This window comes from Oryza sativa, chromosome 8 (assembly GCF_034140825.1).
Source record: "Oryza sativa Japonica Group chromosome 8, ASM3414082v1".
NCBI lineage: Eukaryota > Viridiplantae > Streptophyta > Magnoliopsida > Poales > Poaceae > Oryza > Oryza sativa.
In genome coordinates, this window is record NC_089042.1 from 25,234,995 (window position 1) to 25,301,879 (window position 66,885).

Here is a 66,885-nt window from a genome sequence, read left to right on the forward strand (position 1 = left end):
AATTAGTCCAATGTTATGAAATGGATTTTGTAATTAGTGTATGTTTAATACTCTAAATTAGTATCCAAATATCTGTGATAGAGACTTGAAATAAGTCCCTGAAAATCAAACAGCCCCTAAGTAACTCTTCAATCGATTAGATTAGTGGTAGTACAGTAGTCCGATGGTTCAGGCAGCAAAGCAAACTGGGAAGACCGCGCACCACACCGAGCAAGTCATGCTGTCAACCAACGAAGGGGGCATTTCGGTAAACTCGCACCTAGGGGGCGAAAGCAACCGCGACGGCGAGGGCATTGTCGTAATTGTAAAGCCACGAGAGAGGGCGCTCACTCCCACACCACGATATATAAAAATTCGCTCCACGCACACACGATCGCATCCCCCCGCAAAAGCAATCCGCCGATTAAACTAACCCAAAAAAAAAAGAAAAAAAACTACTCCTCCTCCTCGCCCAACCCCGCAAAAGCAGCGGCGACCTCGCGAAGCCAAGCCACCACCACTTCTTCCTTCGCTCGCTCGCGTATTTTCTTTTGCTTTTTTGTGTGCTCATTTCCTCGCCGTAAAGAAGCGAGGAGGAGGAAGCGTAGCTTGAGAGGCTGGAGAGATCGATCGAGAGAGCTTAGCAACAGCAGCAAAGTGATTGGAGTTGAGCTTGTCCGTCTTGAAAAGTCGCTGATCTTTTCTTGTTTACTTTCTTCTTTTTATTTCTTTCTTGTGTTGCTGAATTGAGGTTGTGTGGGCGGCCATGGCGAGGAGGCGGAGATAGGAGGTGGGTGGTTGTTGTTGTTGTTTGATTTGGTGGGTTGAGGTGGGAGAATTGGAGTTTTGTTGGAGAAGAGAGGAGAGAAGGGGATGTACGGCTCGCCGGTTTCCAAGGATCTGAACCTCCCGGTGCAGCCGCCGGCGATGAGCTCGTCGGGCTTGCTGCGGTACAGATCGGCGCCGAGCACGCTGCTCGCCGAGTTCTGCGACGACTTCCTCCCGCCCGCCGCCGCGCCCCGCGCCGCCAGCCCCGACGCCGACAACGTCTTCTCCCGCTTCCTCGCCGACCACCAGATCCGTGACAAGTCTCCCCCCGCCACCGCCGCCGCCGCCGCCGCTGCCGCTCACTTCCCCGACGACCCCACCATGGCCACCCAGCACCACCACCAGCAGCAGATGATGTTCCAGCACCACCCGCAGCAGATGGCCTCTGTCGAGGGGCTCTACCGCACCGTCAGCTCCACCGGGATTGACGCCGCCACCGCCGCCGCCAACGCCGCCGGTGGCGGCGGCGGCGGGCTGCTCCGGCAGAGTAGCTCGCCCGCCGGATTCCTCAATCATTTGAACATGGACAACGGTTAGTAGTACTACTTCCTTAATTCTCTCCTTCTTTTGGTAATGGTAGTTGCACACGCCTACTACTTGCTTCGGCAGCAGCAGCAATTATTACTGTTCTTGCTCGAGTTCTTCTCGGGAACATTTCCATTTCCGGAACTGAGTCCCGCACTGTTCGGTTTCAGGGTACGGGAGCATGCTGCGGGCGGGCATGGCGGCAGCCGGCGGTGGGGTGGGGTTCAGGAACGGCGCGAACGCCGCCGCCGCGGCCGACTCCCCCGGCGGCAGCGGGGGCAGGCTGAAGGGGCAGCTCAGCTTCTCGTCGCGGCAGGGCTCGCTCATGTCGCAGATCTCGGAGATGGACAGCGAGGAGCTCGGTGGGAGCAGCCCCGAGGGCGCCGGTGGCGGCGGCGGCGGCGGTGGCCGGGGTTACCTCTCCGGGTACCCGATGAGCTCCGGGTGGGAGGAGTCGTCGCTCATGTCGGACACGAACATCTCCGGCGTGAAGCGCCAGCGCGACTCGTCGGAGCCGTCCCAGGTTCGATTCACAAAATTCCCATCGATTCCGTTGATAGATGATTTGTACAAGAAACTGACGACGACGATTTGTGGCGGTGGCGCAGAACGGCGGCGGCGGCGGCGGCCTGGCGCACCAGTTCAGCCTGCCGAAGACCTCGTCGGAGATGGCGGCCATCGAGAAGTTCCTCCAGTTCCAGGACGCGGTGCCCTGCAAGATCCGCGCCAAGCGCGGCTGCGCCACGCACCCGCGCAGCATCGCCGAGCGGGTAAAAAACAACAACAAAATTCCTCTTCACCCTCCTCACCGCACCGCACAGCACAAATTCGTTAATATCAAACGAGCAGCAGCAGCCAGCAGGTGACTGATCTGATCCCCGTGATGTTGATCTTTGCCATAGGTGAGGAGGACAAGGATCAGCGAGCGAATCAGGAAGCTGCAAGAACTCGTGCCAAACATGGACAAGGTACTGATGAGTACTACACCTCTCTCTCTCTCTCTCTCTCTCTCTCTCTTCCCCAATAGGCAATAGAACAGTGTTTGGTTAGCAAATAGTAGCAGTAGTAGCAGCAAATCTGCAAATGTGCAGTACAAGGACCACTCCAAAATTAACCTGTCCGAAACCTGAAACGTTTCCGTTTTCCTGCAGCAAACCAACACTGCTGACATGCTGGATTTGGCTGTTGACTACATCAAGGATCTTCAGAAGCAGGTCAAGGTAAGCTGATTAGCTATAATCTCCCTTTTAATCCCGCAATTAATTAGAACGCCATCTATATCATCTGTAGCTTGTAATTAGATTAGTCAACCTATCCTGGCCACTGAGGTCCAAATCAACATGGCCGCTTTGCCCTGTGACTGAGGGTGAAGGGTACTTTTTATTGGTCTTATCCAAAGTTACGCTGCACAATCCACAGATCCAGTACTGAGATTTGACAGTTACTCATTGCAAATTGTCATCTCTGTTCATCGCAGGGATTAAACGACAGCCGAGCTAACTGCACCTGCTCAGCGAAGCATCAGCAGTACTCTGGCTAGAAAGCTTTGTACAAGTCATGGAGACTTCAGAAAAGAACACAAGATTGTTTTGGAGATTAGGCAGGACTGAGACGATCTCTGAAGATGTGTAATGGTTAATTTCATTTGTTTGGGGGGGTTTAATTAGAGAGGCACATGGAAGAAAAGGCTCTTGTGTGCCAAAGCACTGTATAAGCAAAGGGCAATGGAGCAGTGGCATCATCAGGATTCAAGTGATAAAAAGAAAAAGGAAAAACAAGGGAGAAAAAGGGTGGGAGATGGGTGAAACAATTGTATAGTTTTCTTGTAACTTTTGCCATATATACCCCTGCATGCCCCATGTCCAGTGCATTTTCGATAGAAATTTATTACTGCTAGTAGTTTGTAGGTTAGTAGTCTCATTTAACACCATGGCTCTCGCCGACCTGCTCATCTCACTAATAAATATTATTGCAGTGGCTTTGCCCCTTGCTTTTTTGCGGTCAAGTTGTTGCAAGGAGTATATGATCATCATCAAGTGGTGAAAGCCATTTTTTCACTGTTTGTTTGTTTTTTTTTACTTGGCCTCAGGTGTTTATATCATGAGAGGAAAAGGTAGCGAGATTTTGTGCCCTTCTTTTCAACAGTTATCTGATTTAAAAGGTCGGCCGATGCGTTCACGGAACCTGGAAAGGAGGTTCAATGAACGAAAGATACATGTCGTCGCCTTCTTTTTTGGTGTTTCTTGATTATATTGTTTTTCTTGTTTTTAAATGTGAATTGTCACTGTCATTTCATCTGCTCCAAAAGAAATATGTCTATCTCATTCTCATCTCGAAACCAATGGGCGCCGTGGTTTGCGGGAACTCTCCAAGCATTTTGGGGCCATGGTTTTCTCTGTTCGTCCGTGATACTTTTCTAATGTTTCTATTTGGTCATGTATTTGGTATGAAAATCTTTGTATTTGGGAGGAAAAAGGAAAGAAAAAGAAAGGCTGATGGAAGAGTGTGAGGAGGAGAGAGGGATGGGGTCAATTAATTTGTGAAAGCGGCTGCACTAGACCTATTTTGATCACAAGACCAAAGAAAAATGATTGGTTGGACTTTTATCTAATATAAGGCAGAAAAGTGCGGGCATCAGATTATTTAATCGTGGAATCGATGTGTGATTTTTTGGGAATTATCTGGTAGTACATTCAGATTATGGAGGCTATAATAGGGAAAATGATTTCCAAGTTCTGCTAGAATTGAAATGATATCTCTTACTCCTTCTATCCTAAAATATAAAAACTTTTCTATTAATATTTTTGTCTCAACTGATCAGAATCCTCCACCATTCAATTTCATATTTTCCTTCAATTCTTAATTAATTACAATATTTCACCATTTAATTCTACCTACTTTCTTAACAACTATATCAAACTCTAAAACTCATTATATTCTGGGATGGATGTAGTATAACGTTATTCTGTATTGAACCGTTATTAGCAGGAAATACTAAGGGCCTGTTTGGTAGAGTTTCAACTACTAAATTTAGCCCCAGGAATTAGGTCTGGAGTGGAGTTGTGGAGCAGCCAAAACCCAGCTCCACCTCTCTAGTTCATTTTGTGAGAACGCTCCACTCAACTTCTATTTTAGCTGAAGCTGAAATTGTTTGGCTAGGCTCTACCTCTAGAAGAGGTAGAGTTGAAGAGCTAGAGCTATGCCAAACAGGCTCTAACTAGAATCAAAATTCCTTAAAAAATGTTTCATAATATCATGTTTGAGTAAAAAAAAATTATGCTTGAGTGAATTAAATAAAATTGTATAAAGTTTGATTTCTTTGAAGCCTTTTTTTCAACTTTTTTTTTGAAGTCGTATGAAGTTCGATTTGTGAGTATTATAGGTTATGTTTAAATACAGGAGGTGTAAAAATTTAGCGTGTCACATCAGATATACGGATACACATTTGAAGTATTAAACGTACACTAATGGCAAAACAAATTACAGAATCTGCCTGTAAACTGCGAGACGAATTTATTAAGTCTAATTAATCCATCCTTAGAAAATGTTTACTGTAGCACCACATTGTCAAATCATGAAGCAATTAGGCTTAAAATATTCGTCTCGCAATATGTGTAATTACTTATATTTTTTATTTATATTTAATGCTCATGCATATGTTCAAACATTCGATCTGACAGGGTGAAAATTTTGACTAGGGGTATGGGTGTGTTTAGTTCTCGCCAAAATTGGAAGTTTGATTGAAATTGGAACGATGTGACGGAAAGTTTAAAGTTTATGGTCTGGTTTAATTCCCAACTTTTTCTTCAAACTTCCAACTTTTCTATCACATCAAAACTTTCATACATATACAAACTTCCAACTTTTCCGTCACATCATTTCAATTTTAATCAAACTTTGATTTTTAGTGTGCACTAAACACACCTATATGTGTAGAAAAATTTTGATGCGATGAAAAAGTTGAAAGTTTGAAGAAGAAATTGGGAACTAAATTCGGCCGCAGTACAACCCAGATATATGCTTGCGAATCCTTTTTCTGGGGAAAGTATAGACCCATGATACCGCACGTATTCCTGAATGACAGATGCGGCGTGTGGGTAGTCGACTAGTCGTCGCCGTATATGATTGAGATCTACCTTTACGTGCGCCTTTCTTACCGCACACGCGACGCGAGCGTACGCGAGAGAAAAGTCTCCCGCGCGTCCTGGTCCCCCCTCCGTGCGGTGCGAACGGACGCCCCGCGCCGTTTTCCCAGACGAAACGGGGGCCTCCGCGGCCAGTGCGCGTCCGCCTCGGCGGCGGCGGCGAGGGGCGGGGAGCGATCTGGGCCGCCCGATGGAGCGATCGGACGGCTGCGGGCGAGTCCGTTCCGCGAGAACGCGACCGCGACGGCGACGGGAACGGCGACGCGGGCGAAAGGCACGCATCTCTGCCGGTGCCGGGCGTCCCCGTATTCATTTCGCAGCGGAGACTTTTGGGGTGTGTAGTTGGGTTCCGTGGTGATTGGCCAAGAGGTGCCCGATTTTGACGGCGCTGTCGCGGCAAAAAAAAAAAAACTTAGCTTATTATTTCTTTTTCAGGATACCCTCTCCTTTTTTTTTTTGCTCGGCGATGAGCCCTGTGCGGCTATGCCTGTCACGGTAACTGAATCCACCCAACTCGAAAAAAATCTCGCCGGCCTTTTCAAAAGAAACCTTTCTTAAGATATTTGTAACACAACTTTTTTAAGTTTATTCCTCCGTTCTAAAGATATAACACATTCTAATATTACGAGTCTGAAAAATATCTTATATTTTTAAATGAAGGAAGCAACATATCCTACTACTTTTCCTAGTAGCATAAATTCGGTACTAAGTTTTATAGCGGTAGGATGTGTCCCTGTGCTTTAAAAGTACATCATCCGTTTCATATTATAAGTTATTTATTTTTTTAAACTTTTGTAAGTTTGATTAAATTTATAGAAAAAATATTATTATTTTAACGCAAAACAAACATATTATAAAACTAAATATATTTGAAACTAATTTCATATTTTATATATTATTTTTTAAATAAATTTGATTAAATCTAATAAAGTTCAAACTAGAAGAAAAATCAAACGTGAAAGGAAGGAGTAATCGGATTTGTTTTCACGCGTACAAACAGACAGGGGGGAAATGTTAGGCAAGGAGGTGGATCATGGACGCAAAGACGGTGAAAAACGAGGTGATTCGTTTCCACTGTTGTCCTGTGAGTACTGGACCATGTCACTGTTACTATTGCATCTCAAGTCCTTCATGCGTTGCGCCTGGACTGGGTGGTGCACAGACGTCCAGTGACTGCACATATTCCAGGAGTACTACAGCGGTGGATCGCTTTTGATTGGGTTGGACAGTGTGTTCAATTATTAGTTAGCAGACTTTAAAAAGTCGTTTCCTGTGTTGTGAATATGTTCCCTTTTTCTTCCTGATCAGGATATGTGGTGAAAAGTCAAATGGATTTTTAATTGCTCTTGCAAGGAAGAGCGGGAAAAGTCAAAGGGATGTTTAAATAAGCCCGTACTGTTAAAAAAAGTGGAGTCAATGTAGTATGAAATTGAGGATTGTCAACCCAAAAATATGAATTTATATGATCCAATGAAGTCAACGCCGGCTGAGATAGATTGGAACTTTTGAAGCTTCAATTCATACTAGGATGCCGTGCACCCTGGCCAACCCAACTCACCAGGATGCAACCCCTCATACCTAATGAGATGACTTGAGTTTTTGAGGTAGCAAAAACTTTAGGTGTAGAGTGGCATGTGGTCAATCAAGACAGACAATCACATAGGAGTAGTTAGATTTAAACACTAAAAGAAACATGTGCTTAGTAGATTGAGGCAAGATACTAATAAAATTTTAAGTTGCCCTGATTCCTCATCCGAGTCAACAAACAGGGTGAAACTCCCACCAATCAGGACGATGCCATATTGAGGATGCAAAATACTTCATTCGTCTCAATATAAGTATAATTTAAAATAGATATAACATATTATAGGACTATGAATATATGAACAAATATCTGTTTAAATTCGTAGTCCTAAAATATCTTAGTAAATCTGTACTAGGTTGTATTTATAGTGGGACAGAAAAAATAGAGTAGGAGTAGTTAGTAATAGTAAGGTATAAATTCAGTTAGAGAAGGTAACGACGCAGGAGCTGTCACGTCAGACAGACGTAGGGGTGCCGCCACAGGCTAATGCCTTTGACAGTGCTCCTAGCTTTTTTTTAAATAATGGAATAAACATATTGGCCTTTGCTCAACCAGAACTACAGCTAATTATTACAAAGTATCACTCTAAAAAAGAGTATAGTTCAAATAGAATGAAACACACCCAACAAAATAAAAAAGCAAAACCAAAATAGGAGTACACATTTATTTAAGTCTATTTGTAAATCTCCATCTATAGTTTGCAAAAAATTGTATAACCGTCGTCTCTAGCTGGAGGGTTACCTTGTTTGCCGGCTAGACCCCATGGATGAAAAAAGGTGGTGGGGCCCATGTCTTTGCTAAGGTTTGCATTTCCTAGCTAGGATGTGGTGTCCTCAGGCTAAAAAAAAGAAACTGTGAGTGGTCTCCTCACAGCTGCGCGTGCTACTACTGCCGTCACAACGGTGCGGCGATGGCGAGGAAGGAGCGGGTGGTGAGGGAGAGCCACCGGGGTCGCCGCCGTGCCATCTCCTCGTCACTGTGCTCCGTCTCCTCGCCGCTGCCTTCCTCCTCCTCGGCTCGGCGCGACGAGACGAGACCTCGCCATGGCGAGTCGCTGGCCGCGTCAGCCACGCCGCCCGCCGATCCGGCCGCTCGGAGCTCGCTGGCCACGCCGCCCCTGATCTGGTCACCCGGAGCTCGCCAGCCACGAGCGGCCCTGCCGCTCCTCCGCTTGCCGCTTGCCGGAGATGAGCCCGAGGATGTTGTTGCCGCTCTACGTCGTGACGGCCCGGCCTGCTCTGCTCGGCGCTTGAGTTTCATCCCACCGCTGAAGCTCCACCGCTGCCGAGCTCAGTCCGCCCACCACCGCGCGCGAGGCTCTGTCAGATCCTGTACAGTAACCTGCACTGTGAGAGATATGGATTCATTGTGTATCCATCCTATGTAGTATACGAGATAACTCAAATAAGGTGTTTGCACTGCTACTGGCCTGAAAGGGCTCACAAAAGAGAATTTGCTTAAAAAAAAGAAAAAAAAAAGGAGAATAGCAACGCCTACAACAACTTTGGTCGGCCGGTTAGCCACGTCTGCAGTTAACATTGGCCTCCCATTTCTTTCCTGAAAAGGAGAAGAACGAATTGATTAATGTAGTAGTTCTCTAGCCTGCAAGTGATGGACCCGCCCGGCCGGTCGATCGGCTGCCTCCTGCAGCATCAACCGCACACACGTACAGGGTGTTCCAACCGGGCACTGGTGGCAGCGGCACCAGCATCCGGTCTCACGACGACGGAGAGTTGAGCCGAACCGCACGGAGGATCGCCGATTTTCGTGATGCGAATCATGCGATTTGCGGGGGAGATCATCATCGTGATCGATCGCGCACTTTGGGCGAGTTGGGCGGCGATCCAGCCCGGCGTAAGTTAACGCGAAGTGAGTACACGCGAACAAGGTTATCAGTATCAAGACAGTAAGTAATATCGTTTTGTCCAAAATAGTATCGTATTGTAAAATCGTATCGTAGTATTATGTATCAAATTTTCTTTTTTTAAGTATAATTAATATTTGTATTAATTATATATAGATATTCTATATAAAAAAATATAGGGGCTCTTCAGATTAATTTCATTTTTAATCATACTAATTTTTGGTAAAGTTGCTAAAAAGTGCCTACGTTTAGTTTATTGTCAAACTTTGGTAAATACATAAGAATTTTTGTTAATATTGCTAACTTGCCAAAATTTTGACATTACCAAAATTTGATAAGGTTTATTTTGGCTACCAAAATATATATCAAGATATTTATTAAGAGAAACCATATTAGTTTTGATATATTTAACTGATTTCTATATAAACTTGAGGATATTGCTTTACATTATTTTCATACCATCTTATTTTAAATAATATTTTATAGGATTGTAAAGATAGTAGAATCGGAATATCATCTAAGATTTCGTAGGATCGTGTGGTAATGAATAGTAGGATTAAGATAGCATGGAAATTAAGATACAATATAGGATCAGTATCGTTTCAGCTTGATAAAATCGTAAGGTATGTTTAGCTCCTGATAAAAGTTGGAAGTTTGAAAAAAGTTAGGAGTTTGAAAAAAAAGTTAGAAGTTTACGTGTGTAGGAAAGTTTTTGATGTGATATTATGTGATGGAAAGTTAGAAATATGGGGAAACTAAACACGGCCGTAGTATCCTAAGATTAATAGAATACGGATCGAGATACTGACAGTCTTGCACGCGACTAGACTGGGAATAATACTACCAGTACAGGCACTGTAGTAGCACTGTAGCAGTAGCTAGCGTTTCAATGCTGCGTCTCCAGTGCATTGGAAGGTTCTGCGCGGCGGAGGGGGTGCGTCCGCGTGCAACGCACCTGCAGCTAGCGCATTAACGTCTAACGACAGCCTTGTTGGTGGTGTTTGTTATTGGCGTTTGCAGCGAGATGGCAGGCTCGTGTCGGTGGGGCGGATGCAATGCACGGGATCGTGGCGCGCACACGCCCCGGCCCGCCACACACTCTAGAATAGTGGAATATAAGGTCACCCGTAATGATTATCTATAGACTCTCTACAAGAAATCTATGTCAGCATATTTTCCTACTTAGAAGAGATTAAATGAAGAGAGAGAGAGCAAAACTATCTACTAACCTGGAGATAGTCTATAGAGAAAAACGAGACAATAGATTAGAGAGCTATAGATACCCATATAGATATACTATTGAGATGGTTTACTATTAATCCAGTCTATTGCTGAGATATATATATTGTATAGAGAGCACCTTAGAGCAAGGATAATAGTGGGCTATAAGCAAGCTATATGTTTATGTGAAAGAGAGATAAACAATAGTGGAGAGTGTTGGCTCTCATGCAAGAGCTAACTGCACACAAACTCTAAGAAATATGCATTAAATTCATGGTGAGAGAAAAAGAAAGGATGAAGAAAATAAAGATAACCTTATAGCCAACCAACTATATATGTTAGTTTTAACATTGACTAATAGTAAGTAGTGAGCTCTACTATTAAACTTGCTCTTATTTTATCATTCCGGGTGCTCTAATGGCATCACTGAAACTGGAGGCGGAGGATGGAATTCTGCATGCCGCCGGCTGTTCGATCCGTTCCAGAAACTTCGGTGCAGCGAACGAACCGCATGAATGCGGTTTGAGTATGTTCGAAATTAATGAATGTGCTCAATCTAAAAGCGAGTTTTACTGTACCACTGTTTGTGTTTGGTGAGACGATTTTTGCTTTGGTTTACTGTACCTAAATGCGCTGGAGCCCTTGGAGGCCATCCTACAACTGTGGTTCGTTCAAATAGTGAAACAGGGAGCCATGACCTGACCCCAACTGGCAAGTGGCAACTGCGACGGTAGAGAGCGCGACGCGATATCCATCCAACGAGACGGACGGCGCATGCATGGGCACGTAACAGCAAAAGCTCTTGGACGTTGGAGTCACAGGACTAGGCTGTGTTATTTGTTAGTCCCCAACTCACCTCTCCCACACGCACGCTTTTTAAATTGCTAAACAGTATAATTTTTATAAAAATTTTCTACAAAAAATTGCTTTAAAAAATACATATTAATATCTTTTTTTTAAAAAAGAAATACTTAATTAATCATAAGAAAATATGTTGCTCCGTTTTACCTGCGTAGTAGGTAAGTTTCTACCCTCACCTCCCGAACATAGCCTAAGGTCTAAAACTCCCACTACGGACATTAGGAACATGTGAGTCCCCACAGAGCCTCCTCTAAAAGTACTTATCATACTCCCTCCGTATTTGTAAAAGAAGTCGTTTTGGACAGCGACACGGTCTCCAAAATATAATTTTGACTTCTTATTTCTATAAAAAAATTTATTAAAAATTGATATAGGTATACTTTTATAAAAGTATTATTCAAGGCAAATATTTTCATATAATTTTTATATTTTTAAACTCAACAACTTGAGAGTATTTTATGATTTATATTCCTAAAGTTTAACTTAAACATTGCCCTAAACGACTCCCTTTACGAGTACGAAGGGAGTACATCTATAAGAAATGAAGGTTTATATTTTATATAGTTTATTTAGCCCCACATGCTATTTTATTCCGGATCCGCGAGGCGACCACGGCGATAGCCGGATAGCCAGGCAGGAGACAGCGCGGCATTGCATCCGGCACGGCGCGACCATGGCAGTATGCGGCATCCGGCGTGGCAGTATGGGCAGCGTGCCGTGCGGCGGGACACGCAGACGCCGGCGCCTGTAGGCTGTGTAGGCTGAGAGCCGCTGCTGATGCTGAGAGGTGAGTCGGCCATTCCGGGCTGGCTTTCGCGTGAAAGCCGTGGACTGAAGATGTGACGGTTGCTGGGCCGGATTTGTGAACGGACGCCACTTAGATGGAGTTGGACCAGCGCACAAGGCCGAAATGCTCGGCCAGATGCCCATGACCCGCCTCAACTGGAACAAGTCTACTTTGCCTCCCTCAACTCATATCCCCGGTTGAATCCCATCGCTCAACCGCAAAACCAGGTATAACTCATCCCCTAACTCCCAAAACCGTTGCAAATCAACTTCCTGAGTGATTTCGGAGACGATTTTTTCCCACGTGGAATCTTTGACCCCGTTGACCGGCTGAGTCAGCTTGTGTGACCTACACGTCAGTCATAAGCATAAAAATGAGCCACTGTCAGCGACGGGGCTGGCTCCTACACCGTGACCGGACATGCATAACATGACAGCGGCGCTGGCACCGGAGCTGCATCAAACGACGGCGGGCGTACCTGCACGTCGAGCCGCGCCAACTGCTGGGAGTACTCCTCCAGCAAATCTTTCATCGCTTCCCCTATCCGACGTGTTTCGATTATTCATCCACAAACCATCAGTGGCATGCAGACAACACCTGAACACGCAGACTGCCTCCGCTCGGTCCGCATCCTAGCCGTGCTGCCCCGACGATGCCGTCGTCGTATGACGAATTTTGCCATACTCGATGAGCAATTGAACAAGGTGACAATTTTGCTTGGAGTTAATTACTTAATTTGCTTCCACCACCTACTCACTGCGTCTCCTATCTCAGTAACCTACGTACACAATACAAATCCACAATTCCACATTAACAGTTTAACACTAGTAACACATGAGCTTGTTTACCGAGGACGAATCGATTGATGAATGCGGTGGTAGTGCCGTAGTGGTCGTCTCACCGTCAAGGTATCCACTGTGATCTCTAGCTGCTGGAGTCGCCGGAGCAACTCAAGCAACGTGGTGAGTAGCTCGGCATGATTGAGTGTTGGACACACGAAGGCGATGGCATCCGCCACCCAGAACGCTTTTTTAGGGCCTGTTCACTTTGATAAAAAAAAACCTTACCAAAATTTAGCATTGCTAAATTTTTTTTGCAACTTACTAAAATTTTAGCAGAATTTCTTATATAGTTACCAAAATTTGGCAACAAACCAAATGTAACCATTTTTTTGGCAACTTTGTCAAAATTTGCTAAGGTTGAAAATGGCATCAAAGTGAACATGCCCTTATTATCCACGGCGAGTCCTCGTGACTTCCAACCGGTTTGCCATCTCCGCTCGATGCACGCTGTCGTCGTCTGTGGAGTTCCGCCGCCAAGAAGAAAGGTAAGAAGTCGCTGACAGGTGGGGCCTACAAACTGACTCTGCCTATTAACATGGTCAAAATTGCCACGTCGGATGAAACCACCTCCCAAACTATCGAATGAGACAATTTGTACCGGTTTTTGAAGATGGCGGATGTTTTTTTTACCCGGTTTTACGGTTGAGGGATGTGATTCAACCAGCAGCAAGAGTTGAGGGAGGCAAAGTATACTTATTCCCCTTCAACTGGACAACGTACTCTAACACGGATGAGGTCCATGGGCCGAAAAATGTTGGCTGCGCATGGACCGTCATCCCTTTCCTCTATCTTCGCATGGACCTCAAGTACGGTGAGTCGGTGAGGACTGAGCACTGGAGAACAATTGGTGTAGTCTTTGTCGAACGGCTACCCCAATAATTACAGGTTCCCGAATGTACAAGCACATGCATTACGGCCAACTTTGAAACAAAGAATTTGTGAAAAAGAATTGCATGCATTCCCTCTGTTATAACAAATTTTAGGCATAGAGACTGTTATTAAAAAACTAGATAGAAAATCCAATGAATAATACGGTAGTTTAGTGATAAAATCACATTAGTTGCTAAAGTTTGAACTCATGACGGACGGAGGAGTAGGATTTTAACTCCTTAGAACATATTCTATTTGGCCCTTTAAACTAAAGGATCGGGCTTTTTCCTAAACCATACGGAATTATTTCAAAATGGCTCAAATGAAAAATCTGGAGAAAAGCTAGTAAAAGCCATAACATCTTGAAATCTTTTTTTTTTTTGGAATCTCTCTCTCTCTCTCATCGAATTCGATGTTTTTCCTAATATCTATCCAAACGGTTATTGTTTTGTCTTGTTCGGTTTCAAAAAACTGTTTTGTCTTGTAATGTTCTGTTTTGCATATGTATTTTTATAAAAATGTTGTTTTTTTTCTATTCCCCTGCTTTACTATTCGTGCGTTTCAAGTGGGGCCCTTCAAGAAACAAATTCCTCCCATGCACTGTTGGAGATGATCAACAGCAGAACTAGAAAAGTAGAAAGAGAAACGAAGTGAAAACATGAATTGTTCCTATGGCGCGCAGATGCTGTACAGTGTAAACAAGGCAGATTATAAGATTAACAAATTGTGTTGTACAACCAAATTACTCCTGCGGACTGATAATACTTATCGTTTTGGACTAGAGCTAAGAACACGGTAGTCAAAAATCAACTTTGACCGGCATGTTCTATTATAATATATATAGAAATATCGACAAAAATATGATATTATTGAAGTATATTTTAAGACTAATCTATACATATGATCTTCGTATTTCTAAGATATATATTTTAGAAATTGCTACTGCATGAAGTTGTGCTTTCGCGGGACTATCACTATCTTTTTTTATTGGTGTTTAAGTATAATCTATTACTAATATTATGCCACTGAAGAATTTGCTGTGAAAAATATATAAAGTATATGTTTGTTTCAAGAAACAAATGTTTTTATCATTTCTCTCAACCATACAACATTTATTTTTTTTCTTTATTTCTTATGTGTATCTTCTTTGCTTTATATCTCTCTCCCACATATGAAGGAGACACTGGAAAACTCCAGAATACCCTCTTTTATCCAATAGCTGAGATTATTCTACCCGTTTTGTTTGCTTCTTGATTTAACGGCTATTATTTATTGGATGATGTGGCTCATTCTTGTTATGTTCTAGACTAAAACTGAGAACATGGTAGTCAAAAATCAACTTTGACCAGTATTTTTTATTATTATATATATAGAAATATCAACAAACATAAGATTTTATTGAAGTGTATTTTAAGACTAATCTATACATATGATCTTCATATTTCTAAGATAAATATTTTAGAAATTGCTAGTGCATAAAGTTGTGCATTCGCGCGACTCACTATCATTTTTATTTGCTATTTAAGAATAATCTATTATTGATATTACGTCATTGAAGAATTTGTTGTGAAAAAATTATAAAATATATGTTTGTCTCAAGAAACAAATGTTTTTACCTTTTCTCTCAACCATACAAACATTTATTTTTTCTTTATTTCTTATGTGTGTCTTTTTTGCTTTATATCTCTCTCCCACATATGAAGAAGACACTGGAAAACTCCAGAACGCCCTCTTTTATCCAATGGCTGAGATTTATTCTACCAATTTTGTTTGCTTCTTGATCTAACAACTATTATTTATTGGATGATGTGGCTCATTCTTGTTATGTTTTGGGATTCTCTTTTCAAAAGGTAAGATTTGTAGGCAAATATTTTAAAGTTGATTACACGCTTACTTAAGACTATTAGTGTATGTTTGTTGTTGCCTAATATTACCACAACTCAATTTGTCATAGGTGTGGTATGATAAACAAAGTGTGGTCAACAATTTGTTCGTCACAAGTGTGGCAATGTTTGGCTAGAAAATAAGTATATGACATGTAGCCTCATAAAGCAAGAAAGTGTGGCTTGTCACAATTGAAACAAACAATCAAACGGTGGCGTGCTCAACCTCCGCCGGCTCGACCTGCAGGGATGGCGTCGCTGGGCGGAGAAGCGCTACGACAAGGTGTTCGGCATCTTCGACAGCGTAATCAACAGCCGCTTGGCCGACGCCTCGACCGGAAAGCACGCCGACGCCGGCGCCGGCGACTTCCTGGACTCCCTCCTCGACCTCATGTCCGCAGGCAAGATCGCTCGCGACGACGTGACAAGCATAATGTTCGACTTGTTCGGCGCCGGGACCGACACGATCGCCATCACGGTGGAGTGGGCGATGGCGGAGCTGCTCCGCAACCCGAGCGTAATGACCAAGGCGCGCGCCGAGATGAACCACGCCCTCGCCGGCAAGAAAACCATCGAGGAGAACGACGTGGAGAAGCTGCCGTACCTCCAGGCCGTGCTGAGGGAGGCGATGCGCCTGCACCCGGCGGCGCCGATCCTCGTGCCGCACCGGGCGGAGGAGGACGGCGCGGAGATCGGGGGCTACGCCGTGCCCAAGGGCTCGACGGTGATCTTCAACGTGTGGGCGATCATGCGTGACCCGGCGGCGTGGGAGAGGCCCGAGGAGTTCATGCCAGAGAGGTTCATGGACATGGCGGAGGAGGTGGATTTCAGGGGAAAAGACTACAAGTTCATCCCGTTTTGGGCCGGAAGGAGGCTGTGCCCGGGGTTGCTGATGGCAGAGCGCGTCGTGCCATTCATTTTGGCGTCGCTGCTTCACTCGTTCGAGTGGAGGCTCCCTGGCGGTATGACAGCCGAGTCTTTGGATCTTAGCGAGAAGTTTACTACTGTCAATGTTCTTGTTACTCCACTCAAGGCCATCCCTATACTTGCCTCTAAAAATGAAAATATTAGGGAATGACCTAATATTAAATAAATAAAATGGGTGATGCTTCGAACCAGCTAGACCATCACTTTGTGTAACTAGCTGGAAGATACCTGGATGTTTCTCCTGATCAAATATAAGTGAAATTGTTGCAACTTTGAAGGCAACGCTTTGCATATTGGTGTTAGTATATTAAATTTGGGATATCACATATAGGAGTACATACACATACACCGGCGAGAATACTGCATATTTTATAACTATGCAGATAAATTCTCTGATATGGATTAATTTGGTCTTGAGGATGTAAGGAGTTACCGACACAAGGAAGAAAGTGAAATGGGATTATTCAAGGCGGGATCCATAATGGTTCATGAGTTCTTGTTGGATTTGCCGAAAACTCAAGAAAACATAACGTTTGCGTTCGCCCGTTAGTGTTTTCAGCATAAATATGTTTTACAGATTGCCTGCACATACGAGAACCAACATTCTGACATTCTTGTGTTCATACTTTACAACTTACTCCTACCATACAAATGCTAAACACCATCCATCGATAGTCCGATACATATGGCATGCATATGCACACAGCGACTGAAACTGGGATTGTTTTTTTTTCCACGAGGTATGGCATGACAACTTTGCCAGGGAAGCTAGGGATTGTACGTCCGATATTGGATGCTCGCCTCCGCCAGTTGAACAAGCATTGCACATGTAGCAGCACTGGCGCACTCAAGCTCTCCCGTTAGGCATACTCTCTCTCCTATTTACACTGCATATGTAGTTATGTACTACGCCACTCCCCCCGGAAGAAAATCACACAGGACCTCAGTCCTTTACTCATCTGTAAGACCTTGCTTCTTTGTGTTACACTTGTCTAATACAAATCTCAAAGCAACATGTCTATCTCCCCCAAATCATCTGCTTTGTTTTTCCTTCCTGTTAGAGCTCAAGGAAGTACCAGCTGGAAGTCCCAAGAGAAGGAAGGACCTGAAGGGGAAGACGACAACAAGGCTGACGACGCACAGTCTGAAGACGGGTTGGAGGAAGACACCTTACCAAGGGGAAAAGGCATCCGGCGAAGGAACAAGAAGTACATGGGACCTGACTGGGCTGTATGAACCATCTCTGTGTATCGGCCCATCTTGGCCATGTAAGAGAGAGAGAAAGAGAGAGAGAGAGAGAGTTGGTGAGGAGAGAACATCCTATAAATACTCAAAACAACAGCTGTAATAACTTGGCTTAGAACTCGGCGGCGGCGGTGGCTTGGTCCGGTTGGACGCAAGAGAGAAATCTATTAATCGAGTTCCTCGTATCATCTTGTTCTTGTGTGCTTGTGTGAATCGTGAGCTAGGGTTCTAACAAAATCTGGTATCAGAGCTTCTGCGTCCACAATCTCTTGATTCGACCGTAGAATTACCGATCGGAGATTGAGACCGATTCTTCGGAGTTGAGTCTCGCGAAAAGGAAACTTGCCTCGATTGGGTTGGTTGAATTCGGAGCGGACGCAAGTTCTTCATACCGAGAAATCCACGCTTAGTTGTCCATGGCGCAGGAAGGGAAGCTGGACTTGCCGTTGAAGGTGGTGGAGGAGAATGAGAAGAAGAGGGTGGAGGCGGAGGCGCGCACCCGTGCAGATCTGGCGGAGCTCAACCGGGTGGTCGAGGCGAGGTTACCTCAAGTGGAGCGGCGGGTGGATGATCTCTCGTCGGTGCTTGGGTCGCTGAGTACTAAGGTCGAACACTTGGAGGGCACAGTTCAGAAACAGGATGGGGGCGCCAAAAAGCCGGTGGAGGCGAAGGAGGAGCAGTTAACACCACCACCGTTCCAATCACCATTCCAGATTCAAGGTATGAGAGATCCGAAACTCAATTCTGCAAGTAATTTGCAAGATGAATTTGCTTGGGCCTCTGCTTCGGGAAGTCAGGGAATTAACTTGGGAAATAGTGTGCCACCCATGACTTGTCCCCAGTTCAATGGAGAGAACCCCCAGATGTGGAAGGCTAACTGTGAAGTGTATTTTGATGTGTATGGAATTTCACCTAGCAACTAGGTTAAGATAGCAACATTAAACTTCGTGGGCAATGCAGCATTCTGGTTACAGTCAGTTCGCAGCCAGTTGATTGGGGTAACATGGAGTGATTTGTGTGAAAGGGTTTGTGCTAGATTCACTAAGGATAGGCAACATGCCATGATAAGGCAGTGGCTGCGTGTGAAGCAGACTGCTTCTGTTGCTGAATATGTGGAGAAGTTTGACGCCATAATGCATCAACTCAATGCTTATGAAAGCACTGCACCACCTGATTATTTTGTGACCAAGTTTATTGATGGGTTAAAAGATGAAGTGAGGTCAGTAGTGCTAGTACAAAGACCCCAAGACCTGGATACAGCTTGCTCTGTTGCACTTTTACAGGAAGAGGCCCTGGAAGGACTTAGAACTGGCAATTTCAAGAAAAGTGATCAGTTAAGCAATTACATCAAGTCTTCTACTAGAAGTACAGTTATGCCTACCACTCCAACCTCAACTCAACAGAGGGTGACCTTCACTAGTCCTGAACCAACTAGACCAAAGGAAGACAGGGTGTCTGCACTCAAGGCTTACAGGAAATCCAAGGGCTTATGTTTCATTTGTGGTGAAAGATGGGGGAGGGACCATAAGTGTGCCAATTCAGTACAGCTAAATGTGGTACAGGAGCTAATGGAGGCCTTGCATACTGACAGTGAAGTGAGTTCAGATCCTGCTACCCCACCTGAAGAAGAAGAAGAAGTGAATCTGTTGGCTATATCTCAACAGGCATTGAATGGGACTGAATCCAGGAAATCTATTCGACTCAAGGGGTGGATTCAGGGAACAGAGTTGCTTATGCTAGTAGATTCAGGCAGTACCAATTCTTTTATTGATGAACAGATTGGAAACAAACTGAATGGTGTGGAAGTGCTGCAGAAACCATTGAGGGTTCAGATAGTTGATGGGGGACAGCTGGAGTGTACTAAGGTTATTCCTGGTTGTACTTGGTGGATGCAAGGTCATAGTTTCAAAAATGATTTCACATTAATTCCTTTGGGTAATTACGACATCATTTTGGGAATGGACTGGCTGACTCAGCACAGTCCTATGCAGATCGACTGGAATAAAAAATGGGTGGAATTTCAATATAACCAACAGTTGATTCGGTTGATGGGAATTAATTCTAAGCCTTAGCAGTGTTTGGCAATATCTGGAGACCAATTGTTGGGGATGGCCAAAACTGGTTCTATTATGTACATGGTACAACTGTCAACAAGTAGCTCTGAGGAGAAACAGATTATACTAGTCCCTGTGCAGAAGTTATTGCAAGAATTTGAGGATGTGTTTGCAGAACCAAAAGGCCTGCCTCCTGTCAGGTATTGTGATAACAAAATTCCTTTGATTGATGGAGCCCAACCAGTGAACCTGAGACCCTACAGATACAATCCAGAACTCAAGAATGAGATAGAGAAACAAGTGTCTGAGATGCTAGAGTCAGGAGTTATCCAGCCCAGCCAAAGTGCATGGTCTTCACCTGCTTTACTTGTCAAGAAAAAGGATAGCACATGGAGGCTATGTGTTGATTACAGACAGCTCAATACATTAACCATCAAGAGCAAATATCCTGTTCCTATTATAGAAGAATTGTTGGATGAATTACATGGTTCAAAGTGGTTCTCCAAACTGGACTTGAGAGCAGGATACCACCAAATCAGAATGATGCCGGGAGAAGAACCTAAAACAGCCTTCCAAAATCAAATTTATAACCCACTTTTCTTCTCTCTCCTCTCTAATCCCTCCTTCATGTGCTTATAACCGTCTTATAGTCTGCTATTGTTCTTGCTCTTAGTCGGTAGTAACTCCTTTCTTGTCTGCTGACCCTATCCTTATTTGAGAATTTATCTCCGTTTAGGAACTGATATGCGGTATTCTCGCCGTGTGTGTTTATGTATATATGTGATATACCGAATTTAATATGCTACCACTAATATGCATAGCGTTGCGTAGCTTGAAACTTAAAGGTTGCAAGAATTGATAGGGATTGAAGTACCGGGGTTGTTGAAGAATAAGAGAAGTGGCAGTAGTATCTTCTAATAGTTTTATTTGACATTTAAACTGTGAAGTAAACCTATTCTCGTGAACATGCAGACAGTATGCTAGTATCCTAGTACGTACCACTACTACACTTAAATTTGATGAGAGGCAAGTATGGGGATGGCCTTGAGTGGAGTAACAAGAACATTGACAGTAGTAAACTTCTCACTAAGATCCAAAGTCTCCGCTGCCACACCGACAGGGAGCCTCCACTCGAACGCATGAAGCAGCGACGCCAAAATGAATGGCACGACGCGCTCTGTCATCGGCAACCCCGGGCACAGCCTCCTTCCGGCCCCGAACGGGATGAACTCGAAGTCTTTACCTCGGAAATCCACCTCTGCTCTTTGCAGGAACCTCTCCGGCATGAACTCCTCCGGCCTCTCCCACGCTGCAGGGTCTCGCATGATAGTCCACACATTGAATATCACAGTCGAGCCCTTCGGCACGGCGTAGCCGCCGATCTCCACGCCGTCCTCCGCCGCCCGGTGAGGCAGGAGGATCGGCGCCACCGGGTGAAGCCGCATTGCCTCCTTTATCACGGCCCGGAGGTACGGCAGCTTCTCGGTGTCGTTCTCCTCGATGGTTTTCTTGCCGGCGAGGACGTCCTCCATCTCCGCGCGCACCTTCGCCATTATGCTCGGGTTGCGGAGTAGCTCCGCCATTGCCCAGACCACCGTGTTGGAGATCGTGTCGGTCCCGGCGCCGAAGGCGTCAAACATTACGGTGGTCACGTCGTCGCAGGCGATCTTGCCGGCGGACATGAGCTCGAGGAGGGAGTCCAGGAAGTCGCCGTGCTTCTTCGTCGAGGCGTCAGCGTCGGCGTCGGCCAAGCGGCTGTTGATTTTGTCATCTAAGATGCCGAACACCTTGTCGTAGCGCTTCTCCGCCCAGCGACGCCATCCCTGCAGGTCGAGCCGGCGGAGGAAGGGGAAAAGGTCGGAGACGTTCGGCTTCGCGATCGCCAAGATGATGTCCTCCAATGTTTCCCGTAACCCGTGCGCCGACTCCTTGCCGACGTCAACCACATCGGCGGAGAAGAAGGCGTTCGACACGATGTTGATAACGCCGCCGTACACGGCCTCGCCGACGTCGATCACCTCCGCGGCGTGCCCGGCGAAGTAGTTGACGATGTCCCGCACCTTGCGCTCGCGGACGCCGCGGGCAGCGGCGAGGCTCCGTGGCGAGAAGAAGTGCGTGGCCACCGCGCTGCGCAGCGTCTTCCAGCGCGGGTCGGAGCTCGGCAGCCATATCATGGACCGGCCGGTTAACCCGCGCGCGCGGCTGATGTCCGGCACCGTGCGCGCCGCGAGGCGCCGGTCGTGCTTGGTGAACGCCTCCCTCGCCGCGTCGGGCGAGGAGACGACCACGGCGGTGAAGAGGCCCAGCTTCAGCGTCATCACGGGCCCGTACTGCTCCCGTGCGAGGCGCGCAAGCTCGTGGTGCATGTCGCCGCTCAGGCTGAGCACGTTGCCGATCACCGGCAGCGGCGTCGGCCCAGGAGGCAGACGCCGCTGTGCGCGGCGCGTCGTGCAGGCGAGGTAGTAGTAGTAGTAGTAGACCATCGCCGCGGCGAGCGCTGCACATAGCAGCCACGCCTCGCGCTCCATTGCGGACGTGCGCGTGTACGCAAACTCTGGGGGTGTCGTATCTCCGGTATAAGTGGAGCTAGATTTAAACGTACGAGTCGACGCCGAGGTAAGGACTGGAGTACCACAAACAAATGTGTTCCGATTTCCGAAGAAACCATGCATTTCGTAGCAGCCGTTACTGTGTTTGTAGCGACTTGGAAGTTGGAATAATGGCGTTCCTCCCGTTCAAGTGGACGACTTTATCACTACAAGTCAGGCAGAGTTTTTGCTCACACTATTTTCTGGACTCACTCGTGATACGCCAGTGTCGCACACAAGTCGGTCAGCTTTGGCCAAAATCCACGGCAACCACAAGCAAAATCAAACACATGTACAAGCGAACAATTTGTTCATTGTTGTCACCTGCGCTACGTACGTACAGCATCACGGTTCCGGCCATGGGCGCCGTAGTAAACAGTTCATGTTCTTACTTCGTTTCTAACTTTCTACCGGTAATTGCTGGTGGTATGGATAGTTACAAGTCGAAATAAGACCACACCTATCGCCTTCCGGTGACCAGTGTTTTGTCAGCGTTTCAATCTATCTGCTTGATTCGTGGTAGTGAGACCAAGGGCTGCACATGAGCGCACATTTTAGGTAATCTAGATGATGACAGATCTTCATTATCTGCATCTACTGCGATGAAGTTTAAGTGTAAGGTCTTGTTTGGCTAATGAGTTAGGGAAATGATTTCCCACCCACTAAAACACATCTTTAAATCTTAACCATTCATTCTTTCTCCTCCATTTAATCCTAACTCATTCCTCATTTCCCTACTATCGCAAATCCCACTTTTTTATCCTATTATCCAAACAAACCCTAAGCGTGTAACTGATATAGATTTTAGGCTTTTAGTGATAAAAAAAGACCAAGACCAAAAAGCTAGAACGGCGATTCAGTCCATGGACCCCTCTCGTGTTAGTATGACCGCATCGTGCACGTCTCATGGGCATTTTGGGCTGCACCTATCCAACTCAATGTTTTAGCTATCTATATGTTTTATGGGTCTTGTTTGTGGGGCTTAAGAATCTAAGAAGCATCTTCTAATTTCAGATTTATTTTCTGGATTCTATAATTGTAATTCTTAGAATCTGTGTGAGAATCCATACTATCTAAAAAGTTAGAAATTTTAAGAAAAACTGTAGTTGCTAGAAACTCTACAAACATGCCCATAATCACCACGTCTTATGTGACTTAAGAAAACCCCTAGCTTCCACAGCTGCGTGCATGCCGATGCATGTGCTGACAGCTGTATTGATTAAAATCTCGTTGCATAGTGTTAGCATTTGCCAGTTTGGAGTATGTTGTATTGTGGGAGAATGTGTGCATGGTGTGATGTGATTTAAATTGTTCTTGGTCTTAGTGCATAAACTTATATGATGATGAATTTAGGAAGGACGGAGTACAGTCCAAACCCAACCTGCTTGCTCTCACAGCCATGGCGACCACCGGCGATTCCGCCGCCGCCCCCGGCGAGGTCCGGCGCCTCCTCGCTCACCTCGACTCCCACCAGCAACTCCTCGCCGCTTGCCACGACGCCTGGTCGTGCTCGCTCGCCCACTTCGCCTCGCTCGACGAGGACCTCGCAGCCCGCTCCGCGTCGCTCGACGATACCCTAGCGCCGCCGTGGACGCCTCCACCAGCTTCGAGTCCCTCGCGTCACTCGAGGCCTGCAAGGCCGCCGTCCCCGTGCGCCTCGCCGAGGTCGAGACGGCGCTGTCCGCGGCCGTCGCGGAGGCCGAGTCCGCGGAGCCCCCGCCCGCCGACGTCCGTGGGGCCTCCGGTGGATGTGCGGCCGCATGGACGCTCCCGTGCTGTGGCGCTTCACTGCGGCCCGCCGGCGGGAGCTCGCTGCCGTCCGGAAGGAGGTCGGCCCTGTCGTTGCTGCGAAGGATGGTGCAGGTGAGGACCAGTTCTGGGTGCTCGGCATACTGTTGCGCTTGTTATTTGATTCCGATGGCTGGAAGCCGCCGAAGATAGGAGATACGTTGGTTGAGAGGGCGGTTGGCAAACAGGCTAGCGCCAAGACTGTGCGAGCTTGTCTCCACCAACCAGAGTGCCTTTGTTCGAAAAAGGGCTATCCACGATAATTTCGTCTTCGTCAAAAACATGGTACAATATTTACATAGAACGAAGAAAACGAGTCTGTTTATCAAAATTGATATCGCCAAAGCGTTTGACACGGTTTGTTGGCCCTACCTTCTTGAAGTTCTTCGTCAGTTTGGTTTTGGAACCCGTTGGCTAAACTGGATTTCCAATTTACTTGCAACCTCTTCCTCCCAAGTGCTTCTCAATGGATCTCCAGGGCAATCAATAAACCATGTCCGAGGCCTTAGACAAGGGGATCCGCTCTCGCCGATGTTGTTTATCCTAGCAATGGAACCTTTTCACCGAATTCTTAAGGCGGCTGAAAATGCATCACTTCTCTCTCCGATGGGCGGGAGTTTTGACAGATTCAGGTGCTCCCTGTATGTAGACGACGTGGCAGTTTTTGTGAAGCCTCAAGCTTCAGACTTATCGGTGCTTATGAGACTCCTAACTTTCTTTGCGCAAACCTCTAGCCTTCACACAAACATCAATAAGACAGAGATCTACCCGATCAGATGTGAGAACATCAACCTCGTATCTCTTCTCGCAAATTTCCCTGGTATGGTAAAGCAGTTCCCTTGCCGCTACCTCGGTCTGCCTCTCCATATCCGAAAGCTAAGGAAAATTGACTTCCTGCCGTTAATCGAAAAAATTGGCTCGCGAATTCCCGGCTGGAAAGGGAGGTTCTTTACTTCAGCCGGGAGGAAAACACTGGTCCAATCGGTCCTAAGCTCTATGCCAATTCATCACTTCACCGCATTGCAAGTGCCCAAATGGGTGATAAAAAGAATTGATCGCTTTAGGAGATCTTTTCTTTGGAAAGGAGAAGACCCTGACAAAACCAATCCAGGCAGCAGTTTAGTTAACTGGCAGACGGTGTGTAAGCCAAAAATTTTGGGTGGATTGGGCATTCTGGATTTAGAGAGGTTTTCGCGAGCCCTTCGTCTTCGTTGGCTTTGGCTTGGTTGGAAGGATGAAAACAAACCATGGGCTGGCATAAACGTTCCTTGTGATGATACAGATAAAAGGTTGTTTCAGGCAGCAACGACAATTGAGCTAGGGAATGGCGCAAAAACAAGCTTTTGGCATGACAATTGGCTACAAAACAACTGCCCAAAAGACATTGCACCACTGTGTTTCAAGTTGGCAAAAAGAAAGCAAAAAAGCGTCCAGCAAGAGCTCCATAACAATAACTGGTTGATCTCTTTCAGGCAAATAACATCAGTAGAAGAAATCCACGAACTTGTTCAGCTTGGGAGTTTGCTTCAGGGAGTCCTGCTTACCCCGCGTCCTGATGACATCTCTTGGAATTGGAATGAATCCAAAGTTTACACAAGCAAGAGTGCTTATCTTTTCCAATATCAAGGAACTTTTGTCTCTTTAGATTTCTCCTCGCTTTGGAAGGCGCCGGCTGAGCCAAAATTTCAATTTTTTGGTTGGCTAGTCCTCCACCAGAAAACTCTCACGGCTCAAAACTTGTTGAGAAGACATTGGCCATGCAATTGGATTTGTAGTTTATGCACAAGCGCCTTTGAAGACACTAATCATCTGTTTAGTGAATGCCCTTTCTTCAAGGAAGTTTGGTCTCTAGTTACTTCCTGGCAACATTTACCTACAAACAATGTTGGCCTTTCTGTCGGAACCTCTGATTGGTGGGCCCAAATCGATTGCGTGCGATCGAAGGAGCAAAAGAAAGCGATGAGAGGAGCTCTGCTTACCACTTGGTGGAATGTTTGGTTAGAAAGAAACAGGAGAATTTTTAACAACATTTCAACCTCAGAGAGAGTTGTGGCATATATAGTAAAACAAGATCTTGATCTCCGTCGCTCGGCTTTTAGGCCTCCATAGTTTCGTGTCGTGTATTGTTGCTTCTGTTTTCTTTCTATTTTCGGGACTGAACTTGTTTTGTACTGTTTTTCCTCCTAATTAAATTCCGGCAGATCTCCTGCCGTCGTTCTCCTAAAAAAAAGAGGGCGGTTGCTACCGCTGCTCAAATCAACAAACGACACAAAATGAAAAAAAAATCACTTGAAGCTCATCCGCACCTAGTCACGACTAAAGGAGCCGCCATTTGTGCCTCGTCGATACCTAGCCCCATAGCTGCCTCGCCAACCACGGCGTGGCGCGGTGCCGCAACACCCCCGCACGCCCCTGTTGCATCGTGCGCAAGAGAAGAGGTAGCGGCAGCGGCGGCGAGGGATGTGGCAGTGGCGGGAGCGGCAGCGGAGTCGGTGGTGGTGGCGCTAGAGAGAGAAGAGAGAGGAAAGGGGATAGAGATGAAGAGAGATGCGAAGAGAGGAGGAAGAGGGGGGTTGAGAATGACATGTGGGGCCCATATGGGTCCCACCATTTTTTTATTATTTTGTGTGTGAGACTGACATGTGGGTCCCATGGGTTTTATTTTTTCTAGATCAAATTGACACGTAAGCGCCACGGGTTTTATTTTTTCTAGATCAAATTGACACGTAAGCGCCACGTCAGATGAAGACCGAGTCAAATTAGTCACGTAGACGCCACGTCAACCAAAACCACCATCTAAACCGCCGAGGGACCTTATGTGCACCGGTTTTAATTGTTAAGGGACCCATTGTATCTGGTTTTCTAACTGAAGGACGAAAATTGGATTCGTTGACAAGTTAATGGACCTCAGATAAACTTATTTCTAATTAGGAACATTGGAGCTCCCTCTAAAATTATTTATCATATGACAATAGAAAATGTAGGTTTAAATGTTGTCTATTTTATTCAGCCACACCTTCTATTTCTTTCTGGTTCCATAGCACGAGGCGGCGATCACAGCGACAGCCGAATAGCCAGCCAGGAGCCAGCGCGGCATGGCATCCGGCATGGCGGTATTTGCGGCGGGATGTGCAGACGCCGGCGCCTGTAGGCTGAGGGCATTCACAATACGTCACCAATTTCTGAGGAGCCAAAACTACCACCTAGACTAAGAACTTTATAAGCAACATTCTTCACGGTGCATGTGATCTACTTTTCCTTTAGAGTGGATCCCACCCGTGGTCCTCACTTTTTATCTCTCTCTCCCTTTCCCACGACCTCCGGATCGCTCCCCATCCTCTACTGCGCCGCCGGCGCCCATTCTCTCTCTCCCACCCACCGCAACCGTCCCTCTCCCCCTCCGCCGCTCTCCCCCACCGAATTTGGTAGCTGGCCAGCGGCGAACAATCCCGAGGCAGTCTCGGCGGAGGGTGCCTACGGTGGACGACCCGGAGACGGAGGGCTCTAGTGGCGACGCGGCGGAGACGGCGGCGGGGCAGCGATGGCGGTGGGGCGGCGAGATCCATCCCCCTCTCCTCCCCCGAAGCGGCGGTGGGGCGGCGATGGTGGCGAGATCCACCCCCTCTCCTCCCCCGATGCGGCGGCGAGGACGGCGACGACACCGAGGCGGCCACCCTCTCCTCTCCTGAAGCAGCGGCGATGGCGGCGACTAGAGGGAGGGTCGACGAGCTCCCCAGCAACGGCACAGAACGGGGGCTGCCGTCGTGTTGAGCTCCTCGGCGGTGGTCGATGCTGCCTCCTCCGGCAAGATCCCTTCCCGTTCACCTCCTCCTCATCGCATCTCCTCTACTCCTCTCTCTCCCTTCCCTGTGTCGTGTACATGACACAAAAGTGTGGGCCCAAACCTGTAATTTCTGATGAGACTCTTGACAACATTTAGCTCCCCGTTCTTCAGGAAGCACCGCAAAGATCCGATGTGGAGGAGAATCTCCGACCTGGTCTCCCCAGGCTGAATGGCCCGTCACTGCACTGTGAAAGCCCTGAGAGCTGGATGGATTTAGCCCACGAACGTTAGTGTCTCACAAACAGGTCGACAGGTTTGATCGATTTTCGTCTCAATAACGTGCTTCAGCTCCTAGTATAGTATTTTGTTTTTTCAGTTACAAAGATCATATCAGATCGCTGCATGCATATTTGTCCTATTATCAAGTTGTTTGATTGGATTATATTTTCTAAAGAAAAATCCAGAATTCGATGATAATTAGATTTTCTTTATTTGTACTAAAATTATATATAGTACTCTCTAACTGCAAATATAACTCATACTATAAAGTTTATAAAGAAAAAAAAGTCTATATATTTAAAGTTTATATACATAAAGTCTATATATAGAAAATTCACACACACGTAAAGTCTATATATAGAAAGTTTATATACATAAATTCTACTTTATTCGTTTCACAATATATGTCATTGTAGCATTTTTCACATTCATATTGATATTAATGAATCTAGACATATATATATCTATCTATCTAGATTCATTAACATCAATATGAATGTGGGAAATACTACAATGACTTACATTATGAAGCAGAGGGAGTATATAGAAAATTCTATATATAAAAAGTATATGTAGAAAGTTTCCATGAAAATAATTCATACAAAAAAGTTTCCATAAAAAAAGCTATAGAAAAAAAATATAACGAAAAAAAAGATATTTGAAAACGAAAAGAAGTGATACATACTAGAAATCACGTATAATGGGGAATAGATAAGGTTTTGGGAGGATAAATGGCTAGGAAACCTGGCTTTTAAAGACAAATATCCATCTTTATACTCTTTTGTCCGAAGGAAAAGTTCTACTATTGCCAATGTTATGAGATCTGTTCCACTTAATGTTTCCTTTAGAAGAGCTTTAGTTGGTTAGAATCTTGAATATTGGCATGAACTGTGTGTTTCTATTGTACATATTCAGTTGAATCAATCCTCTGATTGTTTTAGATGGAATTATCACCAGAATGGTAGATTTTCAGTTAGGTCAATATATCTATCTCTTATTAATAATGGTTATATTGAGAGAAATAAGATTATTTGAAAGCTTAAGATGCCGCTTAAGATTAAGATATTTATGTGATACTTGCTAAAAGGGGTTGTGCTAACTAAGGACAATTTGGCAAGACGAAATTGGAATGGTAGTTTAAGATGTTGTTTCTGTATGAAAAACAAGACCATTCAATATCTTTTTATAGATTGTCACTATGCGAAAATTGTTTGGAGAGCAATTCAGTTCTCATTTGGTTTATACCTTCCTAGAACCATATCTAATATGTTTGATGGTTGGCTTTTGAGGGTTGACAAGAAGAAGAGTAAACTCATATTTGTAGGAGCATCTGCCATATGTTGGGCTCTGTGGTTGAGTAGGAATGATATGGTATTTGACAAATCACCATCTATCTCATATTTGCAAATAATTTTCAGGGCAACATATTGGCTCCGGTGTTGGACACAGCTGCAAAAGTGTGAAGATGATGGAGAGCTTATGAAGGTTGCATATCGTAGGCTTGAGACGACAGTTATGCAACTTTTTACAAACTATGGATGGAGATTCACAAATAGACTTGAATAAATGTGTACTTCTTATCTCGGTTTGGTCATTTATTTCGGTTTGGTTTTTTATTTTGTTGGGTGTGTTTAATTTCATTATGAACTACACTCTTTGTTTGAGTGATACATTATAATAATTGGCTGTAGCTTTGATGAGCAAAGGCCGGAATGTTCATTCTATTATTAAAAAAAAATCACGTATAAAAAGAAAAGAAAGGGAAATTGAAAAGAAACACGTAAAAAAGAGAAAACGGAGCATCGCTGCCTCCTTAACTCCTTCATCCTGACCCATTCGCGCGATAGGCTAGCGGCGAACGTTCGCCGATTAACCTTTCCGCTGAGGGCCGCTGATGCTGAGGTGAATTCCGGGCTGGCTTTCGCGTGAAGCCTGGACTGAAAATGTGAGTGTTGCTGGGCCGGATTTGTGACGGAGGGATGGAGTGGGACCAGAGCACAAGGCCGAAATGCTCGGCCTGATGCCAGTGGATGGAATAAGTTCACTTTGGGTCCCTCTGTTCGTCGCCCAATCCGATTTTCATCCCTTGACCGCAAAACCGGTTACGACCCGTCCCCCAACTTACGAAAACCAGGCGAACGAGATCCCTTGGCAGTTTTTAAGGTAGTTTTGGCTGACGTGGCGCCTACGTGGCTTGTTTGATTAGGTCTCAGCCCTCCCGCCGGCCGCCGCGCACCGCCGCTCCTCTCCCTCCTTTCCCGCCGGGTGGTGTGCTCCTCTCCCGTCGGCCGGCCCGATGAACTCACCTCCTCCCTTGCGGTGCTCCCGTCGGCCGCCCTCTCCGCCGGCGGCGCTTGCGTCGGCCGCCCTCTCCGCCGCACGCACGCCGGATGCAGTACAAGCAAACAAGAAAAGGACTGCAAAAGAAAAGAAAAGGATAGATAGAGGAGTGGGCGTCCAGCATGTCGACCAGCATCAAGGCGCGCAAGCTCGAGCTCGCAGCCGGTAGCGGCAAGGGCGACGCGTCGTCGCTGCCGGCGGTGTAACATCCTGAAAATTCCTGACAATAAAAATTGTTAAAATTTTAAACTTTTTAAAACTTTTGCATCATGCTGGATGTTATAGTTGCAATTGCTTGCCAAGCTATAAATTGTCACAATTGAAAAGTAAGCTAAAGCTATACAACTAATTAATAATTATAAAAATAAGATATTTATTATGAACTCTATAAATAATTACACACCACAACAAAGCCATACGAAGAGAAGGTTAATTACTAATTTAATTTATAGGACAAATATTAAACTATAATGATCCATATAGAGGTAAAACCAATTTAAAAGGACAACCTATCCACATGAAATGATGACCACCACTATAGTGATCCTATTTGTAGATGAGTATTTCATTGGAATATTTACATTAATATTTAACGTATCTTTCTGGCCATAAAATTCACTCAGATAAAATAATTGGTCATGTAAATGAATTAAGCTTTATATATAAAATGCGTTTATGAGAGTGTATAATTAAACATTTAGATCAATATTGTACCAAGTCTCAATTTACTTTTATGGAATAATAGATTAAGCATGTCCATGTAAAATACATTGTTATACAAATAAACTCGACCAATGTGCTATTGTATTATTGAAGGTCACATTAGTATATTTAATTAGTTTTTAAGAAATATCAAAGCCTAGAAGTTATATTGGATAATTTTTGAATAATCTAATGGAAAGCAAATTCATTTGGGAACTAATGAATAAATAAATAAATATTCAAATGAAATATTTGAATTACCAAAATCCAAAATGTGTAGAGCTACATTTCAATTCCAAATCCAATCTTAGCCATTTTGCAGTTTGGCCCCTCCATCTTTTCCTTTTTCCTTTTCTTCCTTTTCTCTCTTTTCCCAGCCGCCACTGTTCCTGGGCCGCGAGGTGCTCGACCAGAGCCCTAGCCCAAGCCGCACACACAGCGCCACACCTCCGAGCTGCGACCGTGTCGTGCACGACCAGTGCGCCCTTCCGGTTACCTTGCACCGTGCGCCGCGCTGTGTGTCGCGCCACGCCCGCGTGGGCCCGCCGCCCGACCAAGCCGCCGAAATCCTGCACAAAGGCCGCGTCGCCACGAGCGCCTGCGTCATCCCGTCTCATCGCGAGTCACCATCGAGCTGAGGGATAACGGCCGCCACGTTGTTCCGTGTCACCCTAGAAAATAGCCGCACCTCCCTATCGGCGGCCGTTACCACTGCCTGTCGCTGCCATTCTTGTCGCCATCGCATCGCCATCGCGTCACCATCTCGTCGCCCCGAGCCGAGACCGCTGGATAATGCAGCGCTTCTTACCACAGCTAGCAATCCCTCCCCTGCAACTCTACTGTATGGAAAATCATGCCCGATCGATGCATCGAACCCGAATCTTGGGAGGATCAAAACTTATCCGCGTCATCCATCTCCTTGCCCTTATCCGATCGCTATTAGAGCTCTAGCTCGTCCAGGCGTGTGCTGGCGATCTTATCCACACCGTTTGCTTACACCCTAAGCTAAGCCCCAATGAAATCCCCACCTCTCTCTGCCTTTCCTCTCGAATGCATTTCATCGAGCACCTTGTGTGCGTGCCTCCATAGCCATTGCTTGAAGCCGGAGCCGGTGCTGACGACCGCGGGAGCTGTGGCTTCGGGATGCCTCTGCTGCTGCTGCTACCTTGGATCAACTCCGGGTGCCGTTGTGACCTGAGGACCTGCGGTCGTACACCTGCGCGCTCGCCGCCGTCGTCCACCTCTGCTTCACTGCCGTCTCCCCACCACGGCATCGAACATCGCCGTTTCGCTGCCTCTCGGTAATAACTCGCGCCTAAAGCCTCTCCTAGTTCCATAGAAGCTTAGTATCTCACCAATTTTGGCGATTAGCACCCAAAGCCGTGCCGGACCGGCCACTTTTTCGCCCCCGGCGAGCTCGCCGTGGACAAGCCATCCCAGGGGCTCCCCTTCCTATCTAGCTAACAAAATGGAACCCCCATATGCCGTAGATGCTCACGCACTCATAAATTTGGTCGAAAACCCTTCCTGTCATCCTAGCCACTTGCAGCCGAGCTCGGCTATGGCGCAGCTATGGCGGCCATGCGCCTCGTCCCTCCAAGCGCCGCCGCAGCCGGTGGGTAGTCTCCGGAGCTTCTCCGCGCCTCCCCTAGCCGCCGCCGGTTCGCCCTCGGCCGGCCTTCCGTGCGTGCCGTGTTCCCCTGCTGCTTCCGCTCGGTCGGGAGGAAGAAGACGAAGGTTGAAGACGACCTTCAGCCGAGCCACTGACAAGCCGTCCCCACTCCTCCTATTTCCTTTAGAAACTTAATCCTGTGAAAAATAAAATCAAAGCTTTGACCCCACATGTCAGCAGCTGTTAGGGACAATGATATATTTTGGATTAAAAATAAATGAATTATGCACAGTCGCTTTTCACAATTTCTCGGATTAATTCGAAATTGAATCTTTAAACTAGTATAACTTGCTCATTTTAACTTGGATTTGAGTGAAACTTGAACCTTATTTCATCTAAATTCATAATCTTTCCAATGGTATATAACTCATTGTTTAATAAAATATATTTATAATTATTACATAATTAATATCAAATGATTAGATTATGGTCAACTTAAAAATATGCTAATAAATAAAATTGGTATTGTACAGTAGAGTGGATGTAATAATATTTGTTTCTAGCATGTTTTTTTTTCACAGTAGCAATCATGAAAATTAAGTATATGTGATGTCTCAAATGAACGGATGTATAGGAAAATACTAGTACTTATTTAATATTCGATGGCCATATAATTAAACCCATGACTTATAAATTATTTATATAAAGTTTAGCCTCATATTTTGTAACTAAAATATTAATACTCATAGATGAATCTTTAACTTGTTTATGAGAAATAATAACAGAGCTAGTGTGATTAAATCACCTATACGAAATTAATTACTTAATGTCATGTTCCATGGAATAGTATCTTTTAAGTTGGTAATCAATCTTAAGTTGATAAACAGTACCAACTCACCAAATCCACCTGCATCACATATACTGTATAGCTTACAGTAAATAGCTCATGCTTAGTAAACGATCTAATATTAGTATGTTATTGCACTCACAACTACTGTACAGTCCATTTAAATCATACACAAGAACAATAACCTACCTTTTTCATATATTAAACTGAGGAGTCTATGATAAGCGTGTATAGTAGATAAAACACTAATTATAAATCTTGACCTCACACAATTATAGTTTGACCGTGACTTAGGATTATTTATGGTAAAATTATGCATTGAGATAAACTTTAACTATAATATTATGGACCACACTAATCTAACCTACATAGCATGTAATTCGTTGGAACCCTAATACAGTAATATTTGTAGAGCCATGCTTAGATAATCCATCCTGTTAGAACTCTTGTTATGATTAAATTATCCACTGAGCCTTGGTAAATCTCCTGTAGGGTGTCACCATTTAAATTACGATCAAAGCTAGTTTAGCCATGAACTCCACATAGCAATAGTTGATAGATAATTCCGTAGTCCTGAGTATTGAGTTCTGTATGTGAGCAGCCATAGTTTAGACTTCGTAGCACCTTACAATCCATTAGCAAGCACGAGTGATATGAATAGCCCTAGGTATATTCCGAACAATTATATTTTGTTTGTGCATATTTGATTGTTGCTTGAATATTGGTTTTCTCGCATATTATAGAAATTGTATATCGGATAGTCGTGAGGCAACGTATGCAGCTTCCAGGAGGTGAAGGTTGATCAAGATCATATCAAGAATAAGAACTATCCTGAGCAGGCAAGTGTGGACCCCCGATTTTGGAAATCGGAAATCATCTGTGTTTATCCGTACCAATCCCTGGATCAGTAGTTGGTACACACATACATAGTTGAATCACAACATATCACGAATGAATTCAGGCTAAAAGAGTTAAATACTTACATTAGGGCCAGGTAGGCCAACAACTATCAGAGAACAACAGCGGAAGACAAAATAATATAAGGGCCCGGTTAACATGCCACAGGCAGTCGACTGGGGAACGAGACCTAGAACAAGACCGCACTCCGATCATCTTGTTGGATACACAAGCGTACCGACAAGGGCTTCTCTTCAACACTCTCCTAAAAGATATATGAATAGCAAGGGTGAGTACCAACCGTACTCAGCAAGGCACCATAACAACAATGCATATGATAGAGGGTATTTCAAGGAAGGGCTCCAGGTTCTTTTGCGTAAAGCAAGCTTTTGCAAATCTTTTCACAAGCATGAGACCTAGCATAGACTGATCAAGTTTTAATACCAATGTTCACATTAAACAACGACGGTTCTGCCCACCATCCATTGTGATCCCAAGGATAGCTTCCCGCCATTGAGTCGTCATGGTTTTCTGAGGACGTCCACCTTCCCTCCTCTCAGGAAGTGGCTCCATCAGCATAAAAATCATCATGCAATATCCCATCCCACACAAGTTAAAGAATTTAGAGTCTAGCCAAGTGTAATACATGTCCCGGTGCTCAATAACCGCGAGCACGGCTATTCGAATAGATTTGGTTTACTCACACTGCAGTGGATGTACACTTTACCCGCACTCCGCGACTGCCCAACACATGAGCCTCGTCCCAACACATGAGACGCGTCACGGCAAAGCTTTTCGATAACCTCGCATTGGCAGTACCCGCTCCATGAACTTAAATCCTCATGCACTCTAGGCGTCCATGTTTCTAGCAGTGAGAGGAGTTCTGGCGCTCCCGGGAAAGAGAAGTCTCACACACATATTAAATTATGGTTCAAGTTAAGTTCTCTCTCTCACACACTCATGGCAGTCCTACCAATGGCGACACCGATGTAGGGCACGCCTCTCGGCCCTACTTCAACGGCTGTCCCACCGTAGCGCACCTGCCTCACTCAGGGGTGAACCATCTATGCAGGGATACTGCCTCCGCTCGGCTATCTAATCCGCTAGGTCTATACCCATACGAGAAGTGCGGTTGTACGGGGGTCGTTTCATGCTTAACTTCATGGCTCGGTCCTTAATTGACCGGGGACAGTACTAGCCTTTTCCAGATACAACCCAAATCCTCCGTCCGCCCCAGTCGAAAACAGTTGTTTAATTTTATTTCTCCTTTCACAAATCATGTCATCAACATCATGGCAATGTGGCGCTCATGTCTCCACATGCCGCATCTTAATTACCTTCCCAAAGGTAATTGCCCAAGCATATAGCATTTGATAAATATGAGTATGCATGATTCTAGAATAGCATTTCTAAGCAATTGTCATAGTTGACTAGGGACTCATACGTAAACATGGTTACAAAGATTTAAGGGTAAACAATAATCAAGGCATGGCATAATCACAAGTGGGATGTTCATCATTGCATGCAATTTTATTTGTAAACAAAACAATTTCGCAATTGGGATCAACATGTTCAAGGAATAGTGATGACTTGCCTGCTCAGAGTAGTTCTTATTCTTAATATAATCTTGATCAACCTTCACCTCCTGGAAGCTGCATACGTTGCCTCACGACTAACCGATACACAGTCTAGAATACGCAAGAAAAACCAATATTCAAGCAACAATCAAATATGCACAAACAAAATATATTTGTTGAGGTCGAACTTACGGTTGCTCATATTATTCGCGCTTGCTAATGGATTCCAACATGCTAAGGGCTAAAGTTTCTTAATCTTTCTGTTGTCATGGTGGTCTATATAGGAGCTAACCAATGTAGTATGAATGAGATACGTATCTGGCTACTATGTGGTTTAGTCTAGCAAATGGCTATTCATGCATCTATCTAAATAGAATGGTTATACACTAGAGGTTCTGTTGCCGGATGGATTTGGATCGGTCAAATAATTAATGTGAATCATTTGTATTATTATTTTATTGATGGAGGCTTTATTTTAATTATGTACATATTTTACTTGTCAAAATAAATTATAAAGGTTAACAATTACCCTTGCTTTGTATGTTAGAATTGTCTAGGTCAATCATATTATGGTTACGGGTTATCTCATCACATAATTTTACAATGAATAATCCTAATTTACAATTATATTAGGTCAAGATTTATAATTAGTATTTTATCCACTATAGATGTTTGTCATAGACTCATTAGTTTACTATACACAAAAGATTAGGTTTTTGATATACCGTACATCTAAATTGGGATGTACAATGTATGTGGGTGCAACAATATTTAATCATTGGATCATTTACTGAATAGTTGCTATTTACTAGAAGCTATACGATATATGTGATTAAGATGGCTCTGTTTTGTTAACTAATGGATGTCAACCGAACTATATATATTCCACTTCACATGACATTATTCCAACTAACTTTAAGTGGTCCATTTACAACTAGCTCAGTTATTATTCTCCTCAGACAAGTTGAAGGTTCATCTAAGTGTGTTTATATTTTAGTTACAAAGTATGAGGCTAAACTTATGTAAATAATTTATAAGTCATAGGTTTAGTTATATTTGGACATAGACTAATAAATGGCACTAATATTTCCTATGATTTAATTAATTTGAAACAATGCTCCTAGTTAGTTTACATAGGTTTATAGTGAGAAAGTATGTTAAAGACAATTATTTGACATCTACTTTACCGTACAATATCAATTTCATCATTAGCACATTTTTAAGTTAACTATTATACATCATCTTGATATTAATTATTAATAATTATAAATATATTTTATTAAATAGTGAATTATATACCATTGGAAAGCTTGTGAATTTAGATGAATTCAGGTTCAAGTTTCACTCAAATCGGAGCTAAAATGAATAAGTTATGCTAGTGTAAAGAATCAAATTTGAATTAATTCTAAAAATTGTGAAATGGTACTGTTCCTAATTCATTTATTTTTAATACAACCTTATCCACAGGCTATAGTGACTGACAGGTGGGGTCTTCCTATTTTCTTTTCTTTTATTTTATTTTTCTTTCTAAAGGAATCATATGGGCAAATGACAGGTGGGCCCGATTCCTTTGACTAGGGTCAAACCGGCCATTTAACTCGGTAGGGCCCGCATGTCATAGACTCGAGATTATAAAACCTCTATAATTAGATTTTTGACCACCCGGACCCACATGTAATAGACTCAACTAATAAAGATTAAGAAGAGAATTACTATTCACTAAACACGTGGGGCCCACCCTAATCTCTCCTCTCCTTTCTCTTTTCTCTCTCTCTTCTCTGTTTTCTCTCTTCTCTCCCTCCCGGCTTCTCCTCCCTCCTCTCTCTCTCGGCTCTCTGGCGACGACGACCGAGCAAGGGGAGGAGGCGGCGGCGCGAGGGCGGCGCGACGACGGCGCACGGCGCGGCGGCACGAAGGCGGCGGCGCGGCGTGGTGGAGGGGAAGGGGGAAAAAGGAGGGGAAGGAGGGGGGGTGGTGTGGGATGGAAGGGCGACCGGGGAGGGGGTTTATAGGGCGCGGGGGAGGGGCGGCCGGCTCCATGGCGATGCGACGGCGCGCGGCGCGTGGGGCGCGAGGCGTGACGGCGACGGGCGCGCGGCGATGGGACGTCGACGGCGATGGATGGCGACAGCGGTGGCACGCGGCTCGGGGCGGGACGCGACGGGCGGTGCGTCGGCACATGATGGGCGCGCGGCGCAGGGAGGGGCTCGAGGCGTCGGCGGCACGCGCGGCGCGGCAGTGGGATGGCGACGGCGACGGCGCAGCAGCGGCGATGGGACGGCGACGCGGCGACGGGACGGCGCGGGGCTCGGCGCGCGGCGATGGGACGGGCGCGGGGCGCGAGGCGACGCGACGGCGCGCGGCGCGGCAGCGGCGATGGCGACGGCGACGGCGATGGGCGGCGGCAGCACGGGGCGCACGGCCGGCTAGGGCGCCGTGGTGGGAGAGGAGGGGGGAGGTCTAGGGGACCACATCGAACACCTATGCCGTAATGAACAGTGACTTTTCCCATTTATCCCGATTTTAGCCCATTTTCTATACTATTTTAATCCTATAAGCTCTAATTTTACTTAGTTAAATGTTAACTAAATTTAGGCACTAAATCCTCATGAAAATTTATCCAAAATTATTACCACCCATATTTATTTATTTATCACACAAACGAGTTCTTTTTAGATTAATTTAGATTATTGGCCCTAAAGTGAACTTATATATTTTTGAAGATTTTGGGGTAATATTGAATTTAATATAACGACTTGTCATGATTAATACATTAGCAGATTGGTCGAGTTTAGTTGTATAGCAATATATTTTACACGGATAGGTTCAATCTATTTATTCTATAAATAGTAAATTGAGACTCGACACAATATTAATCTAATTGTTTAATTAAAACCTCATAAAATTTCATAAAGCTTAATTTAATTATATGACCATTATTTCATGTGAATTGGTTTACCTCTATATAGACCCTTATAGTTTAGTAATATCCCATTAATTACTCCTAGTGAAACTATGTTATAGATAGAGTTCCATTATAAATGGTCATTATTTCATGTGTATTTAGATGTCATGGCACGCAACACATGGTTCAAGTATTTAGTAATTAATCCATAATTTAAATTAGTAATTAACCTTCCGTTTGTATGGCTTTGTTTTCTTGTACGTAATTATTTGTAGGGTTAACAATTAAATATTCTCGTAAATTTATCTGTTACTTAAATTTTAGATGTGATCATTTACGGTTTGGCAAGCAATAACATTCATAACAACCAGCATGATGCAAAAGTTTTAAAAAGTTCAAAATTTTAGTGATTTTTATTGTCTTGAATTTTCAGGATGTTACAGCAAGTCATCACTAATCTTTGAGCATGTTGAACCTATTGCGAAAATTATGTTGATTTAAATAAAATTGCATGCTATATATATGAATATGAATGTCCTACTTGTTATATATGCCATGCCTTGATATTGATTATCTGTATGACCATTGTAAACCCTGCTATCGTGTGTACTTAGTCAATATTGAACAAATGCTTAGTCATGCTAATTAGAATCATGCATTCTCATATTTATCAAGTGCTATATGTTTGGGCAACTACCTTAGGGAAGGTAGTTGAGATGCGGCATGTGGAGACATGAGCGCCACATTGCCATGACAAGGATGACATGAATTGTGAAAGGAGAAATAAAATTAAACACTGTTTTCGACTGGGGCGGCTGGGGTACTTGGGTGGTGTCCAGAAAAGGCTAGTGCCGTCCCTGGTCAGTTAAGGACCGAGCCATGAAGCTAAGCATGAAACGACCCCCGTACAACTGTACTTCTCGTATGGGTATAGACCTAGCGGAGTAAATAGCCGAGCGGAGGCAGTATCCCTGCATAGTGGTTTTCTTGATGGGTGTGAGGCAGGGCCTACGGTGGGGCAGCCATTGGTAGGACCGCGAGGGGCGGGTGCCTACAATGGTGTCGCCATCGGTAGGACTGCCATGTGTAAACCTAAACTTAACTATAACTTAATGCATGTGTGAGTCTTTCCTTCCCGGGAGCGCCAGAACTCCTCTCACTGCTAGAAACAGTGTACGCCTAGAGTGTATGAGGACTCAAGTTCATGGAGCGGGTACTGCCAAAGTGAGGTTATTGAAAGGCTTTGCCGTGGCAAGTCTCGTTCATTGGGACGTAGGCTCATGTGTTGGGCAAGTCGCGGAGTACGGGTAAAGTGTACATCCACTGCAGTGTGAGTAAACCAAATCTATTCGATAGCCGTGCTTGCGGATATTGAGCACCGGGACATGTATTATACTTGGCTAGACTCTAAATTCTTAAACTGGTTGGGTGGGATGTTGCATGATGATTTTGTACTGGTGGATCAACTTCTCAAGAGGCGAGAAGGGGTAAACCCCAGAAAACCATGACGACCAGTGGCGGGAAGCTATCCTTGGGAACACAATGGATGGTGGACAGAACCGTCGCTGTTTAATGAACAATGGAATTAAAACTTGATCAGTTTATGCTAGGTCTTAGGTTTGTGAAATGATATTTAAAAACTCAGCTTTACGCAAAGTAACCATAGCCACCCCTTGTATTATCCTGTACATTATAGCATTTTCTGTGGTGGCTTGCTGAGTACTTTTGTACTCATTGTTGCTCTATATATATATCTTTTAGCAGAGTATTGAAGAGAAGCCCTTGTTAGTACGCTTGCGTACCTAACAAGATAATCGGAGTGCGGTTCCGTTCTAGGTCTCGTTCCCCAGTCGACTGCTTGTGGCATGTCAACCGAGCCCTTGTATTATTTTGTCTTCCGCTATTGTTTCTCTGATAGTTGTTGGCCTGCTTGGCCCTAATATAAACATTTAACTCTCTTAGCCTGAATTCATTCGTGATATGTTGTGATTCGGTTATATATGTGTGTACCAACTACTGATCCAGGGATTGGTACTGATAAACACAGAAGATTTCCGATTTACAAAATCGGAGGTCGACAGGCGGCGTCCATGCCGTTGTGTTGCTCCGCTGCTAGCAGCTAGCCGCACGTCCCCATGGCCTCCCTCCCGTGTAGTTTCGCGTGTGGGGAGAGGGAGATGACATGTGGGGCCTACGTGGGCCCCACCTTATTTTTTTTGTGTAGCAGATATGTGGGCCCCACCATTTTTAGATTAATTATTTTTTGTGTGGCTAACATGTGGGCCCATGATTATTATTATTATTATTATTATTATTATTATTATTATTATTATTATTGAGATATAGTTGCCACGTAAGCGCCACGTCAATGCCACGTGGAATGGAGAACTAGTCAAACAAGCCACGTAGGCGCCACGTCAGCCAAAACTGCCTTCAAAACCGCCGAGGGACCTCGGTTGTCCGGTTTTCGTAAGTTGGGGGACGGGTAGTACCCGGTTTTATGGTGAAGGGACGAAAATCGGACTGGACGACAAATAGAGGGACCCAAAGTGAACTTATTCTCCCGTGGACCAGGTGCTCTAACACGGGAGGGGTCCATGGCCCGAAAAGTTGGCTGCGCATCCCTTTCCTCTATGGACCTCAAGTATGGTGACCTCAAGTATAGAACGCCTACGTCAATAATTACAGGTTTCCAGCACGTCCATTACGGCCTACTTTGGAACAAAGAATTTGTATGAAGAGGTTGCATGCATTCTGTCCCATTACTTAAATATAACAAATTTTAGGCACGGCACGGTTATTAAAAAAATAGGTAAAAAATTAATTAATAGTATGGTGTGAAATTATTCTCCCTCAATCCCCTCCAATTCTCTTCAATACCTTTTAAATAGAACATAGCCTATATTATCTCTTATACTTATCTACTAGTTTAGCAATAAAAATCACAATTCTTATATAAAAAAGATCTATTTGTAAAAAAAGGAAATATAATTATTTGAAAAAAATTAAAAATAAATATAAAATTTTTAAATAAAAGTTAAATTATCATTTATGAAATTCGTAAATTGTTTTCATCAAAATTTGAACCCAACAAATAAATAATTTTGGTTCATAGTTTCTAGCTAAAACTCTAAAATGGATTCTGTCAAAAAAAATAAATTTGTTCAACAATTTAAATTTTATTTTTCAAATTTTACAATAAATCATTATGCCCATTTGATTTTACCATGTATTACGGTATTTCACATTGTGAATTATGAAGTAGATAGTATGTAAGTATGGGAAAATATAGCAGTCAACTAACGGAATAGGGATAGAGGAAATCAAAATGAAAACTCAAGGGCATATAGAAGATGAGACAAAATTCAAGGGTATACAAGAGATTGCGAAACTTTTTAGGGGTATATAGAAAATTTTCTCAAAGAGATAGGACGGGATGGATGGAAAGGGTGGAGAGAGAGAGAGGGGGGGGGGGGTGATCACCAACGAAATGACTCCAACGCAACTAGGGGAGGAAACGAACTGGCTTGCAGTGGATCACAACAAACTAGGCTTGGCTTGGCTCGATTCAGTTAGGAAAACAAGGTAAAACTTGAGCTCGGCTCGGCTCGTTTCCTGGCTAGCGCTGGCTTGCAAAGCCTTTCTGTTGAAACACCTCTTCATATATATTTTGTAATTATTAAAAAAAGCAAGAACAATTCATTAACATGTAAAATTTAAATAAGTATATATATTCAATTCTTTAAAATCTTAATGATAAATTTCAAGTTTACAAATAATAACGCCATAAAAAATAAAATAATTGATATAAATACATGATGGCCTAAGCTTGCGAGCCAAAACAAACGGCTCGCGAGCCGACTTGGCTTGGCTCATTTCAGCAACGAGCTGAAAAGAAGAAGGCTTGGGCTTGGCTCGTTTGGCTTACGAGCCGAGCCGAGCCAACCAAGCTCGAGCCAAACCCGAGCTGAGCTCACGAGCCCGAGCTTTTTTTTTCCACCCCTAAACGCAACCTTGTAGCAGTGATTCAATGTTGTTTCTTGTGGTTGCTGTAGATTTCGACCAAAGGCTACAACATATTGTCACATATATAATTTTCGGTCTTATCATTTCACTTATGTTAATGCTTATCTCATTAAAATTTAAATTTTCAATCTTAAATTTGAAGCTGATTTTGAGATCTTTTCATCGAAGTTTATATTTCGACCTTTGTTTTTAGGTCGCTAAGAACACACATATAAAAGTTTTATTCACAAATTACTTCTCTTTTGCAAATATGCGGGGCCGTTAATAATTCAGTACGACAATGACATATCATTATTAATCGGTCTGTACTGTCGGATGGCTACATGAACAAAGGACGATAAGATTTTTTTTTGGCCAAATCGTTCCAAGTCGCAGGACGAACTGCATATGTTGCTGTACAAATCAAGCCTCTCCAGATGCCGTGGAACGTTTGATATTTGTACTCCAAATCGAATTCGAAGCCGCCAATATAATGCCACACCAACACGGCAACGCCTCCACTTCTATACGGAGATCGTCGTCGATCGGCAAACCGAGGTGAAGCCGACGAAATGGAGAGCGAGGTGTGTTGGCTGCTATGCGCAGCGCTCGCCGCCGCGATGGCTTGCTACTACCTCACCGGCACGATGCGCCGCCGATCGCGGCGGCTGCCTCCTGGCCCGACGCCGCTCCCGGTGATCGGCAACGTGCTCAGCCTGCGCGGCAACATGCACCACGCTCTGGCGCGCCTCGCCGGCGAGCACGGCCCCGTGATGGCGCTGAAGCTGGGCCTCGTCACCACCGTGGTCGTCTCGTCGGCCGGCGCGGCGAGGGAGGCGTTCACCAAGCACGACCGGCGCCTCGCGGCGCGCGCGGTGCCGGACACTACCCGCGCGCGCGGGTTCGCCAGCCGGTCCATGATATGGCTGCCGAGCTCCGACCCGCGCTGGAAGACGCTGCGCGGCGTGGCGGCCACCCACGTCTTCTCCCCGCGGAGCCTCGCCGCGGCGCGCGGCGTCCGGGAGCGCAAGGTGCGGGACATCGTCGGCCACCTCGCCGGGCACGCCGGGGAGGTGGTCGACGTCGGCAAGGTCGTGTACGGTGGCGTGCTCAACCTCCGCCGGCTCGACCTGCAGGGATGGCGTCGCTGGGCGGAGAAGCGCTACGACAAGGTGTTCGGCATCTTCGACAGCGTAATCAACAGCCGCTTGGCCGACGCCTCGACCGGAAAGCACGCCGACGCCGGCGCAGGCGACTTCCTGGACTCCCTCCTCGACCTCATGTCCGCCGGCACGATCGCTCGCGACGACGTGACAAGCATAATGTACGACTTGTTCGGCGCCGGGACCGACACGATCGCCATCACGGTGGAGTGGGCGATGGCGGAACTGCTCCGCAACCCGAGCGTAATGGCCAAGGCGCGCGCCGAGATGAACCACGTCCTCGCCGGCAAGGTGAAAGCCACGGAGATGGAGGAGAACGACGTAGAGAAGCTGCCGTACCTCCAGGCCGTGGTGAAGGAGGTGATGCGCCTGCACCCGGCGGCGCCGATCCTCGTGCCGCACCGGGCGGAGGAGGACGACGCGGAGATCGGGGGCTACGCCGTGCCCAAGGGCTCGACGGTAATCTTCAACGTGTGGGCGATCATGCGTGATCCGGTGGCGTGGGAGAGGCCCGAGGAGTTCATGCCAGAGAGGTTCTTGGACATGGCGGAGGAGGTGGATTTCAGGGGAAAAGACCACAAGTTCATGCCGTTCGGGACCGGAAGGAGGCTGTGCCCGGGGTTGTCGATGGCAAAGCGCGTCGTGCCATTCATTTTGGCGTCGCTGCTTCACGCGTTCGAGTGGAGGCTCCCTGCTGGTGTGACAGCGGAGGCTTTGGATCTTAGCGAGAAGTTTACTACTGTCAATGTTCTTGTTACTCCAATTAAGGCCATCCCCATACTTGCCTCTGATCAAATTTAAGTGAAATTGTTGCAACTTAATTTGAAGGCAGCGCTAGCTATGCATATTGGTGTTAATATGTTAAATTTGGGATATCACCATGTACATACACATACACCGGCGAGAATACCGCATATCAGTTCTTGTATTATGGAGATAAATTCTCAAATAGGGATAAGGTCTTGAGCAGATAAGGGAGTTACCTATTCAAGGCGGTATCCATAATGGTTCCTGTATTCTTGTTGGATTTGAGGGCATCGATTGTTTAATAATTTGTTTGGAATTTCATATGCACAAATCTTCTATATCAGAAGTTCTTGTGTACAAAGTTTATACATCCAAAGTCCATGTGCACAAAGTATCTACATTCAAAAATTTATAATGATAAAGTTTCTGCACTAGATGCTTTCTCCAAATCACAATAATTGAAATTTGCATGAGGTGGCCAGCAAGCAGTGTTGCTGATGCTGATGCCGGGGAGAGGTGGACAGGCAAGGTGAGAAGGGAGAGTGAAGGGGAAAGGGACGAGAAGAGGAAAGGGAAACATTATGATGCCGGGAGGTGTGTTACGTTTGCGTTCGCCCATTAGTGTTTTCAGTATAAACTAGGTGGGTCGCCCGCGCAATTACGTGGCTAGCACCCATAAAATTATCTATTTTTACACATGATTCTACTTAAAATTTATTAAATATCCATCTCATGTCTTACGACTTTCAAAGATCGAACATTATCATCCCCGGGTTTCTAGTTTTATAGTTTTTACAAGTCACATTTGTTGCTATCGTTACTCCTTTGTCACCCCTTTATTTGTTGTGCGGTTAGCACATATCTAAAATTATCTATTTTTAAACATGTTTTTATTTAAATTTGTTATAGCCATCTAGCCGATCTTAAAAGATCGAATCTTATTATCATCGGGTTAGTTTTTAAAAGTCAATAAGTCATCAACCCTTACTTTTTTGCCACTCATTTATTTGATTGTCCGACCCGTCACAACTTTTATTCTTCCTCTTTGGAACTTTCATATTTAGATCTTATAGTTTTTTTAAGTTCAATTGTCTTGTCAGTTGCCATATTTATATTTTAGAAGTATAATCTGCCGCCAGTAATGCCGTAGTGCGTGTCACTGTCCGCCGCCGTGCGCAGTCAATGGTGTGGGAGACAGGGACAGGGAGAGGCGGAAAGCCGAGAGCGTGAGAGAAGAGAAAGAACGCGAACAGACACAGATACGGCTCTCGGTGATGCTGCGTGACAGAGGTGAAAATGGTGCGGGTATTTCCCGCCCGCCTGCCCGACCATATTATTTCAGGACAAATTCGGGTACCCGGGACTTTTTACAGATATCGGGTCTGAATACGGGTCTTTTTGGCAGATATGAGATCGGGTTCAGGAACATAGTATCCGATGGATACGGATTATCCGGTAAAAAATCCGGGTATTACCCGGATAAATATTCGGATATTACCCGTATTATGTTTTTTGAGGCACTTTTTGGTATTATGTATTGGTTCTACTATGATGTATTGTACCATATTTATTTCCTAAGGTCCTAATGGCCTAATATAATCATATTATGGATATATGGAATTGTTAAATGGTTATTGTCTATGTGATATATAAGATTGTTGCTTCGATTTGATATTCGAATAAATATTCGTAACCGATTGTGTACGTAACCATTTTGGTATGTATTCGTTCCGTATTTTTGCCCGACATTATCCGAGTTTGTATCCGTATTCGGCACTATCTGTGTCCGACCCGATTCCGATTATAAAATATGGGTTAGAATATGGGAAGGGTGAGATCCAACCGAACCCGACCCATTTTCATCCCTACTGCGTGATGCACGAGAGATAGGAGGTGGGATTAGGGTTGGCTTCTATTTCATCCCTACTGCGTACGAGAGATAGGAGGTGGGATTAGGGTTGGCTTCTATTTCATCCCTACTGCGTGATGCACGAGAGATAGGAGGTGGGATTAGGGTTGGCTTCTATTGGGGTGTGATGGGCTAGTTATTGGGATGGGAGTGAGAGATGTGAGGCTGAAACAGGCCATGTGTGGGGCTGGGCTATAAGAATTTGAGAAAATCTAGAAAATATGTAGGTACTAGTCCACTAAATTTTTTTTCACGAGTGAGGCTTGGGTCCAAGCTGTCCTAGGCCCAGTTCTGCCCTGGTCTTGACGATCGATGTGCAATTGTTTCTACCACCAACAATTAATCCCGGATGAGTCTATGGGTCGGGCGCCCGATCGGTTTGGAGAAAAATCGGGCGCCCGATTTACGCGCAAAACTACTTTAAACTGATTTTTCTCTTAAATTACTTATCCAAATCATGATCGGTTGCACCATTAAATTCGTTGCAATAAAATCTTCAAAACAATACCACACATGGATATATTCTGACAAAAAAAATAGCTTATTATTAAATTATTTTTAAATGATGCACGATGTTCCACCAGGTATATCGGAATTGTTTCACTAAGTAGATCGAAAATGTTTCTGTTAACAACCAAATTTGGTAAGATATGAACTAGGTCCGGCATTGGAATCAAAGTGGATTTGGCAAAGGATTGTGTTTGAAGAATAGAGTGTGCATCGGCCGTAGAGGCATCGGCTGAAGTCTGTATCGGCTGAGATGGATCGGACAGAAGACAGCCGATATAGCCGATTTCATTGAGATGATTATAAAACCGTTTCTAGAATCGATCAACGTGCTACACAAGGATTACCACGATGGAGATAAGCTCTCAGATAGGCAATTGTATCTATTAGGATATTTTGAATAGTTTTCTTAGAGATATGTTTTGGGCAAAAGTCTGCCGTAAAGAATTATGTATTTTAGAGTTTGTTAGAGATAAGAGTCGTGTTCGGAAAGGACCTATCATGTATCTTGGGTATAAATATAACCCGACCCCATGTAATTTACAACAACAGTTCAATAACACTTTCGGCGCATCGCCACCCTTTCACTTTCGTTTATTTCGACGAGTTCTTGCTTTCGGGTTGAGCTGCATCGGTTTCGATCTTCAACTAGAGGTAAACTTGTCATGGCGGCTTGCGTTCTCGGGATTAGTACTTACATCTTTATGACACTCTAATCTTGTTTATGTAATTCGTTAAGTTATCATACATGCTTCATAATCTTTATTAGTTATTCCATCTAACCCGCAATCGACTGGTTTTTGCTGCTAGAGAGTAGCCGATAGAGTTAGATCTTGTCATTAATCTAGATTATATAGCATATCTACCATCTCTTAAAGGTTTTCATCACCTTGTCTAGATTTTACATTTATCTTTACGCTTAATGCTGCATCGGTTGAGTTCGATCTATTAAGTATTATCTATAATTGTAATATCTAGCTTGTTTTATGATCATCAATAGAGATAGTGTCGGAGTTTCAGCCGATCTTACCTGATTTAGCTATCTTTTGTCTTGTATGTTTGATTGTTATGCTAAATCTACTCTTTATATTAAGATCTTATTGCATTAGAATATATTAGGCTTTCTGTTTAATATATCTTGTCTGTTTTAATATCTTAACATAGAGTGGTATCGGAGTATTAGCCGATACATGCTGGATCTATCTGATCGGCTATGCTGTAAATGTGTATATAATCATGATCTTAATATATATTTAGATTTAAGTGATTTATACTGTCTCGACATGCTATTCGATCTATCCCAATCACTTAGTTTAAATATATATCGAGAGAAGGATTATATATCGTTGATATCTACAGCCGATTGAGTAGATTTAGTTTCATATTGTTTTATTATTCATTGCCGATCTAATGCCAATAACATCGGCTTAATGATTGACGATACGTCATCGGCTCCTAGCTGATCGGTTATCGTTTATGAATTTAACCTTGATTTCTTTGTGTTTTTTTCTTGTTGATTACATGATCAAATCAACTGGCACGCTCTCGAACCTAAAAGCAAGATTTTGGAGCTGCATAGGAGTTAAGCAGATCTTCCAGGCCAGTGTGTGTTTTTCGCATCAACAGTTTTACTCGTTTAAATCAGATATTGTTTCACCTTATATAAAAACAATGTTCCAGCAAATAGCGAAAGAATGTTTCAGTTCACTACAACATTAGATCCATACATAGTGAAACATTCTGAGTACACTAGGTGAAACATTTTTCGGTGGAATAAAGAATGAAACGAATTCCCTTAATATGGGGTTTCCAAAATATGTGGGTTTTTTTTGTTGCAATGGAATATTTCAGTTCACTGCAACATTAGATCTATATATAGTGAAACATTATGAGTACACTAGGTGAAATATTTTTGGTGGAAAAAAAACTAAATTCCCTTAATAGAGGGTTTCTAAAATATGTGAGTGATTTGTTGCAATGGAGTATGTGGTGGAGACACATGACAGGTAGATAGGGACACGTGGTGTGGCTTAATGGGGGAGACATTGACATGTGCGCGTGGGGAGCGACTGATCCTGGCGCAGGGCGTCGGTCGGCCGAGCCTGGGCATTCTCCAATTAATCCCTGTTTCCTGATCATACTTGTAGAGAATTATGAGACGCCTCACAACCCAACGTGGGAGGGCGATTGTATTTATATATCCAATACAATAGAGATTACAACAAACTCTTAAATAAGAGTTATATACGGATACAATCTATACAAATCTAATCTAACTCTAATACCCGCCCGCAGTCAAAGCGGGAGGAACATCACGAACGCAAAGACTGGACCTAAACTCAGTGAATAACTGAACTGGCAAGCCTTTGGTCATGATATCTGCGAACTGATGTGAGGACGGAACGTGTAAAACACGAACTTGTCCTAAAGCAACTTTCTCTCAAACAAAATGAATATCAATCTCAATATGCTTCGTCCGACGATGATGAACAGGATTAGCTGTCATGTAGACGGCGCTAACATTATCACAATAAACGATAGTGGTCGAAGCAAGTGGAATATGTAGTTCAAGAAGAAGTTGTCGAATCCAGCAACATTCGGCAACAGCATGTGCTACTGCACGGTACTCAGCTTCAGCACTAGATCGAGAGACAGTGGTCTGTCGCTTGGAGGACCATGAGACCAAGTTTTCATCGAGGAAAACACAATACCCTGATGTGGAACGACGAGAATCAGGACAACCCGCCCAGTCAGCATCAGAATAAGCTATCAAAGAGTCAACTGGTGCAGTTCCGATGTGAAGACCAATGTGTAGAGTACCCTTGATGTAACGCAAAATCCGTTTAACTAGAGCAAGATGAGGCTCACGAGGATCATGCATAAACAAGCATACCTGCTGAACTGCATAAGCTATCTCAGGCCGCGTGAGAGTAAGGTACTGAAGAGCCCCAGCTAGACTCCTGTACTCCGTAGGATCTGAAACGGGAGCTCCATCTGTAGCAGAAAGTTTACATCGAGCATCAACCGGTGTTGCAGTAGGATGACACTCCGACATACCAGCTCGCCGCAATAAGTCAACAGCATATTGCCGCTGAGAAAGAAATAAACCGTCTGCAGATCGAGTGACAGAAATTCCCAAAAAGAAGTGTAAGTCACCAAGATCAGTCATAGCAAACTCCGAGTGTAGGCGAGCAGTAATATGCTGAAGAAGTGAAGTGGACGAGGCAGTCAGCAGGATGTCATCAACATACAACAGTAAATATGCAACATTATCTCCATCTTTATAAATGAAGAGAGAAGTGTCAGATGCCGAAGATGTGAAACCCAACTGACGAATATATGTTGCAAACCATTGGTACCAAGCACGAGGAGCCTGCTTCAAACCATAGAGCGATTTTTGGAGCAAACATACAGCAGTAGGCGCAGAAGGATCAACAAAACCAGATGGTTGCTGACAATACACTGTCTCCTCTAGATTGCCATGGAGAAATGAGTTCTTGACATCAAGCTGATGGATAGGCCAAGACCGAGAGGCAGCAATACTGAGAACAACACGAATAGTAGCAGGTTTAACAACTGGACTAAAAGTCTCATCGTAGTCAATCCCATGCTGTTGAGAATAGCCATGAACAACCCATCGTGCCTTGTGTCGAGCAAGAGTCCCATCGGAATGAAACTTATGTCGAAAGATCCATTTTCCGGTTACAACATTAGCACCAGGAGGTCGAGGAACCAAACGCCAAGTGTTGTTATCAACAAGAGCCTTGTACTCATCAGCCATAGCTGCACGCCAGTTAGGGTCAGCCAAAGCACTACGATAATTGGAAGGAACTGGCGAAACAGAAGTCTGCATAGCGGTATAATTGAAGCACTGGACAGGACGAAGATTGCCGGTCTGAGAGCGAGTTACCATAGCATGACGCTGTTGATCCTGTGTATGTTGTGCAGCTCGAAAAGATCTGGTGGTGCGTATAGGACCATGAACTGCCACAGGCTGAGTACGACGCACATACGTATGGCGATATGGAGAGATCAGCGGCCGAGCAGAAGCAACACCATGCAAGGCAGGCGGCTGAGCAATAGAAGAACTCAATATAGTTTGCACTGGTGATGAAGAAGACATGCTCCCGCCCGTAGTACTAGCATCGGCACCACAGGATGCACTGGAAGGCGCCAATATAGCTGGTTCTGGAGCTTGCGATGATTGTAGCCTTCTATTATGGAGAAGAAGCCGATACATATCAGGGCCGGCCAAGTCATCCGGCGGCTCGACCTCAGGAGAGCGAGCGACCGGTAGAGAACGCGGACGCTCGACGTCCAAGGAGGACGGAGCTACCGCTTTAGAAACACCCTGTAGAAGAAAATCAAAAGAAGAAGCAGTTTGGGGAATAGCTGCAAACGGGAATGTCTGTTCATCAAAAACCACATGACGAGAGATGAAAACACGACGAGTAGAAATGTCCAAACAACGATAGCCCTTGTGAGAAGCCGGGTAACCAAGAAAAACACATGCAGCGGATCGAGGAGAGAGTTTATGAGGAGTCGTGGCACTAAGATTAGGATAACAGAGGCAACCAAAAACCCGAAGATTAGAATAATCAGGAACTTTGTGATGCAGGATTTGAAACGGAATGAAGTTGTGGACGGAAGTTGAGGGTCTTCGATTGAGTAAGTATGTGGCTGTGGCTAGAGCTTCGGCCCAGTAAGAAGGAGGCACGGATGCTTGTATGAGTAGGGTGCGAATGGAATTGTTGATTGTGCGAAACATGCGTTCGGCTTTGCCGTTTTGAGGAGAAGTGTAAGGACAGGATAAGCGAAGCAAGGTTCCACGGCTAGCGAGAAACGAGGTAGTGGCTTGGTTAACAAATTCGGTACCATTATCCGCCTGGAAACACTTAATGGAAGAGCCGAACTGGGTCGTAACATAAGCAACAAACTCAACAATATGCTGGTGAACATCAGACTTATGGCGAAGAGGAAAAGTCCAACAGAAGTGACTAAAATCATCCAGCACCACTAAATAATACTTAAAGCCAGAAGTACTCAAGACAGGAGAGGTCCACACATCATAGTGAACAAGCTCAAAAGGAGAAGATGTACTAGACTGAGACCGAGAAAAAGGTAGACGCGTGTGTTTCCCTAACTGACACGCATGACACAAACTATGATCTATCTTAGTACAAGGAAGAATAGCTAATTTGTGGAGAGTCTGAATAGCAGCTGAACTGGGATGACCAAGACGACGACGCCACAGGGTAGAGGATTGGGCCAAGAAGCTGTGGGCAGCAATAGCAGGTGCAGCAGTAGGTAGAGTGTAGAGGTCACCACGACTATTGCAGCGAAGAATCACGCGCCGGGTACGGAGGTCCTTAACAGAAAAGCCGAACTCATCAAACTCAATGGAACAGTTATTGTCACGAGTGAATTGACGAACGGAAAGTAGATTGCGAACCAAAGAGGGGGCGACAAGGATGTTTTTAAGATCAAATTTAGTGGTTCCTATAGGTAGAAAAGAAGTGCCACGACAAATAACAGGAATAGTATGACCATTGCCAACAGTAATGAAGGTATAGGAATTGGGAAGACGAGTAACGAGAATACCGTCGGTAGAGGACATGTGTGAAGTGGCTCCTGTGTCAAGCACCCAAGGACTTGGACTTTGCACGGACAACTGATTGAGGGCAGCAATCAGACCTGCCTGATCCCAATTGGGCTGAGATTGTTGCATTGGTGGCAAGCCCGGCATTGGTGGAGAGACATATGGGCCTGCAAATGTTGTGTGTGCTTGAGGATATGGGCCAAGCAGGCCGGCACTGTTGCTGGGACGCTAGGGAGACTGCTGCTGCTGCACAGCCCATGGATTGAAACAAACCCATGGGCCGGTAGGTCGTGGCCCAGCCTGGTGCTACTGCTGCTGGAAATTGTTCCCGAAGTTGCCATAGCCGCCACCGTTGCTGTTGTTCTGTCGTCCGCCATTGCCGCCACCACTGCTATTGTTTCGGCCACTGTTGTAGCGTCGCTGGTTGCGGCGACCACTGTTGTTGGAGCCACCGCCACGAGACTGTGATGAAGAAGAGGACGCATGTAGCGCCCGTTCCGTCGTGGCGCCTAGCGGGAAAACTATCTCTTAAAAAAAACCCTAATTGCGAAATCTGTTTCTTTGTTTGTTTGTCTAGTGTCCGTGCCACTCAGATCCCGAATCCCAATCCTTCCCAAATCAATTCCTCCACAAAAGTCTATTTTGCCTCCCTCGGGTTCGATGGGCCGAATCTCTCTCGGCCCATCTCCCCCTCCCTCCCCGGCGCTCTCTCTCTCTCTCTCTCTCCCTCTCTCCCTCGCTCTGCCCGCGCGCCGCGCGCGCGTGCGCGAGAGCCGCGCCGAGCGCCCCCCTCCCTCTCGCTCTCCTTCTCCCCGCCTCCATCCCTGGCGAGCTCTCCGCCCGCGAAATCGGCCCCGCGCGTCGTTGTTCGCGCGCGCGCGCCCGCGTGGTCGTCGCCCGTGTCGCGCCTGCGCCGTCTGCGCCGCCCGGCCCCGCTGCCCTGCCGCGCCTGCAGCCGCGCAGCCGCTCGGCCCCGCAAGCCAGCGCGCGTGCCCGAGCTGCGCCGCTCAAACCGCCGCGCCTCCCGTTGCAACCCGCGCGCGCGTGCCGTGGTGGCCGACCGCCTGGTCGCCGCCGCCGTCAGCCTCTGCCGCGCCTGCCCGCGCCTGTCGCCCGTGTCGCCGCTCCGCTCCACACCGCCCTGCCGTCATCGCCGTCGTCATCGCCGGGCCCCGCCACTCCCCGCGCTAGCTTCCAAGGAAAGGAGGCAGAGCTCCCCCTCCCTCTACCGCGTCCCCCCCCCCCCCCCCCCCCGCTCCCCTCCTCCTTTTCCCCAAAGAGGCAAGGGGCAAGCCCCCCTTTTTCTCTCCCTCTTTTCCCCTTTTTCCTCCCGCCGGCGTCATCCTCCTCCCTCCTCCCTGTCGCCGCTTTGGCCGCGACCGCCGAGCGCTAGCCCTCTCCTTTGACCGCCCTAAGTCGGTTCCCAAACCGACATTGCCATCCTATAAACCCAAGCTTCCCCCTTTCCTTTCCTCTCCCATTCGCCTCCACGCCATTGTCGCCGCCTCCCGTGCTCTGTTCGCCGTCGCCGTTCGTTGTTGCGCGTGTCGGAGGAGCCGGCACGAGCAAGCGCGCCCTCTCCTTCCTCTTCCCTGGCTCGAGGCCGGAGAGATTACTCCCGCGCCGTCGGCCTCTCGTCACTGCGCCCGCCCGCACGGTAGTGCATCTCCCCGTTCTCCCTCCTCGCTCCATCTCCTCCCCTTAGACTCGGGTAGTAGCACGAGTAGCCTCCCCGTAGCTAGCCGGCGCCGCCCTGACCATTGCCGCCGCTCGCCGTGTGCTCGCCGCCGTCGCCGCCCGAGCTCGGAAGCGCCGCTCGTCGCCGGCCTCGCTCGGCGCCGCTCCGCCCAATCCAACGCTAGCATCGGATTCCCGTAGCCGCGTAGATGCTCTCGCCGCCGGGAATTGGCCCCTCGTGACCTCGTCGCCGTTTCCCCCTTCTCCCGCCATCGGTTGCCGCCGCCGCAATTCACCGTCGTCAAGCCCCCTCCGGCGAATCCGAGCCGTTGGCTCATCTCCCCTCGTCCTGTGCAACCACCCGGTGTGCTCGCTTTCACCTGTATCGCCGTGGTTCGCTCCGCCGCTCGCCGCTGTCGTCCGCCGTCTGTTCCGGCCGGCGTCGTCGTCTACCTCCCGCCGACCCGCGTGACAGCCACGTAGGCGCCACGTCCGCGCCAGCTCGGCCAAGACCGGGTCGAGCCGACCCCGGTCAGCCCCTCCCCGTGCGCGCGTTCCACCGCGAGCCGTGAGGCTGTGCGTGGGCCCGCCGCATCCGCGTCCACCGCGAACCGCGCGCGTGCACCGCGTCTCTCCCCTATCCTAGCGCCGCGCCGCGTGCTCCTTCCGCACGGTGAGCCGAGCCGCTGACAAGCGGGTCCCACTCGGGACCACGCGAGGTGAGCCCGGTCCACCGGCTCTCTCTCCTCCCCTCCCGCGCGCGCGTGCCTTGGGCCGCCTTGGGCCGGCCGGCCTATTTAGCTCGGCCGAGCCGCCCCTTTTCTCTCGGGCCGCGCCCTAGCCACCCGAGGGAAGTCTAATTTCCCTCCCCCTTTTCTCGCCGTTTGTTGAGTTGTCCCGTTTTGCGCGTAGTCTCGGAGCCCGAAGACCCGCAGTGCGAGGATTTCGAGGATCAAGCTCCAGATCTCGAGCAAGGCAAGCCACCTTTGAACATCTTGAGCCTATATTTGAATTTAATTATGTTGCTTGAAAAATATTATGCATTGATAGGATCGCACTTAATCTGTTTGTCCCGTCTGCAAGGCAGATTGGCGGACCTACCTAATTTGTTGCATTTGATCCTTCCTTTGTTAATTGTTATATCATGTCCCCTTGTAACTACCCAGTTGCGCCTCGGAAATCGTGCACTCTGCACGAGTATCGACGGTCGCCTTCAAACTTAAAATCTGAAAAACTTCTTGGGTAAAACTTGGGTTTTACAAAAGACTTGGAAAACCCGACACCTGGGTCGGTGCTTGCGAACTAAATGAATTTCCAAAACTGCGGACCGGGGAACGTACCGGGTGTACGGTTTCCCGCTCTTGCACTTAAGTACCGTTTCCTTGGAATTTCATCCGAACATAAGACAAGTACGACCACATGGGTGGAATGGGACACCCCTGGCTGAGTAACTAGCTTATCAGGGGAGCCTTGATGCCGAGAGACATGTGGATTCGCCGGGGTGGTGTCGGGGAGGACCCCTGGGCTTCCTGGCACAGTATGGTCTGGGACCTAACCTGTTGTTGGTCTGGGACCCCTCTCGTCGGCATATGGTAAACCTGTGTCGGCTTTCGAAATGCCTTGTCATGAAAGCTTGGAGGTCTCCCGACGTGGCTGATCCCCACGGGCTAGGTGATCCGGGTTAGTAATGTCGTGTGGGTAAAGTGTACCCCCTCTGCAGAGGTTAACAAACTGTTCGAACAGCCGTGCCCACGGTCATGGGCGGATGTGAGGTGATTCCTAGCGTAGTTTTGTTTGACTACTGCCTTGTGAAATTGCTGTTGTGGAAAGGGGTTCGATGTTTGGAAAATCTGCAGCTGATGGGATCAGCTAGGCCCGGGTGGCCGTTTGAAAGTTGTTGGCCCGGGTGGCCGTTTGAAAGTTGTTGGCCGGGTGCCAATCTTGAACAATTTTAAAGACTGATACATTGCACATACTCCGACCGGACGAGACGCACTGTCTCATCCGTATCGTTTGAGTAGCACTCACTTAGTTGTTTTCAGAAAAGAGTTCAAATAAAATCAATTGCAAAAACAACAGCCCTTTCTTTGAAGCCTGCATTAAACACTTATTTCCCATGGCTTGCTGAGTACTCCCGTACTCACACTTGCTCTATATAAATAATCCCCCCCAGTTGCTGAAGAAGATGAAGCGGATCCCGCTGACGAGGAGTACTTCCAGGAGCAAGCCGGCTACGATGAGTTTTAGGGTTTCGGCCTAGTTCCCAAGTCGCGCCTGTGTTGCTTGGTCTAAGTCTTGGCTTCCGCTTCCCTTTTGTAATGCAGTTGTGAGCTCGGGATCTGTCCGCAGCCCGACTTGATTGTACTCCTACTCTATAATAAAGAGACCTCTGTTGCTGTGATATTCTGTCTTCCTGTGATACCAGCACTGTTTCCTGGGACTGGTATCGATTAACAAGTTAATTTGAAGCGCCACGGGCTAGTTCCGGTCGGGACTAGTTCGGGGCGTGACAACGCACAGGTGCCGGAAGTGCAGGCATTGGCAGAGGAGGCAGCGACCACCATGGCTGTCTCAGCCTGGACCTTGTGTGCATTGGCAATTCGCAGCTCTTTGAGCAACAAGGTGTTGCGCGCCGAGGCGAAGGAGGGCAGAACGGGGGCGCTGGCGATGTTGTCGGCGGTGCTCGAAAAACGAGAGTTGAGCCTACTCAGCAAGTTGAGGAAAAGCTGAGATTCGGTTACGGGGTGGCCGACGTCGCGGAGGGCATCGGCAGCAGTCTTCACCTTCTGACAATAATCGGCAATGGGCATGTCACCTTGCGTCATTGAGTGGAACTCGTGACTGAGATAGATGGCGCGGGGTTCCTTGTTTGCTTGAAAGAGATCGTCGATGGCGAGCCATAGGTTGCGGGCGGTCTGGTCGGGTTCCATGACGACGTCGAGGATAGCATCGGAAACGGAGCCGAACAGCCAGCCCCGAACACAACAATCGGCTTGTGCCCAAGTCAAGTCGTCGGAACGAGGGGGTGCAATGCCATCAATGTGAGGAAGGAGCCCAAACTTGCCACACATAGAAGTGAAGAAGGTCTTCCACTTGTTGAAATTAGGGTGCTTGAGCTCCAGGGTAATTGGTATGTGAGTCTTGACGTTGACGGTGGCATATGGGTTGACGAAGATCGAGCTGGTAGAATCCCCGGTGCTGGCAGCAGAAGATGGAGTAGAGCCGGATGATGTAGATGCCATTATTCCCGAGGTTGTGGAAGAGGAGGTGGACTCGGTAGACATGGCATAGAGGCAGAATAATCACGACGCGGCGAAGACATAAGGCGGCGCAGCGTGAGCAGAGCAGGGCAGGGCGCGGCGCGGGCAGGGCACGGCGTAGTGCGATGGGGGCAGAGTGCGGCGCGGCGCGGAACGAGCGAGGGCGCGGTGCGGTGCGTCGTGGCGCGGTGGGGACGCGGAAGGCGCGGTGGGGCTGGGGCGCGGCGAGATCGCGAGGGGAAATCGCTGGGGCGTGGCGCGGTGGTGGGGACGCGGAAGTCGCGTGGGCAGCGGAAGAGAAGCGAACGCGGAAAAAGCGAAGGCCAGAGGAAGCGGCGAATTAGGGTAGAAGGAAACCGGTATGTGATACCATGTAGAGAATTATGAGACGCCTCACAACCCAACGTGGGAGGGCGATTGTATTTATATATCCAATACAATAGAGATTACAACAAACTCTTAAATAAGAGTTATATACGGATACAATCTGTACAAATCTAATCTAACTCTAATAATACTAACACTGCGTATATTTCAGGAAACGAAATCATCCTCCCTTAATTTGGGGCAGCTAGCAACACCAACTAATTACAGGCAGTAGAAACGAAGTGAGAACGAGAAATGTTTCCTACGGCGCGCATGTGAACAGTGATGCTGCCTAGTGCAGGAGATATAGCAACGAACATATTGCACTCTGCTACTGAATTGAAGTGAGAACAAGACATGCATATGCTTGCACCTGTGAGGCTGTGATTGATTTTGTTTGTGGTTGCTGTGTATTTCAGCCAAGGCTGACCACATATGATCGCATATAATTAAAATTCAGATATTTTCAGATCTTCTGTGGTCTGCGTGTGACACTGGTGCATCATCATGCATTCAGCCGGGCAGAAGCTAGGCCTGGCCAAATATTCATCAATGACTCAATGTGTACATGTAGGGGTGGACAGAATAAAAACTAAATAAAAAAAAACAAGACCAAGATCGAAAAATTCGATCACCAATTCTATTCCAGATGTTGAAAAACCATATTTTATTCAACCAATTCGATTCGTACCACCTTCTACTCCTCGGCATCAACAGCATCTCTCTCTCTTTAACGGGACGCCTCCTTTTCTAGCTCGAGGTGCACATATGGAGGCTAAAGTGGTTGCCAGCACCTCCGCCTCACTTGGTGTTTTATGTGATTTTTTTTACGATTTCTATGTTCTTTTTAATCTCTAAATTTGCGTATGATTTATGTGGTTTTTTTCTTCTCTGCAGTTGTCAATGATTGACTGAGATTGGGACTAAATTGTTCGGCCTTCAATTTTTCTTGTTGGTCTTGACTTTCTGATGGCCGAAATTTAGCTGAAGATCGAAGGACGATACCAAATTGATCAGTCAGACAGACCTACATGGAGAACAGAAATAGTGCGGGCAAGAATTTTTACCCTCATTTCTAGTGATAAAGTTGTCCACTTGAACGGGTGGAATACCATTCCAACTTCCAAGTCCCTATAAACACAATAACGGCTGCTAACTGCTACCAATGCATGGCTACTTCGGAACATCTATACTCACCGCGATGTTGATGTCGCCCGTATAAATTTCAAGAGGAAGGTCAAGTTCGCTTACTCCGCAAGTGTATACTATTGGTAGAGATACAAGTTGAGAGGATAAGCATGATTTTCTTACCCGCTTATTCTACTTCTGTCTCATTTTTTCTTCCAAAATGTATACTAGCAAGCGGGTAGGGGTGAAAACGGATCGGATTCGAACGGATAGTAGTCATACCATATCCTATACCATATTTTTTAATCGGATTCGGAGGCAATGCGGATAATGTGTGGAAGCAGATGCGGAGCGGATTATTTCAGATGTCAGAAATGGTGCGGAGTCGGTGCGGACTCGGGTCGGAAATGGATGAAAATAATCGGATGTGACATGTATATACAATCGATACAACATCTGATCATCTGTACAATGAGCAACAATGAGATACCAATATCATAATTCACATGATCACAACATAATATAATGTCAAGTTGTTAACGATTGACTTGTCTTCTGTCCAAAAGCATGTAATCAACACATATAGTATTGGCATCACGATGGCAAGAGGCGTCGCCGGCGCCAAGACGGAGACAACCAGGTGACCAGCGCAACGCCTCTGGGGTGGAGACGGTAGGCCACGGCGCCGGGGTGGAGAAGGCAGGTGGCGGCGGCGGCGGTGGCGCCGGGCTGGAGACAGTAGGGCGCAGCGCTGGGTGGAGAAGTCTGGCGGCAGCGTGGGAGGACTAGAAGAAGAGAAGTCTCGATGAAAAAATTGGTTGACGCGACGTCGACGGAGTCACGGACTAAACTCCTGGATAGATTGATGGATAAGGTGGACCTGGATGGGCTGAATCTTTGCACGATGAAAATGCACATGTCAAATGGGCCAAATTGAGTGGTTATATGGGCTGTGAAAATTCGGATTATCCGCCAAAATATTTATCGGATAATCCGCTTAAAATAGCGGATAATCCGTATCCGCCGGATATTACCGATACCATATCCGTATCCGCATCCGCATGTAACTATCCGCATCCGCATGTAACTATCCGCATCCGCATCCGCATCCGGCCGGATATCTAAAAACCCTTACCATAACCTTACTTCGGACGGATTCGAAGCGGATCGGATCGGATAATATACGCTCCGTTTTCACCCCTACAAGTGGGTTTCTATACGGATGTGATTGCATACTTACATCCCTACCTATTGGTGGCGCTAGGCACAGTGGCACGTACGTGAACCAACATCATGACATTCTTATGTACATACTTTGCAACAATGCAACATACCCCTAACAGGCAAATGCTAACACTATGCAACGAGAGTATAATCAATACAACACATGCATCGGCATGCACACAGCTGCAGAAGCTAGGGTTCTTTAAATCACATAAAACATGGTGATTATGGGCATGTTTGGAGAGTTTCTAGCAGCTGCAGCTTCTCTCAAAATCTTTAGCTCTAAATAGTACAGATTCTCACACAAATTCTAAGAGTATGCAGTTATAGAATCCAGAAAATAAATCTGAAGTTAGAAGTTGCTTCTTGAATTCTTAAGCCCTAAGGCTGTCAACGAGCCAATCTCGAGCGAGCTTGCGTGTCTAGACTCGAGCTTGTGAGCCTAATCCTCCTGTATAGGATAATATATATTTTGATGATAAAATTTTGTAAACAACAATAATTTCAATTAACAGTATTGAAGAAAAAGATTATGAGAACTTAAGATTAATATATGATGCGGAAATACAATATTTTTTCACATGAATATATACTAATTTATCATTGAGCTACTAACTTATAACATATAAAAGATAAAAATTATACACACAGTTAGACTCGTGAGAAGCTTAAGTTCGGCTCGTTAAGAGCTCGAATCGAGTCTGAGGCGAGCCGAGCTCGAGCAGCTCGTTTTTTGACAGCCCTAAGCCTCACAAACAAGACCCATGAGACGGTATAGACAGTTACGATATCGATGGACCGGTGCAGCCCAAATGCCCATGAGGCTCAATACGGTCATACTAACACGGGAGGGGTCCATGTGTCGATCGAAACGTCGTCCCAACACTTTGGTCTTGGTCTTTTTTACACTGAAAGCCTGAAAACCTATATCGGTTCCTCACTTAGGGTCTGTTTAGACAATGGGACAAGAAAAAGTAGAATTGGGATAGAGAAATGAGTAAAGAGTTAGGATTAACGGAAGAGAGAGAATGAATGGTTAGGATTTAAACATGTATTTTGTTGAGTGGGAAATTACTTCCCTAACCTATTAATCAAATAGGACCTTACACTTAAGCTTCATCGCAGTAGATGCAGAAAACGAAAATATGTTCCCATCTAGATTACCTAAAATGTGCGCACATGTGTAGCCCTCGGGTCTCTGGAAGGCGATAGGCGTGGTCTTGTTTCGACTTGTAAGTTGTAACGAACGTGCATGGGCCGGAACCGTGATGCTGTACCTAGCGCAGGTGACAACAATGAAAAGTTTCGCTTGTGCACGTGTTTGATTTCGATTTTGCTAAACATCTATCGGGTGATTTTTTTTTCTCTGATATTTGATGTTTTCTTGGGCGTAGGATCGTGCGTCAATATTAGTACAGAAAATTACAGTCCTATATAACTAAAACTAGCTGGGTGGCCCGCACAATTGCGCGGTTAGCATCCATATAAAATTATATATATTTTTAATATGATTTTACTTAAAATTTATTAAATAGTTTTCTCATTATCTTTAGATTTTGAAAGTTCAAACCTTATCATCCTCTTATTTCTAGTTTTATAATTTTTAAAAGTCACACCAGTTGCTACCCTTTACTTTTGTCATATTATTCTTCATTTGATTGCTCGATCTACCACTGTTTCTATTCATTCTCCTTGGAATCTTTAAAATTTGGATCCAAAAACTTATAGTTTTTAGAGTTTATTGTCATGTTGGGCTTATTTTTTATAATTTCTAGAAGTCCCGTCCAACGCTACCATTATACTCCTCTACGACTGTCCACTTCATCTTCTCTTTATTGTCATTGCTTTTTTAAAGTCGAACATAATTATTGTTTAGGTTCAATTTTTTTTTACTTTCTAGAAGTTCTGCCAAAATGTCAGCGGCTTTGTCACTGTACTCCTCTACGGCTCGGCCGCTGTTGCCCTTCTTTATTATCATTGAGATTTTAAAATCAAACATGATTATCATTGGGGTTTATTTTTTTACTTTTCAGAAGCCCGAACTTTTAAAAATTGGACCTTATAGTTTTTAGAGTTTATCGTCTCGTTGGGTTTCATTTTCTTTATAATTTAGAAATCCCGTCAAACGCTGCTACTATACTCCTCTATAACCTGTTCGCCGCATACACTTTATTGTCATTGGGATTGTAAAAGTCGAACATAACTATCATTAGAATTTATTATTTTTACTTTCTAGAAGACATATCAACCATCGGCGGCACTGCCATTGTATTCCCATACGACCCGCCGTTGCCTTTCATTTTTATTTTAATTGAAATTATAAAAATTAAAAATAATTATCATTGAGGTTTATTTTTTTACTTTCTATAAGTCCCGCCAACCGCCTTGACAGATTGCTTCACGACCTGCCCGTCGTCCTTTATTTTAATCATCATTAGGATTTTCTTTTTGGTGTTTTATTAATAGTTTTTAGATGTCCCATCAACCGCCACCACTCTGCTCCTATATAGGCCTATTACTTAATTAATCTCGGCATGTGTTTTAAACGGTCTTTTCTTTCAATAGTCTTTATTTTTTATCACCAATTTTAATTATTTATAAATTGTATTTCTAGTTGAAATCTTTTTTCTTTTTCTAATTTCAGAATTTATTTTATTTTTCGTATTGTGTTGTTTTGATTTTTTTTATTTTCTTTTAATTTCAGTTGTTTCAAAATTGTATTCCTACTTTAACTCTCTTTTTAATTTGCCTAATTTCGTATTTTATTTTATTTTTTATTCTGAATTTTAATTAATGTACTATTGGGTTATTATATGTACTCTTATTTCAATATTGCTTATATTTAATTACGAATTTCAATATTGCTTATATTTAATTATGAATTTCAGTTAATTTTAAATTGTATTCCTACTTGAACTCTTCTATTATTTTCTTTTTTCTAATCTTTATTTTTTATTCCAAATTTTGATTAATCTCGTATTAGATTATTGTATGGACTCATCTTTCAATATTCCTTATTTTTAATTCCGAATTTCAGTTATTTTTAAATTGTTTTCCTAAATGGACTCTTCTTTTTTTTCTAAATTCGGGTTTTATTTTATTTTTATTCCGAATTTTGATTAATCTTATATTACGGTCCAATATGGACTACTCTTTCAATATTGCTTACTTTTAATTCTGAATTTCAGCTATTTTTAGATTGTATTTTTACTTGGACTCTTCTTTTTTTTCTCCTATTAATGTTGAAATTTCTAGCCTCCACAGCGAACATGGTGCCTGTTTTGAAGGTTGTTTTAATAATATAATAGATAGATTGTTCAGGTGATATATGTGTTGCCACGGCTCATATTTCTAGATTCACATGAGTATGAGTTAAGAATATTTGAGATATTGTAGATCTTTAGCCATTTTATCAAGTCTGCTGAATGTGTAACACATTTGGTCGCCGCCTTCGAGTGGTTTGACGGGCACATCTCAGGCTGATGTTGACTGGCAGGCTAAAGACCCAGCATTGTCTCCAATATTCTTCTCTCGAGGCGTCGGATATTTCATTATGTCTGCCTGTGACAGTAATTAGTTTTTTTGTCTATATTTAATACTCTATGCATATGTCCAAACATTCGATGTGATAGGGTGAAAAGTTTTTACATGGGAATTAAACAGGGCCAAAGTTGCATTCAGTATTGTGTCTACAGCTGATCCGGATTCCGTCTAATCATAAGTTGCTCAGCTGAGCCAGCGATGGTTGTTTGCCACGTTTAATTCTAAACATCGTCGTACAATCTTAAGTACTTAAAAATGATCACCAATCAGTCTCAACTCCTAGTTACTTCTTATAATTGTCGTATGATAATCTAGTGCGCAACTGAACAAAATATATTTTTTCTTTTTTTAATATGTGCCAAAGCTATAAACTATTTTTAAGTACATACAGATCTCTATACATCCCATCAGCGTTGGGCTAAATAAAAATGCTACTAATATGTTTAGCATTCTCTCTTGCATTTGAATCCGGTTAGGAATGCATATTGCTTTCTACTGGCTAGTTTTGATTCCAATGTCATGGTGTCAGGATGGCATGCAGCAGATACAATTAATGTGTCCGATTCAAAAATCACAATGTGTCCGATTCAAAAATCTCTCTGAACTTTCCAAATTGTATGAGGACGCCGAGTCATTGTAAATCCTATTTGAATTCTATTTTTCTTTTTATTCAATTAATGTGAGAATTTTTAGCCTCCACAGCGAACGTGGTGCATTCTTTCAAAGCTGTCTTAATAATATAATAGATAGATAGATAGATTGCATTCGTAAATTCAATTGATGTGACATATAAGTGCACTGTAATTTTAATAAAAATATTATGTAAGTAAATATGTATTTGTTATTCTTTTATAGTTCTTTGGATGTAAATCTAAGAGTAGAAAAAATCTAGGTAATATTTTTATTAGAAATCACCCGAAAAATAGATATACAGTTCCGATTGATTTTGCTTGTGGTTTGCCGTGGATTTTGGCCAAAGCTGACCAACTCACTTGTGGTCCGCGTGCGACACTAGCGTATCATAACGATTCAACAATGTGGACATGGAGTCCAGAAAACTAGGTGAAACCCGCGCGTTGCTACGGGAGTGTTTAGTATAATAATAAATAAAAATAATATGTAAGATAGGTAGACAACATAAGATTATATAAGTTAACGTGGTTTATGATAATTTAAATTTAAATTATATACAGAATGATGATTCAAATATAAAAGTAAGCTAATATGACTTTATGGAAGAAGAAAAGTATTGAAATAATTTGGACAATAGATTAATTATCTAAAGACTAAAAATAATTGAGATGATATAGATTAATGAGAGAAAAAATGAGAGAGATAATTTGGACCATAGATTAATCATTTAAACACTAAAAACAATTGATATGATATGAATGAGAGAAGAGAAAAATAACATTAACTAAATAAGGATGAACTATATAGGTACATAGCATATTATAAAAAATAATATATATATATATAATGTAAATTTTGTGAGATGATGATTTAACATGCTTGTATTTTAAAAGCTATAAAATGTAATAAATTATAAAATTATCAATAATATAATATGTTTGCATGAAGTTTAAATTTAATGATTGTTAGTGGATGATGATGTGGTATTTTTGTATGTTAAACTTTAGTAGTTAGTGGGTTATAACTTTATAATAAGATATGATACTACGAGCAAGAACTCAACCGGACTTGTAGTGACAATTTTAAATTCGTCCACCTAAACGGGAGAAATGCCATTATTCCAATTTCCAAATCGCTAGAAACACAGTAACGGCTGCCTACCAAACGCATGGTTTCTTCGGAAGTCGTAACACATTTGTAGTACTCCTCACCACGTCGTCGACTCGATCGTACCTGTAAATTCCAAGCCGCAGTTCCAAGCCGCCACCACAGCTAGCTCCACATATACCGGAGACACGACACCTCCAGCGTTTGCGTACACGCACATCCATAATGGAGCGCGACGCGTGGCTGCTATGTGCAGCGCTCGCCGCGGCGACGGTCGTCTACTACCTCGCCTGCACGACGTCGCGCCGCGCGCAGCGGCGTCGTCTGCCTCCTGGCCCGACGCCGCTGCCGGTGATCGGCAATGTGCTCAGCCTGCGCGGCAACATGCACCACGCGCTGGCGCGCCTCGCGCGCGAGCGGTATGGCCCCGTGATGGCGCTGAAGCTGGGCCTCGTCACCGCCGTGGTCGTCTCCTCGCCCGACGCGGCGAGGGAGGCGTTCACCAAGCACGACCGGCGCCTCGCGGCGCGCGCCGTCCCGGACACCAGCCGCGTGCGCGGGTTCGCCGACCGGTCCATGATATGGCTGCCGAGCTCCGACACGCGCTGGAAGACGCTGCGCGGGGTGGTGGCCACGCACGTCTTCTCGCCACGGAGCATCGCCGCGGCGCGCGGCGTCCGCGAGCGCAAGGTGCGCGACATCGTCGGCTACTTCGCCGCGCACGTCGGGGAGGTGGTCGACGTCGGCGAGGCCGTGTACAGCGGGGTGGTCAACCTCGTGTCGAACGCCTTCTTCTCCGGTGACGTGGTCGACGTCGGCGAGGAGTCGGCGCACGGGCTACGGGAAGCCGTGGAGGACATCATCTTGGCGATCGCGAAGCCCAACGTCTCCGACCTTTTTCCCTTCCTCCGCCCGCTCGACCTGCAGGGATGGCGTCGCTGGGCGGAGAAACGCTACGACACGGTGTTCGACATCTTGGACAACATAACCAACAGCCGTTTGGCCGACGCCTCGGCAGGAAACCACGCCGGCGACTTCCTGGACTCCCTCCTCGGCCTCATGTCCTACGGCAAGATCGCTCG

General features: G+C 45.3%; 6 protein-coding genes and 1 long non-coding RNA gene across 12 annotated transcripts in view; 5 read left to right on the forward strand and 2 right to left on the reverse strand.

Annotated features, from left to right (window-relative positions):
- The first annotated feature begins 375 nt into the window (after positions 1-375).
- LOC4345984 (transcription factor bHLH130) lies at positions 376-3,337 on the forward strand. The gene is made up of 6 exons (XM_015795213.3): positions 376-1,339; positions 1,503-1,855; positions 1,941-2,102; positions 2,235-2,300; positions 2,484-2,552; positions 2,810-3,337. Exons 1-6 carry the CDS (start codon positions 853-855, stop codon positions 2,870-2,872), a joined length of 1,200 nt encoding a protein of 399 aa, XP_015650699.1. The 5' UTR covers positions 376-852; the 3' UTR covers positions 2,873-3,337.
- A 12,264-nt stretch (positions 3,338-15,601) lies between these two features.
- LOC107275607 (cytochrome P450 76M5-like) lies at positions 15,602-16,468 on the forward strand (the record flags this gene model as incomplete). Its single annotated transcript, XM_015793847.1, has 1 exon — positions 15,602-16,468. A coding segment is annotated over one exon (867 nt), but the record flags the coding sequence as incomplete, so codon positions are not given.
- A 4,038-nt stretch (positions 16,469-20,506) lies between these two features.
- LOC4345985 (cytochrome P450 76M5-like) lies at positions 20,507-22,317 on the reverse strand. Its single transcript, XM_015793327.3, has one exon. It carries the CDS (start codon positions 22,286-22,288, stop codon positions 20,627-20,629), a length of 1,662 nt encoding a protein of 553 aa, XP_015648813.3. The 5' UTR covers positions 22,289-22,317; the 3' UTR covers positions 20,507-20,626.
- A 4,933-nt stretch (positions 22,318-27,250) lies between these two features.
- On the forward strand, positions 27,251-29,760 carry LOC112939879 (uncharacterized). The gene is made up of 3 exons (XR_003243799.2): positions 27,251-27,796; positions 27,948-28,089; positions 29,474-29,760. It is a non-coding gene; the product is annotated as an uncharacterized lncRNA (long non-coding RNA).
- A 2,385-nt stretch (positions 29,761-32,145) lies between these two features.
- LOC4345986 (cytochrome P450 76M5-like) lies at positions 32,146-45,226 on the forward strand. 6 transcript variants are annotated; one of them, XR_010734443.1, is made up of 3 exons: positions 32,146-32,398; positions 34,300-34,395; positions 40,700-40,903. XR_010734443.1 is itself a non-coding variant. In XM_015795048.3 (2 exons), exon 2 carries the CDS (start codon positions 43,513-43,515, stop codon positions 44,902-44,904), a length of 1,392 nt encoding a protein of 463 aa, XP_015650534.1. In that variant the 5' UTR covers positions 32,146-32,398; positions 43,235-43,512; the 3' UTR covers positions 44,905-45,226. The 6 variants fall into 6 exon arrangements, 3 of the variants coding, with proteins under 3 accessions (XP_015650534.1, XP_066159530.1, XP_015650535.1); XR_003243834.2 differs by lacking the exon at positions 34,300-34,395 and having other exon boundaries at positions 40,697-40,903; XR_001548360.3 differs by lacking the exon at positions 34,300-34,395.
- An 11,766-nt stretch (positions 45,227-56,992) lies between these two features.
- Positions 56,993-57,784, reverse strand: LOC112936213 (uncharacterized). Its single transcript, XM_026020012.1, has one exon. It carries the CDS (start codon positions 57,782-57,784, stop codon positions 56,993-56,995), a length of 792 nt encoding a protein of 263 aa, XP_025875797.1.
- An 8,011-nt stretch (positions 57,785-65,795) lies between these two features.
- LOC4345988 (cytochrome P450 76M5-like) overlaps positions 65,796-66,885 on the forward strand; it is a 1,910-nt gene continuing 820 nt past the window's right edge. The window contains exon 1 of the mRNA XM_015792583.3: positions 65,796-66,885. This exon is cut by the window's right edge and continues 820 nt beyond it. Coding sequence (XP_015648069.1) covers positions 66,029-66,885 — 857 coding nt within the window. The 5' untranslated portion in view covers positions 65,796-66,028.

Coding starts and splice junctions, on each gene's coding strand:
- LOC4345986 (XM_015795048.3), top strand. CDS start 43,513: ATGGAGAGCGAGGTGTGTTGGCTGCTATGCGCAGCGCTCGCCGCCGCG.
- LOC112936213 (XM_026020012.1), bottom strand. CDS start 57,784: ATGGCATCTACATCATCCGGCTCTACTCCATCTTCTGCTGCCAGCACC.
- LOC4345984 (XM_015795213.3), top strand. CDS start 853: ATGTACGGCTCGCCGGTTTCCAAGGATCTGAACCTCCCGGTGCAGCCG. Junction 1,340..1,502: donor TCATTTGAACATGGACAACG/GTTAGTAGTACT, acceptor GTTCGGTTTCAG/GGTACGGGAGCATGCTGCGG. Junction 2,103..2,234: donor CGCGCAGCATCGCCGAGCGG/GTAAAAAACAAC, acceptor TCTTTGCCATAG/GTGAGGAGGACAAGGATCAG.
- LOC4345985 (XM_015793327.3), bottom strand. CDS start 22,288: ATGCATGGTTTCTTCGGAAATCGGAACACATTTGTTTGTGGTACTCCA.